This window comes from Acinonyx jubatus, chromosome A2, assembly GCF_027475565.1.
Source record: "Acinonyx jubatus isolate Ajub_Pintada_27869175 chromosome A2, VMU_Ajub_asm_v1.0, whole genome shotgun sequence".
In the NCBI taxonomy this organism is placed as follows: Eukaryota; Metazoa; Chordata; class Mammalia; order Carnivora; family Felidae; genus Acinonyx; species Acinonyx jubatus.
This window is the reverse complement of record NC_069383.1, coordinates 113,643,884-113,704,831: the sequence shown is the minus strand read 5'-3', so window position 1 is coordinate 113,704,831 and position 60,948 is coordinate 113,643,884. Positions and strand designations below refer to the sequence as shown.

The 60,948-nt window shown below is 41.4% G+C and overlaps 1 protein-coding gene across 8 annotated transcripts; it reads right to left on the bottom strand.

The window, feature by feature from the left end:
- Positions 1–1,026: 1,026 nt before the first annotated feature.
- TAMM41 (TAM41 mitochondrial translocator assembly and maintenance homolog) lies at positions 1,027–50,197 on the bottom strand. 8 transcript variants are annotated; one of them, XR_003415071.2, is made up of 9 exons: positions 49,721–50,196; positions 47,058–47,240; positions 44,359–44,451; positions 37,005–37,155; positions 23,181–23,326; positions 13,487–13,652; positions 12,152–12,214; positions 8,801–8,909; positions 1,027–1,160 (listed from the first exon to the last, which is right to left on the bottom strand). XR_003415071.2 is itself a non-coding variant. In XM_053218939.1 (9 exons), the coding sequence occupies exons 4-9, from the start codon at positions 37,575–37,577 to the stop codon at positions 1,084–1,086; spliced, it is 639 nt and encodes a 212-aa protein (XP_053074914.1). In that variant the 5' UTR covers positions 37,578–37,595; positions 37,861–37,948; positions 39,869–40,017; positions 44,359–44,451; the 3' UTR covers positions 1,027–1,083. The 8 variants fall into 8 exon arrangements, 7 of the variants coding, with proteins under 7 accessions (XP_053074914.1, XP_053074913.1, XP_026898461.1 ...); XM_053218939.1 differs by lacking the exons at positions 8,801–8,909; positions 47,058–47,240; positions 49,721–50,196 and adding exons at positions 37,542–37,595; positions 37,861–37,948; positions 39,869–40,017; XM_053218938.1 differs by lacking the exon at positions 8,801–8,909 and having other exon boundaries at positions 13,487–13,592; positions 49,721–50,197.
- Between the last annotated feature and the right edge of the window lie 10,751 nt (positions 50,198–60,948).

Sequence of the window (60,948 nt, the reverse complement as noted above, 5' to 3'; positions counted from 1 at the left end):
ATAAGGACACAGCTCCTTCAGGAATGAGGATTTGGGTCACCTCATCAGGAAAGGTCCAGGCGTCCACACCTTCCCCAGAGTCCATGAGCTTGAGGGACAGCTGGCTCTTGAGTTGGAGCAAGTGGTTCAGGCCTAAGCTTATCAGCCATGCTTCTGTACTTACTGGCTCAGGGATGGGCAAGTGACTCACTTAGGGCCCATGAAACCAGACAGAGGCCTGCTGGGAGTTGCTGGAAAGTTTTCTTGCTTTTCTAAGAGGAAGTTTGAAGGGAACCCGCTCTGTCTCCCCAAACGCAAATGGGGAAGCATATAGCCCTTGAAGTTGTTGCCAGCAGTCTCAGAACTATGAGGGGAGCCAGCCTCAGCATAAGGCCAACACCACAAAAGGCAGAGAGAAGAGTTGGAGAGAAACAGTCCTGAGCGATCCTGTCAACCTGCTGGATCAAACCAACCCTGAAGCCCACCACACCGTTAGCTTTTCAGTTCTTTGAGCTAATGTATTGTTTGTTGTTCAAGGCCCTCTGCGGGGGTTGCCTATTACTCAAACATTCCTGTTACGATAGGGAAGGCTCTGCAAGGGATGGTCACAGGCTCCTCACCCACAAGTCACTGTCATACGCCTTCTAGGAGAACAAAGAGAAATGTAAAAAGCCTAGGTCTAGGAAAATGTTGACATGACACTTGTGAGCTCTCAATGGAAAAAGCCAGGTGAAGAGGAGACTTGAGAGACAGAGGTAGCCACACTTCCCTGCTTGTCACCCGTGGGCTGCATGTCCACAACCGTACGCATAATTTCTCCGTTCACTGACTCTCACGTACCAAAACGCAGACCACAGCTAAAGCTCCTATGTGAGCAGGACACAGATGGTTTTGTATGTAAAGAGGATTCTTCTCTTCTCATGGTAAGTCCTCAAAGGCATTTGGGTCCCCCCTGGATAAATATCTAACACATACGTTTCAAAATCAAATATTATACAAACCAAGGTATCTTCAAATTCAAGCAATGGGTCAAAGTGACAAACGCTGTTCTGTCAAAAAGGATCACTTTATTCAACTACACATAACATATAAAAGCAAGCAAAATCAGGATGTTTTCCTCAGCCATCCTTTCCACATTTTGTGTAGTTTTAGTGAACTATAAACCACTGTTTTCTTCATGCCTAAAAGACAAAAAGAAGAGACGGTTAGAAAGTTGGGGCTTGATGACCAGATACTCTGCTAGAGCTTCCATGATATTCTCATCAGAGACCTGTCTTTGGAAGGCAGCAGTGATGGGCTGATTGGTGGGACCCAGGAGACCCTGAGAGCCTAAGATGATTAAGGATCACCATGGTCAACATAAGGGGGAGAGATTCTGATTTAGGCATTACTGCCACAGTGACATGAATGCCAAAGGTACCTGAGTTAATGGGATAAGTGAATCTTTCGAGTTACGAGCCTATCAAGTCTATCGTCAGTCTTTGACTTCAGTAGCTCTTTTAAAAACGAGAAAGGAAAACAAAGACAAAACTCTGCATGTAAATGGACATCCGCAGCCCCCCTTCTGACTCCCAGTGCCTGCATCCCAACCACCCCCAGCTCCCTGCCACTGTGTCACTGAGTACCCCACCGGCCTGCCCAGAACGGGTATCAGTTCCATCCCTCTCCATCTGTTTGCTCCATCCCCCTTTCAGATTCCTTCTGCAGAAGTGCCTTCCTGGACCCCCCAGGCCGATTCAGATGCTGGTCCTCCTGGTCCCACAGCACCTGTGCTGGCCACGCGTACAGCACTTACCACACTGCATGGTGCTTGTCAGTTTACTGAGCTGTACCTCTGCCTAGACTGGGAGCTCCTTAAGGACAGGGAGCATGCTTCATTTGTCCCTGTATCCCCATCATCTAGTACAGTGCCTGGCACATAGCAGGTATTCGGTATACGCTTTTGAAATGATGTGACAGATGCACCTCATCCAGATATGTGACCTTCTAGCTCCCCACCTACTTAATCACAAGTACCTGATGAAACCGGAGGAGAGGCTCTCTGGGGGCCAACGGGACAGAAGTAAAATGGGATAGAATAATGGATGCTATTTGTCTGTCAGATCTAATAGGAACCAATTTGCAGACGGTATTATGGGCTCAACTTCCTTTGTGCTGAGGATGAGATCATTTAGTCTGTGTTTCAGGGTGTGGCCCAAAGATCCCAACAGTCTTTTTCATCATGAGATACAAATTGTGGTGTGTGTTGCAAGTCTGAAACACACACTTCTGGCAGTGCACCTTAAGCTTTGTGGATGAGTAACAGGATTAACTCTGGAGACTCCTACTATGGGGGTTTGAGTGGTCTCTTGAAAATACCTGGGCGTATTACCTGGAAGCTGCCCAGTCCACTCAGAACCTTCGAAGAAGCTACTGCAGGCAGTGGTGGGTAAAAAGGCAGCATATCAGGAAAATTGTTAGCGAATACTTCTATAAACTCTGGCCCAGCTTTTCTACTGATTATTTGCAAACTGACATAGCATAGTCAAGAAACTCAGAGCTCCTTTCCCTGCCTCCGCCTCTTTTAATTTTCTCCCTGGAGCAACCACTTTGGTGAACCTCACCCAGTTGAGCATTGAGACTGGAAACTTATTACGTAAGGTTCTTTTTTTTTAATATTCCAGCCGGAGCCAATCAAGACACTAAGCAGAACACAGGTGGTGCATACAGTAAGGTTCAACATAGCAACCCCAGGGCATTGAGTCACAGCTAGAGGAAGATGCATCAACCATGATAAGTCCCAGCGCAACTTCACAAACTTACATACAGACTCCTTGGAGCATAACATTTAAGGTAAATACCTAAAGTACATGAGCGTCACCATGTAGCCATGGTTTGCTGCTACTGCACAGAAACCTCTCTTCGTTGAAAACGGTCTCTCCCTTTGATGGCTCTGACAGAGTGAGTCTCAGAAAGACTGCAGGAGGGAACTGGGTTAGAAAGAGCACTGGAATAGGAGTCAAGAGACCTGAAATCTAGTTGCAGCTGGACCACAAACTTACAGTTTGTGACTCACTCTCTCTGCGCCTTGACTTTCCCATCTGCAAAAAGACTGGTTGGACTAGTTCAGGGTTCTTTAACAAAGTCAGTCTGTAGGAAAGTGAGGAGGAAACTGTAGGAAAGTTTGCTGTGTGTGTGCACGTGTGCACTTCTGTGCAGAGTGTGCAGTTTTTGTCAGATTTTCACAGGGAGCCAGGATTTGCAGAAGGTTAAGAACCAACAGATTGGAACAAAGAATTCTTTCGGCCTTAATATTCTAACTGCAATTCAGGTAGAAGAATAACAGTGCATGAGGTTGGGAGTGAGCAACATTTCCTAAACAGGGCACAAAAGCTGCTCCCATAAAGGACATTGATAAACTGGACTGAAAAAAATTAAGAGCATCTTTTCATCCAAAGATACCATCGAATAAAGGATCTATACACTTAAAATTATAGAAAGCTTATAGAAGAAATTGAAGAAAACACAAAGAAATGGAAAAATATTCCATGCTCATGGATTGGAAGGACAAATATTATTAAAATGTCAATACTACTCAAAGCAATCTACACATTCAATATAATCCCTATCAAAATAATACCAGCATTCTCACAGAGCTAGAACAAATGATTCTAAAATTTGTATGGAACCAGAAAAGTCCCCAAATAGCCAAAGTAATGTTAAAAAAGAAAACCAAAGCTGGAGGCATCACAATTCCAGACTTCAAGCTGTATTACAAAGTTGTAATCAAAAAGAGACACATAGATCAATGGAATAGAATAGAGAACCCAGAAATGGACCCATAAATGTGTGGCCAACTAACATTTGACAAAGCAGGAAAGAAAATGGAAAAAAAGACAGCTTCTTCAGCAAATGGTGTTAGGAAAACTGGACAGCAACATGCGGAAGAATTAACATGGACAACTTTCTTACACCATACACAAAAATAAACCCCAAATGGATGAAAGACCTAAATGTAAGACAAGAAACAATGAAAATCCTAGAGGAGAAAATAGGCAACAACCTCTTTGACTTTGGCCACAGCAACTTCTTACTAGACATGACTCTGGAGGCAAGGGAAATAAAAGCAAAAAGGAACAATTGGGACGTCAACAAAATGAAAAGTTTCTGCACAGTGAAGGAAACAATCAACAAACTAAAAGGCAATTGACAGAATGGGAGAAGATATTTGCAAATGACATATAAGATAAATGGTTAGTACCCAAAATCTATAAAGAACTTATCAATCTTAACACCCAAAAAACAAATAACCCAGTGAAGAAATGGGCAAAAGACATGAATAGACACTTTTCCAAAGAAGTCATCCAGATAGCTAACAGACATGGAAAGATCCTCAGCATCTCTCATCATCAGGGAAATACAAATTAAAACCACAAAGAGATACCACGCCACATCTGTCAGAAAGGCTAAAATGAACAACTCAGGAAGCAACAGATGTTGGTGAGCATGTGAAGAAAGGGGAATACTTCTGCACTGCTGGTGGGAATGCAAACTGGTACAGCCACTCTGAAAAACAGTATGGAGGCTCATCAAAAAAATTAAAAATAGAGTTACCCTGTGACCCAGTAACTGCACTAGTAGCTATTTATCCAAAGGATACTGGAGTGCTGATTGAAAGGGGCACATGTACTCCAATGTTTATAGCAGCACTATTGATAATAGCCAAAGTATGGAAAGAGCCCAAGAGTCCATCGACTGATGAATGGATAAAGAAGATGGATAAAGAATACCTAAAGTACATGAGCATCACCATGTAGCCATGTTTTACTGTTCTGTATATATACAATGGAATATTACTCAGCAATCAAAAAGAATGAAATCTTGCCATTTGCAATAATGTGGATGGAACTACAGTGTATTATGCTAAGCGATAAGTCAGTGAGAGAAAGACAAATATCATATGATTTCACTCATATGTGGAATTTAAGAAATAAAACAGAAAGGAAGGAAAAATAAGATATAAGCAGAGAGGGAGGCAAACAATAAGAGACTCTTCAATACAGAGAACCGAGGACTGCTGGAGGGGTGGTGGGTGGGGGCATGGGCTAAATGGGAGATAAGCATTAAGGAGGGCACTTGTTGGGATGAGCACTGGATGTTATATGTAAGTGATGAATCACCAAATTCTACTCCTGAAACTATTACTACACTATATACAATTAACTTGGATTTAAATAAAATTTAAAAAAATACACCATCAAGATAGTGAAGTGACAACCACCAAGTGGGAGACTTTTGCGCTACGCATATCAGACAAAAGACCTGTATCCAGACTTTACAGAGAATTCAGTAAGAAAAGGTAGACAATTCAGGGGCACCTGGGTGGCTCACTCAGTTGGGCGTCCGACTTCAGCTCAGGTCATGATCTCACGGCTTGTGAATTTGAGCCCCGCTCTGTGCTGACAGCTCAGAGCCTGGAGCCTGCTTTGGATTCTGGGTCTCCCTCTCTCTCTGCCCCTCCCCTGCTCATGCTCTGTCTCTCTGTCTCTGTCTCTGTCTCTGTCTCTCTCAAAAATAAACGTTAAAAAAAAATGAAAAACACAAAAAGATAGACAATTCAGTAGAAAAATGAGCAAAAAAACTAGAATAGGCACTTCACAAAAGAGGATATCCAAATAAACATGGAACAAATGCCCAGCTTCGTTAGCCATCAGAAAAATGTAAATTAAAACTCCAATATGATACCACTACTCACCTATCAGGGTGCCTAAAATGAAAAAGACATAGTATCAAGTAAGGAGGAGCTCCAGGAGCTCAGTTAGTGGGAGTGTAATTTGGACAACTATTAGGTAGTATTACCAAAGTTGAACATTCACATACTTTATGATCTTGTAATTCCACCCCTAAGTATGCACCCAGGAGAAATGCACAGGTTTGCTCACCAAAAGGCAGGTACAGAAACATTCACAGTGGCACTACCTATAATGGCCCCAGAGTGGAACCAACCCAAGAAACCATTAACATAGAGTGGGTAAACTGTGGTATAATCATACAGTGGGCTCGTGGCAATGAAGATAAATGAACTATTGCTGCTCCCACCACCATGTTGAATCTCATTGATATAATGGGGAGTGAAAGACACAGGAGACTACATATTTGCTTAAAGTTCAAAATGAGCACAACAGAAGCAAGGCATTGGAAGTCAAACACTAGTTACTACTGGAGGAACAGTGACCTTGACTGGCACACTGTCTGGGGGATGGTTCTGTTCTATTTCTTCATCTGGGTCTAGGTTCATGAGTGTTCACTTTGTGAAAATTCACCAAATTTCTGATATATGCATTTTCTGTACATATAGAGATTTTTTTTCTACTACCAAAAGCCTCGAATCTTTGATTTATTCGGTCACTGAAATACACTGGGCCAGTATTTATTGAGCATCTATATAATACTAGACACTGAGCTAGCTGTTGGGAATACTGGTATGGACAACAGTTATGGTTTCTGCTCTTACAGTTTACAATCCACAGAATTCTACTTGGCTTACCTTAAGTCTACTTTTGGTTTCTGCTCTCTTTCTATAGAAAAGGATGGTGATTTAGGAAGTCTGTATTTAGAATGTGTCTTGGGGGAAGACATTTAGAACCACCGTCATTGTCTTTGCTCCTTCTCCAAAGGATAAAGATGGAATATCTCTTTAGATACCGTGTCTTTAGACAGATTCTTATCTACCTAAAGTGAGTCATTATGGATTTTGATTAGTATCTAAAGTCAGATCTGTTTTGGAAGCATATAGAAATCTACTTCAACATATGACTCCTAAGGTTTTACTTCTGTTGATTTCTATCTTGTTCCATGTGACCTGCAGCAAAGTTACTCACATGCAAGACCATGAATCCCTATGTGACTTTAAACAAGACGGGTCTGATGACAGACACAGTTCTCCAGGAAGCAATGTGAGGCAGAGACAGGAGTAGGTTGTGAGAGGTCTCTCTGTTCCCATAATTCTACTTTTCAGATATTTATGAGGGAAAATCAGCAAGCCCCCAAACAGTCTTCCAATTATTTTCCAATCATAGACCTTATCTACGAAGAAAATCTCTTGAAGCAGAAGTACAACTTATTTTAAGGACTCTTGGGTTAAATAATAAGCTGGAAAAAAAAAACCCATAACTATTATACGTTCTTCTTATTTAATATGTAGGTACCAAAAAATGGAAGAAGTGTTTTAGTAATAAGAAATCAGAAGCAGAGGATAATCAATGATCATTCTATTGTGTTCCAGGAAAGGGCTGGTAAGGAACCCCTCAGGTATGTCAGAAACTTTTTAGGAACAAGACTAAACCTGTTTTGTTAATTCAGTTGAATCCTTTGAAGCTAGAGAGGTAAATAGGTATCTGTCTCCAGAGTCAATTATGACTGACCAGGAAGTGAGGTGGGGAAAAATAAAGCAAGATTTCAGAAATTAAACTCATCATCCTCCCTGACTGCCCCCACCTCTGGGAATGGCAGCAACATCCATTGCTTTCCAAGCCAGAAACCTGGGAATTCTGTTTGACTCCTCTCTCTCCTTCACTTCCCATGTCCCTCCAATCATCTGGAACAGGTAACTTGCCCTCTCAATATTATGTACATCTCTCCTCTCTGCCTGCAATGACCTGAGTTCAGACTGCCTAACTCCTCCACTGACTGGCTGCAACCAGAGCTAATCAGTTTCCCGAGCAATAGCTTTATCTCCTTTCCCTCTCTTCTCTATTCTCTGTAGCCATCGAGGTCTTGCTACAATCCTTCAGTGGCTTCCCTCTGCCCTCAAAATAAACTCTGAATTCCTCTGCCTGGCTTTTCAGGCCCCCCTTCACTGGCTTCTGCTTACTTCTCATCACTATATTCCACCATCTCTCTCTTATTCCCATACCAGAATACTGAAGCAGGTTGTTAATGGGAAGGCTGCTGCTGATCAGCATATGACAGATTGTGGGGCGCCTGGGTGGCTCACTTGGTTAAGCGTCTGACTTCGGCCTAGGTCATGATCTTGTGGTTCACAAGTTCGAGCCCTGCATCAGGCTCTGTGCTGACAGCTTGGAGCCTGCAACCTGCTTCGGGTTCTGTGTCTCCCTCTCTCTCTGCCCCTTCCCTGCTTGTGCTCTGTCTCTCTCTCAAAAAAAAAAAAAAAAAAAAAAGAATATGACAGATTGCTTAGCTGGTCTTCTGTGACCAGTCTGAGATGTGATGCCATCTGCTGCCACCATGAAAAGAGGAGCAGGCCAGTATCAGGAGACTAAATGGCCTTTCACTTCTCCTGAGCTGCTGGTGAGTTAGTCTAAAAGCGGGAAAACAGTGTTTGGCTTTGGAGGTAGTAAGACCACATGAGAACAGGCAATCGTGCTATCGAACAGTTTGTTAGAAAAGGCAATCCTCTGGGCTGGTTATAGATGCCTGGCCTCCATCTTTCCTAGGAATAGAGTGAAATTTAGATCTAGACTCACCCAAGTTTATAAAGCACCTACTAGGTACATACTGGACCCTCTCAGAACATGTACTGAGCTGGGTATTAGTAACCCCTCCATTTCAAGGAAGAAGGGCTAATTAACATACCAAGGTTACAGAGGCAACAAATGAATAACTGCAACACAAGTCCAGGTCTTCTGACCCGAAGCTTAGCTCCTTGGTTAGCTATGTACCTCTGAAGCTAAGCATATTTCAATATAAAAGGTATTCATTAGCTAAGGGGGAAGTATGAACCTTCCTTTTCACCCCTCCCCCCCAGTGGGAGACTATGAAGGGAGGCATGAGAATGGCTAATAACGAATACAAACTCCATCAAATACACTGGGATTCTCACCTGCACATGATGCACCAGCTAGCTGAAAAACTGAACACAGGTAGGACTTGGTGGATTTTGTCTTAGTGCAGCAAGCAGAACAACAGCCATGACCACAACAAAAGGACTTCTAAAGAACAACGTACAGAAGCATAGAGGTTCAGAAGCTTGATGTGAAATGAGAGAGAAGACAAACAGTAAACCAGCCACTCAGGCCCTTTTGTTTGTAGTTTACTCCCACTGGAGACCTGGTTAATGGGTGGGCTCATGCCATCTGAATATGATAGTGCAAAGACGCATATTCTAAGGAGGGGTCACGAAACCTTTTAGGTGATAATAGCAAAAAGGGAAAGACCAGGCACAGTGCTGGATGCGTTTATATATCCTACGATGTAATTTTCACAAGCTGGTGAGGCAGGTTTAATTATCCCTATGAAATTAAAACTCAGAAAAATTAGGTAACTTGCCCAAGGCACAGTACTTAAGTTGGAATATGAACCCTAGTCTCTGGGGCTCATAAACCCCTGCCCTTGGCCTGGGCTGCCTTCATCACAGCCCCAAACCACCGTAAAACCAGAGAAGCCAGAGTGTGAGGTCAGTAAACCCATGGACCTTGAAGGGATGCCCAACACTTTGCACAATTTCTGCACCCTCAGAGCAGGCTGCATACATTCTGTTACTCTGGGCTTCCACAATCCGATAAGGCATCTTTAGAAAGGAAAAGGAAGCAGGCAGTGAGCACTCAGGAGAATCAGCACTGGGCACTAGGACGGCCACAAGGAAACACTGGGCTGTGGCTTCTGTTAGGTGTCACCCACTGCCCTCTGCTGGCCACTGGAAAGAATGAGTGGAAAGAGTACCAAAGATTCATTTCAGGTTGATGCTCAAGATGATGATGGATTTAGAAAAATGCTTTATTAGAGAAAAATTAAAACTATAATAGAATATTACAGTATGTCTCATTTCTTCACCCAGCTTCAACAATATATCAACTCATGGCCAATCTGGTGTTATCTACCCCTTACCCACTTCCCTCCACCATGTTTGATTTTGAAGCAAATCTCAGACATCCTGTCCTTTCATCTGTAAAAATTTTAATTTAGTTTCTAAAAGAAACATTTTAAGACATGATCACAACTAAAAAAAAAAATCCATGAATCTTTCTTTAAAGCACAAGAGGCTCAAAATAAAAAAAATTTAAAAAAAAGCATTCAGCCCCACCCAAGAAGCTGCAATCATGCAAATCACAGATTAATAGCTTGAACCACCCAAGCAAACAAAGACACCTCATCTTCACCTTGCTAGGATAAGCCAGCAGGATCATAGATTAAATATCTTAATTGGAAATGCAAAGCTATACACTCCTGAGTGGTAGCAAAATCTTTAGCTGAGTAGATTTGGCACATGTGCTACTAAATCTTTGTTGAATTTTTGGCTGAATCTTCCCAAAGATTCAGGAAGGCAACACTGTGTCCTCGAGGCCAAACGCTGTGCTGGGTATCCAGGCAGCTGGGGTGAGAGGTTAAGAGGTGTGACCACACCAGCTTCCTGGCAATCTCAGCCCAGGGATCAGAATCAGGCTGGAAGATTACTCGCTTCTCTGGGTTAGCTCTGTGCCATCTATCCCTTGTTACTGCAAATTTATACATCTACTTTATGAACTCCTTGAAGGCAGGATGGTGTTGTGTTCACTTCTGTATCCTGCATGGCTAGCACATGAGAGAGGCTCAGTAGATGGTCACATCACAAAAGACTGAACTAGGAAAGTCCATCATTTGACAATACCAAGTACTGGAGAAAATGGGGGGGAATGAGAACTCTCCTTTACTGCTAGTAGGACTATAGATTGATACAATCATTCTGGAGGGCAGTGTAGCAATATCCAAAGCTATGTTCAAATGCTTAGGCCCATAAGACAATAGCAGGATGTTTAAAAAAAAATGTTTTTAAATGTACATTCAGAGAATAAAAAACAAAACAAAACAAAACAAAACAGAAAGAGCTCCTGGAAATTAAAACATATAATAGCACAAACAAAAACCTCAATAGAAGGGTTGGAAACTACAGTTGAGAAAATCTCCCAGAAAGCAGAGCAAAAAGATAAAGAGATAAAAACAAAAACAAAAACAAAAACACAGATGAAAGAAAACCAAAGGGCTCTTCAAAACCAAAGGAGTCCAATATCTGAAAAAAAGGAGTTCCAGAAAGAGAAGAGAGAAAACAGATGAGAACTTAAAGCAACAATAAAAGAACATTTTCTTATATTCTTTTTTCTGAGTTTCCAAAATGAAAGGGCAATGAGTACCCAGTAAAATATATAAAAACAGATTCATTATCAAAGTATATCCCTGAGAAATGTTAGAGCCCCGGGGCAAGAGAAGACCTAATCGGCTTCCAGAAAGAACACACATGAAAGACTGAGAAGCAGGATGGCATTGGGCCTCGATAGCAATCCTCAAGTGGGAAGACAATTGGAATAATAATATTGAAATTCTTTAAAAAATGATTTCTATCTCTCTCCAGCCTAAGTGTCAATTCCATGTGAGGGTAAGCTAAAGATATTTCGAGTTGTACACGGTCTCCAGAGTTGCCTCCTTGCATCCTTTCTTAGGAAATGACTGGATGGCGTGCTTCCCCAAAATGAGAGCGGGCACCGCAAAAACAAAAGGCACAAGAGTCAGGAGACGGGATCCCTCTTGCAAGACATGGAAGATGATCTACGTGGGAAAAGACAGTGGTGCAGGGAAAGCAAAGCGTATGATGTGGCTCACCTATGAATCACAATAGCAGAGTCATATGCTGTAAACTCAGGCAACTGACTTCGTTGAAGCAACTACCTTAGGACCAAGGGATGGGAGTGGTGAGTGTGTGGGGCAGGGTGGGTGCAAGAGCCAAAATCTAACCTGCCAGAGCGAGCAGTCCACAGATGATGCCTGGAACTGAAACGGAGGGAGGCAGCAGCATGCACCCACTACAGAGAAAACGGGCAGGGCAGACAAAGCACCCGCTATGGGTCTCTGGAGAGGGGCAGTGGGGGGAAGGGCAAGGTACTGCCGCTTTTGCAACAATATGCACAGGCAACTTTCAGAAATCCAAAAGCCAGGGGACAAGCTGTATATGAGGAGTTGTTCAGAGAACTGAGAGGGGAGCAAGGCTTCCAACATCACCTCCCATGGTTTGACTTCTCTAGGCCAGATGACAGTTCCGTTTTGTCTGTCTGTACGCCATTGCTATGTCCTAGTTCATGTCCATCAAAATTCAGCACTTCAGAAGTACTTGCAGGAAGCAGATAAAGCTTTATGTTTTAATCAGGAGTGCTGAGGCCACTCAATCCAGGAGGCACATCAAGCATAGATTTTCCAAAGTTCTTACCGGCAGTGAAAATGCCTTTGGTGCTCTGTTTCATACTAGAAGGTCTCACAATTGCTGAAAGCCCTGTGAGAAAAAACCAACAAGGAGGCCAAAAAATCCAGATGTTAGTCATCTTAACACTTTTAAAACCTAAAACTAAATGTTCTTTCCAGTTATCCAATAAAATGAGCAAATCCATCTCTGTCCTGGTGTCACAGAATGACAGTGGGAAGGGTATCAGAATTGAGGGCCAGAAACCCGGAGCCGCCGGCCATGTCACCAACTTGTGAGCACCAACTTGTGAGCACAAGGGGCCATGTCCCCTCTGGGCCTGGTCCTCCTCACCTTTATTAATAGGGGTGGATTAAGTCACCCTCAGAGGTCATTTTATGACTTTAAATCTGCTTAAGGCTGCTGGTTCTCAACCCCAAGATTTGAAATGACTTAAAAGAAAAACCCCAAAGTTTCTGCCTAGGAGAAGAGCTTTCATTCTGAAAACATATACAGGACTCCTGCGACCAGAATCATGTTAAAGTGGGAAAGAACAAACAATATGCCTCCTCACTCATCTTCAGAATAGGTACATAGTAACCTGAATGCATGCTCTGACAGCCTGGGGCAGGTCCCCGAGCGAGTACGTGGGTCCGCCCACTGGAGTTAACGCTCAGTACCGTCATGGTCAAGAGCATCTAGCGCAGGAGCCCGCATCCTTGAGGAGCTCATAAAATATGTACTCAGTAAAACAGGAAAACATGATATGTGGGGGAGGGAGTTGTTTTCAATCTTAACTATTTCTTTACTGACTGCCTTTCTACATTATCTTTAACACCTCCAAAAGGAAGTGGGTCTCCGAAGATAAGATTTTTGGGTAAACATGAGGAAGGCCCTAGGGATCATATGTGGAACATATTACGGGCCACGTCAGAGGGAACCTAGTGAACACACAGAGACACATCGAAGGGGAGTTGGCTGATGAAAGCTGTATTCCTGATGTTACAAAAGCACTAAAAATGTCACCAGTCTCCTTCCTTCTCAGACCACCGTGAAGAACACAGAGGAGTCTTTGGAATAACTTCTAGAAGTTATGCTCTTGGAACCAAAACAAACATTGTTTCCCCCTTTGACAGTGATTTAGGACCCAGGAATCTGAAAACAGAAGTACTTACGCCACCCTACTTCAAACAAATGACAATTTAGATTTGGAAAAACCCCAGATTGTTAGTGCTTTCTTCTTCCCTGAGAAAATCTGTCTCTTGATCTCAATTAAGCAAAAAAGAATAAAGAATATGTCTCCGTCACAAAGTTTGCTTTTTACCCACGGCCAGCACTTCCTCAACGTCAAATTCATAAACATACCTCGTCGCACCACCTCTCCACAGTCTGGATCATGAGCAACTTGTAATAAAGTTTCTTCCACATCTCTGTTTTTTCCAGGAGGGTCCATAACATGATTTATTTGTTGCTGTAAGGTTTTGGGCAATGTCATTAGCTGAGTGAATTGTCCTTCTGGGCTTTTATCTATCTAAGAAAAAAAAAAAAGATAATATCTATGGCAAGTTCTTTGAATTCTATAAAGATTCAAGGACATATGGCTTTCAAGTCACACAAACATACATGAACCCATACCCTGGGTGGCATACTAAGGAGACTTACTCCTTTTCTGAAACTGAATGCCTAAGAGTTCAGATCCTATGTTCCTTCAAAAAAGCCACTTCTTTTCCTATCATAGTCCATTTTTACATGAGAAAAGAATAGAAGCCTCTTTCAAGGATCAATTTCTCACTCTCAGTTTTAAAATTTCTATCTGTCTTAAATCCAGCAGTTAAAGAAGTGAGGCTACAGTTAACATTCACTGAGGTTCAGCAACCAGGCGCTCAAACTCTCTCTCCATTTTAAACAGAGGGCAGGGCGCTGAGTGACACATCCAGGATTATACAGCCAGTAGGAGAGAGGGGTGCTCTAACCTTGTGTCTCCTGCCTTCTGGGACTTTGACTTACCATGCTGGGTTTCATAAACTGTAGGAATAAATTGATGACAAGGACTAAGCTTATTCACTTTTAATCTCCTGGCACACAGGAGGTAGTCAAAAAACATTGGTTGAATAAAGGAATGTATACCTGCATCAATAAAACTTAGTTGTCATTATTTCTTACCTAGGATTAGGTAAGAAATAGAAACCAGTGGTTTCTATTCCCAAGAATTCTAAATACATCAAGTTGAAAGACAAATACAGAAACAAAACATACAAAACTATGCATCAGACTTTACTTTGAATCAAAAGTTAGCCACAGAGCCAAGGCCACACCTTGCTTCCCTAACTCCAGTTTAATATACTTTGCTCCATGGAACTAAGTTTTTACAAAATCATGTAAACATTGACTGCCTGCCAAGGTGAGAACCAGTAACCCTGCCCTCAACAGCTCATCCATTATTTTCCAGGTAAGAATCTGTCTTGTATCCTTTCAACAAATGTTTAGGTTTTAACTTTGACTAAGAGAACAATAAGAAAAAAATTAGACAAATGTATTCAATTTTAGATTCAGATTTTCCAGATATGACTAACATCTTAACAATTAGAATTCACTCATTCAACCACCTTTTTTCATTCCACAAGTATTTATTGAGTATTAATGCCTGGATTTTCTAGTTTTCTATAAAATTAATGCAAATAAGAAGAAAATACTATTATCTTGTGGCTCCAGTAAAAGTAAAGGTTTTTTTTTAACCTGAATATTTCATATTCATCATTAAGATGGTTCTAAATTCACAGGATTTGACCACTGTTTAGCTTTGCTTAGACAAAGGACAAAAAATGTGGACATTTTTGTAGATTTGCTAGAAATAACGTTTATGGACTCATATTTTGGGGCTAAGAATTGAGATTAGCCAAAAAGACCTTATATTTCTGTAAGGGTTTATCTATAAAACTTTCAGGAATTTCAGAGATGCCAAATGGCTTGAGTAATATGAGGAATTAAAAAATAGTATTTGCAGGGCAACTGGGTGGCTCAGTCGGTTAAGCATCCGACTTGGGCCCAGGTCATGATCTCATGGTTCAATCCCACATCAGGCTCTGTGCTGACAACTCAGAGCCTGGAGCCTTCCTTTGGATTCTGTGTCTCCCTCTCTCTCTGCCCCTCCCTGGCTCACATGCGCTCTTTCCCTCTCGCTCTCTGTCAAAAATAAATAAAAACATTTTTTTAATTAAAAAAAAAAAGTATTTGCTACTGCTTTCTCTTGAGGAAAAGAATGCACTGGGATTTTTGCTTATAGGCATGTGTCAAGAGACAAAATATTAGGTGACATGTTCAAATAAATCGCTAAATTCTGTATAATTATCTTTACTCTTTGATTCTCCATTAAAACATGGTAGTGAAAGCATTCAGCTAAATTGTGAGAGTCAAACTGCATTTTAAAAGCAGATATGGAAAAGACCACATACTGTATATTTCCATTTATGTGAAGTGTCCAGAACAGACAAATCCATAGAAGCAGAAAACAGATTAGGGGTTGCCTGTGGGGAACGGGAGCTAGGGACTGCTAACAAGGATGTTTTTGGACTGATGGAAATGTTGTAAAATTAGATTGTAGTGACAGTTGCACAACTCTGTAAATACACTAAAAACCACTGAATTTTATGGTATGTGAATTATATCTCAATACAACTGACATTTTAAAAAAGCAGATGAGCTAAAGAGCCAAGGTACTCATTCCACTAACTGCTGGGAAAATTGGCTGGATCCCTCTCTTACAGTCTCTCTCAGACTTATCCTCAACCAAAGGGAGCTGATTGGATCCCAAGATGAGACGATGAAGGGGTACCACTGGCCTCTCTTCCCCAAGCTGGGATAACTAGGAAGGGCCATCTAGCTCTACAGCTCCACCATAGGATCAGATGAGGGCTTGCTTCAGATCCACTCAATTCCCATCCTACTAATAGGTACCAGGAATGGTCCTAAAAAGCATATTCCATGATGGCATTCTGGAGTTGTCATAATATGGAAGCGAGTGGAAGCCTCTGAAGCTGCCATTTTTACCTCTTATCCAACAGAGTAACTAAAAAAACCCAACACATTTCAGGAGGAAAGGCAGAGATTAATGCCATCTGTAAACCTAAAGATGCAGGGGTGTGATGTTTAATTTTGTGTCACTTGGCTAGGCTATAGTGCTCAGTTGCTTGGTCCAACATAATTAACATTTAAGTCAGTAGACTCTGAGTAAAGCAGATTACACTCTAGAATGCAGGTGGGCCTCATCTAATCAGTCAAAGGCCTTAAGAAGAAAGACTCAAGTCTCCTGAGGAAGAAGGAATTCTGCCTCCAGATAGCCCTCAGACTTAAAACTACTCTTCCCGGGTCTCCAGCCTGCTGGCTCTTCCCTGTAAATTTCAAACTTGACAGACCCCACAATTTAATTCCTTAAAATCTCAATCTCTCTCTCTCTCTCTCTCCACACACACACACACACACACACACACACACACACACACACACAGACTGGCTCTGTTTCTTTGGAGAACCCTATTGGTCTCCATCATATTTCCATTAAGTCTGGTCCTCACAAAAGCCAAATGGGTTCTGGAAGATTATAGTAGACTACCACAACTCAACCAAGTAGAAGTCCCTGTTACATCTTCTGTAGATGTAGTAAGTCTGCTAGAGCAAGTCAACAGAACTGCAGGTATCTGGATGGGGCCAAGACCTGGGGAATGCATTCTTTTCCATTCTTACTGGGTAGTTGGATCAGAAGCAGCTCACATTCATGAGACAGACAACAGTATCTCTTATGGTTTGCTTCAGGGCTATGTTAACTGTCCCATCCTCTGTCATAAGATAGCCCAAGAAAACCAGACTATTTGGACATTCTGTATAATCTCATGCTGGTCCACTACATCAATGGTATGTTGCTACTGTTACCTGATAAACAACAAGGGGTAAGCACACTGGAGTCCTTGATAGATAGACATACTCCAGAGGGTAGAAGTTTCAGGAGCCTACCACATCAGTAGTTTAAACACATCAGTGTTTAGGCGTCGAGTGGTGTGAAGCATGCTGGGACATCCTCCCCAAAGTTAAGATCAGTTTCTTGCATCTCGCACCTCTCACTGCTAAGATTGAAGCATGATGCCTGGTAGGCCCTCCAGGTTTTGGAGGTAGCATATTCCACACTTGGGTGTCATGCTCAGACCCATTTACCAAGTCATATAAAAGGATGTCAGGTTGGTGAGGCTCAGAGCAGAAAAGAGCTCTACGAAAGATCCAGGCAGCAGTGCAAGTGGCCCCACCCCTTGGGCCACACAACCCTGTAAATTCTATAGTACGAAGTGTATCTTCAGTATAAAAAGAAGCCACAGGAAGCTTGTGGTAGGCTCCCTCAAGGAGATCACAATGTGGACTGCTAGGGTTCTGGGGCAAGGCCCTGCCATATGCAGTGAAGAATCATACACCATTTGAAATCAGCTCCTAGATACAAGACGGAGAGATGGAGAGATGGAGCTCCTAACCATGGGTCACCAAGTCACCATGCATCAAGAACTGCCCATCACGAGCTGGAACCTCCTGTATCCATCAAGTCTTAAGGTCAGGCAGGCTCAACAGTATTGCACTGAAGATGAAAGGGGTATACTAGCATTGGACAGAAGTAAGGCCAGAAGTAGTGAGCTCCACAAACAGGAAGCCTAGGCCCCCATAATATCTACTGTGCATTGGCACAACTGTGTACAGCTGTACAACGTAGAGTACAGCACAGTTGTTCCAGTGCATACCGTTCTACTTTCCCATTGGGTCATGCATATCGCTACAGGGAGGTTCCCTTGTGATTGGATTTTGGGGGAAGATAAGGGATGAGCTTGCTTCATGGAGGATTTGACTTGGCATGTACAAACTAAAAATGATGCATTACAGCCTCAGGGATGGCCCTGAAAGACATTAAGGGAAAATCTTCCCAAATGGGTATGCTTCAGGGAGTGTGCCTGGTCATGCACATAACATGGAAAAGTGGGCCCAGTTAAGAATATACAAAGACTCATGGGGACCAAAGCATGGTTTGTTGGTTGGTTGCACCTAAAAGGAAAAAGATTGGAAGACTGAAGACAAAAAACTGGGAAGAAGAGGCATGTGGATGGACCTACTGGAGGTGGGCATAAGGTGTTAGGGTCTTTGTGTTGTATGTTAATGTCCAGCATGAGCATCCTTCACAAAAGAACCAACAATAACCAAAAGAAAAACTCAGCCAGTTGATTCAACAGCCTTTGTCATCCCAGTGCTGGTATCTGGCTTCTCAAAGGAGTAGCCATGGTAACCGGGATAGAGGCTCTGCCTAGGCCTAAGGCTGACTTAGCCACTGCTGTTTTGGAAACTCTATCCTGACAGCAACAGAAGCCAACACTGAGATCCTGAAAATAGGACCATCTCTTGAGAATAACCAGCCACTTGGTGGAGGCTGACTACATTGAACCCCTTCCACATGGGAAGGGGCAGCAATTCATCTCAGTTGGAAATAACACATATATTGAGTATGGGTTTGCCTTTCCTGCCCGCAGGACCTAGCCAGCACCATTCCAGGGCTTACAGAATACTTGCTTCCCCAACATGGTTGTGCTGTGTAACATCACTTAGGGGACCCACTTTAGAGCACAAGAGGTACACAGATGTAGCAATGACACAGGACCATGGCTCCACTCTTCCTACCAAACACTGCACCAAGGCTGCCAGACTCATAGAGCAGTTCTCAAAAAGGGGAAACTTGGGGCCCACATCACAAAGAATCATCCAGCCTAAAATGCCAATAGTGCTGCCAGTAAAAAATGCTATGGCCGAACAATGAAGAACAGCTGAGGCAGCAGCTTGGAGACGATACTCTGTGAGCATGCGGGGTGCAGTGCACATCCTAAAGTAATGCCTGCTATCTAGTACTATGTTCTCAACTGGTGGAATACATAGGTCTGGGAACCAAGGCGTGTAACAGACGGCCTTGCCTACCAACATTCCCAGTGACCCACTTGGGAAATGTGCGCTTCCCATCTCCAAAACTTTAGGACTTTAAACTTGAAGCTAGGACTGCCACCTACTGCCTTCAGATCCCATGCCAGCAGACACTGAAAGGAGTCACCATACTGGCAGAAGTAACAGATCCTCATCATCAGGGGTAGGGCTGCTGGCACAATCTCTCGGCATCGCTTGCCCAATGTTGCTGGTAGATGGAAAGGGCAGCAACCATAGCCTGAGATGGGCACGGTAACTGGGTCTCAGGCCCCTCAGGGATGAAGGTCTGGGCCACCAGGTTGAGCCCAGCACAAATGCCAGATGAGGGTGAGGGGAATTTAGAATAGGTAGTAACTGACAGAGCAGGTGGGTGTCAGTTACAGCTTCAGACCAGATGCAGCCTGGGAACTGTAGTTCATCTTACCCCCTTAAGTTTCCCCAGGCGAAGAGAACAATGAGAACTTAGATTATGCAGACTTTCACAGGCCATAGTGAGGAACTTCGAAACGTTTATATTCACAGTCAAAGAAAATTTCCAGCCCTTTCCCCTTGCTCAGTTTCCCAAAAGTTTTCTGAAAGTTGGCAGGTAGGCATGTTATCCTTCCTGATCCCGAACCAGGGAGTAGATAATGTCCCTTTGGACAAATCCTACAGATACCGATACTTGGGGTCCTCTAAAGAAAAAGCCAGGTCCCTCTTGCCCCATAATCCTGCAGTGAAGCCCATAGCTGACGAGCCCTGTCCATCACAAAGAACTTCCAGTCTGAATTTTCAGAGAGTGCCTCTCTTTTTGAAAACAGGACACAAAGGATATCCAAACATTTGAGGAAAGCTTCTAACAGCAGACAAGGGTGAATCAAATGAAAAAGGTATCTAAGAGAAACAGAGACAACGTAGGGACAAAAATAGAACTTCAAAAATTATAATAAAGACTACTAAAGGGCTGAGGAAAGCTAATGCATTTGTAAAACAAGAACAGGATGCTATAAGAAAAAAAGAACATTCAGAGGAAATTAAAAATTCAAAAGAAGTGCTACAAGATCAATTTGAAAAATCCTTCTGGAAAGCAGAACAAAATCCCCAAAGAAACAGGAAAGAGGAAAGAGAAACAAAAAAGATCAAACCAGGCGGTCTGACAACCAGTTAACAGAAATTCCAGGAAGAACAAAGTAAGAAAATGGGTATGAAGAAAATTATTATAGAAATAATAAAATTTCCTAGAACTGGAGCTCGTGAATTTCCAGATGAAAAGGTTCATGAAATGCCAGAATAATAGTGAAAAACACATATATAAAGACAAACCATCATGAAATTTAAGAACATTAGAAAAAAGGAAAAGATCCTAAACACTGTCCAAGAGCTAAAAAGGTCACATCTAAAGGACAGGCAATCTGAATGTCATTGGACTTTTTTTTTAAGTTTATTGATCTATTTTTGAGAGAGAGAGAAAGAGAGAGAAAAAAATGTGCATGAACAGGAGAGGGGCAGAGAGACAGGGAGAGAGAGAATCACATGATGCAGGGCTTGATCCCAAGAACTGTGAGATCACGACATGAGCTAAAACCAAGAGTTGGACACTTAACCAACTTAGCCACCCAGGCACCCCTGCCGCTGGACTTTTTAACACAACACTCAGAAACTAGAAGAAGTGAAGTTACGACTTAAAAAGTCTACGGGAAAATTATTTCCAACCTAGAATGTGATATGGACCCCATCAGTCAGTGCAAGGGTAGAATTTCCAGATGTACATAGTCTCAAAAAATTTACCTTCCTCGCAACCAATGTTAGAGAAGTACTAGAAGGTACAATTCACCAAAATTAAAGTGTTACCATGAAAGAGGAAGATAAAAGATGCAGAAAATAAAAAATTACCAAAGAAGAGAGGCAGAAAAAATCCCCAGGGTGATAATGAAAAGATGTTCCAGGAGAAGAGCTGTGCAGCAAGCCTAGAAAACAACCAGTCCAGAAAAGACAGGGTACGCAGGGCTCCAGGAAGAAATGTCCCCAAGAAAAACAAGAAACGGAAAATGCCTGATGTTTGTCTATAAGGGGAGAAGCTATAAAGATTTATAAGAGGGTATGAATTAGTGATAGGTACACAGAAAACCAAGCAAATGAAGAAAATGAGACAATTATTAACTCCAAGAAAAACAAATTTGTTCAGGAAAGGAAGTTTCATAGTAATATACTTCAGCAATGAAGAAAAATAAGTTCTCATAATAAATATTGAATATTAACCTAACTGAAAATTATGAAATAACTATATGTGAAGCAAGAGGAAGTGAGGTGGCAAGGGAAGTGTGGGGGGGGTGGGGGTGCGTACGCACATGCGTGAGTCAGCACGTTGATGGGAGTGGCATAAGAGTAAAACAATCCTCTTCTTTCACAGACGGGTGACAAAAATGCAGCATAAAAGAGGGGAAAGCAAGAAATAACAGTCAAATCATATTGTTTAGAGACATGGAGGTAAACATCGGGCCTTCTAGCAAGAGGGTAGCCCTCACCTCTGGGAAGCAGCACTGAGGAGTAGGAAAGTGCACAGGAGGGAACCGCTACTTTTCGTTATAAACTGTGAGGTACCACTTGGTTTTTAAACCACGTGCATGTTGGGTGCCTGGGTGGCTCAGTCACTTAAGTGTCCACTCTTGGTTTCGGCTCAGGTCATGATCGCGGTTCATGAGCTTGAGCCCTGCATCAGGCTCTGTGCTGCTAGTGCAGAGACTGCTTGGGATTCTTTCTCTCCCTCTCTCTCAAAATAAATAAGTAGACTTAAAAAAAAAAAACCCATATGCATGCATTATGTTGACAAAAGTAAAAATTAAAAAAAAAACCTTATTAGGTGTCCCTTTTATTTGGAAGAGGAAGAGCATTAAAAAAGTAAAATACAGGGTGGGGGGCGGTGCCTGGGTGGCTCAGTAGGTTAAGCATCCAACCGACTCAGGTCATCATCTCAGCTTTGTGAGTTCTAGTCGGGTTCTGTGCTGACAGTTCAGAACCTGGAGCCTGCTTCAGATTCTGTGTCTCCTCCTCTGTCTGCCCCTCCCATGCTCATGCTCTATCTTTCCTTGTCTCTCAATAATAAATAAATGTTAAAAAATTTTTTTTTTAAAAAAGTAAAATGCAGGGGTGCCTGGGTGGTTCAGTCGTTGAGCTTCTGACTTTGGCTCACGTCATGATCTCACTTTCGTGGGTTTGAGCCCTGCATCAGGCTCTATGCTGACAGCTCAAAGCCTGAACCCTGCTTGGGATTCTGAGTCTCCCTCTCTCTCTGCCCCTTCCCTGCTTGTGCTCTGTCCCTCTCTGTCTCTTAAAAAAAAAAAGGTAAAATACAGTGTTCTTTATGCTAAACATAAAATAAAAACCTGTGTTTTTTATAGTTAAAAAACCCTTAAATCCAAATCACTTTCCTCAAAGGAAAAGTTCTTTAATACTTATTTTCAAATACTTAATAATATAATTTTTAAAGATACTCTGAAAGTTTTATTTGATATTTCAAAAGGAAAGTTCCAAGACATAATAAACATAACAACTGGGGAAAAAATAAGCATCAGAATAATATGTGTAAGTAAGAGTCCATTTATATAAAATAAAACCAAAGACCAAACTTCTTCATACAGGTGTATATGTACAAATAAATACAAAAATGCACACAAAAGATCTGGGAGAATATATGCCAAACTGTCAGTAAGGTTACATCTGGGGACACAAATGGGATTGGGGACGAAAAGAAGGTAAATCTGAGAGTTTATTTTCACTCATTTTTGATTGGTAATTAGTATGCATAATAAGAATTTCAAATGGCAAAAAAAGATAAACGTGGTGAAGACAGGTCCCTCTCCCATGTCAGCCCTGGTTCCTCTCCCCAAAGGTGGCCTCTTATTACTAGTCTCTTGTGTTACTTTTTAGCATTATTCCAAATACACAGAAGAGTATGTTTCCATATGAAACTTACTTTTTAAACTGCAAATGTTATCACACTAGTCATACTGTTCTAACCCTTACTTCTTCCTCTTAAAATAGCTCTTGCCTTAGGAACAATGTAAATTATTTCCCACACACAGTTTACCTCCAGTCTGCCTTGCTGGATTTTATACACCACTTGGGGATTCTCCTGCAGTATGCTGCCATAGAGCTCACGAAAGTGGGCTATGTTGGGCTTCACAATATTCAACACTTTTGTCTTATCCTCTCCAACCACCATCCGAAAGTCGCCTGGTTAAAACAAATGGAAAAACAAATTTTTCCTTGAGAGTCCACATCCTAATCTATAAACTACAGCCCCAAATTCATCCTGCACTAGCTCAAGATAGCAGCATCCCACATTCAAAACATTTGCTTTTCCTCTTTGAAGCCGTGAATACATTACCCAAAGAATGCGGATGCTTGTTAGGGGAAAAGAGAGCCTCCAAATCATAAAGCCCTTTATGCTGGTTACCTAAGCACAAAAGGTAATCACCATTGAGAAGCGGATTTGTTTTTGTTTTTGTTTTTTTTTTTTTAAATTTTTAATGTTTATTTTTGACAGAGAGACAGAAATAGAGCATGAGTGGGGGAGGGGCAGAGAGAGAGGGAGACACAGAATCTGAAGCAGGCTCCAGGCTCTGACCTGTCAGCACAGAGCCCGACGCGGGACTTGAACTCATGAACCGTGAGATCATGACCTGAGCCAAAGCCGGATGTTCAACCGACTGAGCCACCCAGGCTTCCCTGTTTTTGTTTTTCCAATGTAGAAGGTCCTATACTTATGATGGTTCATCCTGTGAACAAAACTCTGCCTGGGACCAATCATGGAGCTGGGGGTTGTGTGTCTCCTTAGATGCGTCCTTGCTATTGCTACTTGCTACTGCTTACTCAGCTTGAACCTTTTTCCTGCGTTTGCATGAGTGCCTCTGAGATACTTGATGAATATAAAAGGACCTTATATTTGAGCACAAGAGCAGTGAGTGTTAAAAGTTCTAGTAAGAAGAGGTTTATGTTTAAGATGAACTTCTTGAAAGCAGGTATCATTTTTTAAGTTGCAACCGGTAAGGAATGAGGAATGTTACATTTACCTACATGTGAGGTAAATGTGAGGATGAATTGAGCTGCAGAATATATAGTTCTGAAGGATAACACTACTTCTGACATAAATTTAAGTGCCCTGGCCTGCCTATGACAATTATCAGCAAGATGGGGGAGGGGAGGGAGATGATAAAATGTGAAAACTTGAGGGAATGCCTACTGGGCTAATGTGCATTCAAAACAGGCTGGGCACATGTGAGGACCTCCCAGTTACCTGGGAGGCTGAAGCTTTTGCCTCCACTGTGGCTGAAGCTTTTGTTGGACAGGGAGAAAGTCCTCCATGTAAATGGTGAGGTAGCAAGTGTAGGGAGATACCCCAGCTGCTGAGAAATTCCTGGGGAAGAGGTGACAGTGTAATTCATCATCCAAACCAGGTCGCTTCTGAGAGTGAAGGTGGCATGATGAGTAATTACACTAGGATAAGTAAAAACTGGGCAAACCCAAACATACGGTGAACCTTGCCAATTTATTTCCTCTGGGGAGACAGGAGAGGAGGGATCATTGAAATTCTTATGGGCCACTACAGGTATTCCTAGAGCAAACTTCTGCTTTGTTTTGGAAAAAATAAAGACACCCAATAGTATGTACTTCAGTAAGGAATAAAATATGCTGGGTTTTGAAGCTTCCGAAGACCAATTTATGCTACAATTTTATGGAAAGCAGCGGGGGACTGCAAGCTTCATGAAAACAGACTTAGAAACAGCCTCTGGAACCTAATCTTGGCACATCAGATCTGTTCAGGGCAGTGAGCAGAAATGCGTTCCGGTCATAACAGGCTGCCCAAATATGAACAAACTTATTTTTTTCACTATTTTAAAGGGAAAGAGAGTTAACATAGTTACATCTTGGGATGACTGCCAGAGAGAGTGCAGAGAAATCGGTCCTTTCATATAATATTATCGACTTCATAAACTGATAAAATCCTTCGGAAAGCAGGGAATGAGACAACCCCATCTCTGGAGAGTGAGCCTAAAGAAACAGACCCAAACAGAGGTCAGGTGGTAATGTCCGCTGAGCATCTGGTAGGGCCAGGAACTGTTGCAAGTGCTTTGCTGTATTACCTCGTTCAATCCGCACATCCCTATCCTCTCAGGTAGATAGTATTCTATACCCCATTTAGCATCAGGGCAACAAGGATGGAGATGAAATGACCCAGTAAGTAAGTGAATATGCTACATACATACAACTGTTCACTGAGACACCATTTATAATACCGAAACACTGGAAGCAGCCCAAAAGTCCAACAGCAGGGGAATGGATAAATTACAGTGGTACACCCACACCCTACCACAGAAGCGTATGGCCATTAAAGAATTACAGTAGTCACACACAGTGAGATGGAAAATGATCACATAATAAGCAAGAAACTAAGACACAAAAGTACAAGAAAACTTTGTAAAAAACAAACAGGGAAAACAGGACAAAAAGATTACAGAAAAATATTATTTTTGCTCTAATAAGTACACATTTATTGTGGTATGTGTGTGCTTTGCACTGTTACTTTGTTTAGTCCTGGCAAAGCCTTCTAAAGAAGGTACTAAGTATTCCCAATTTTATAGATGAAGAGATTGAGGTGCAAAGGTCCAGCCACCTCTCAGTATCAGGGGAGTGATATTTTAGGGGACTAGTGTTAACACTACTTTGCAATTTTCCTCCATTTCCCTCACTTCTATAATGTTGGCACATTACTTCTAGCATATTTATTTATTTATTTAAAAAAATTTATATTTTATTTATTTTTGAGAGCAAGAAAGACAGAGCACGAGCAGGGGAGGGGCAGAGAGAGAGAGGGAGACACAGAATCCGAAGCAGGCTCCAGGCTGTGAGCTGTCAGCACAGAGCGGTACGCGGGGCTCAAACTCACAGACCGCAAGATCGTGAGCTGAGCCAAAGTCGGATGCTTAACCGACTGAGCCACCCAGGCGCCCCTCTAGCATTTTTAAACAGATGCATGGGATGCTGACGTGCTAACTTGGCAAATGTGAATGGGGAGGAGCTGGGTTAACTTTCCTTTGTGTAAATCCTTATGCTTTTATTTAGAGCCTATAAATGGATTCTATTGATCTTTGAAGGGATAGGACATCATCCAACTCTGAATCCAACCTGGCTGGCTCTGAAGTGAAACATCAGTTTGCATCATTGCTGAGTTCTACACATTTGTGTCATTTCTTCTCTTTCTGTGCATTCCACGAAGTGTTCTTGTATGTTAGACAGTAACTTTCTGAAAGAGTGGCTGTATTTTACTAAAATGTAAAAGCCGACTAATGCAAATCCTCGCCAAAAGAACAATGGCATGTCGTGATTAAAGGAAAGACCTGGAAAATACTAGGGACTCTCTGAGAGCAAGGACTGGGGCTTCTCCACCCCTGCATCTCCAGCTCCTTGTGCGCTGCCTGGCACAGGGAAGGCACCATCAGTAAATGTCTGCTGAACTGAATTTGTCCAGCTGCCGTGCAGCACAACTAGGTCAGCCACAGGGAAGAGCAAGCGAATGGGCTTATGACCTGCTTCTTCAGAACAACATGAATAAAATCGTGGGCACAGCATGACCCAGCATTTTGATCATAAGAATCAAGTTTTCTTACCTCCAGAGATGTTTGCAACAAAACACAGGGACTGAGAAAAACTGACTGCTTTTATTTTATACCTCGACTGATAAGTTTAAATCTTGACCACTCCAGCCAGAGAACCGCCAGTCTAGTAACAATGGGTAACCAAAAGGATAATTTCTCTTCAACTTTGAAATGAAACAAACCCAGAAACTTGTGAAGCATCTGCAGTCAGCCTGCTTTGTGATTCTAGCATGCCTCCAGTGGTCAGGGGCCTTATTACCAAGGTAGGGATGTAAGGGGCTACAGCATACAGTGGTAAGGCCCTGGCTCTCAAGTCTGGCAGGGTCTCAGGGGGACTGGAGATTAACCTTTCCGAGTCGGTTTCTTCTCTGTAAAATGGCTATAACAATCATACTGACCTCACAAGGTTATTTTTATTTTTTTATTTGAGAGAGAGAGAGAGAACGCGCAAGCATGTGCAGTGGTGGGGAGAGAGAAAGAGAATCCCAAGCAGGACCCATGCTTAGCACAGAGCCTGACACAGGGCTTGATCTCACAACCCTGGGATCGTGACCTGAGCTGAAATCAAGAGGTGGACACTCACTGGGTGTCAGTGTCAAATGAGCCACCCAGGTGCCACACAGAGTCCTTTTTAGATTTAAGTGAGTTAAGGCAGTAGAGAATGCTTCATAAATAGGAAAGTAGACAGTAATGTTGCTGTGATAATGTATTTGGGACGGGGAAAGGATAGAGGGCAGAGGAGGCCCTGAGTCCTTGAAGATAATAACTGGCTAACTTTTCTCTTAAACTAACTGCAACACTGCCGCTATTTCAGTTCAATAAATATTTGGGTGGCTAGTAAGTACCAGAAGCTGTGCCAGACATCAGAGGTATAAAGATATACGCCCTGCTTGAGGCAGCAAGTGCTGTGAAAAGAGATCATTTCAGTGAGGGTTACGGAAGTGGAATTTCTTATGTGGTAGTGTTTAAGAAAAGGAGCCCAAATTGGATGTTGATATGGCAAAATAATATTCTTTTTTTTAACAGCGTTTTTTGAGATGTAATTCACATACCATACAATTCACACATGTAAAATATACAATTCAATTTTTTAAGTATTTTTAGAATATATTAGAGGGTTATATAACATTGAATTTTAGAACATTTTGGCCTCCCTAAAAGAAACCCTGTACCCATTAGCAGCCATTCTCTGTCTCCCTCCACCCTTCCAACCCCAGCCCTAGATAAAGACGAATCTACTTTCTGTATGTGTAGATTTGCCCATTCTGCCCATTTTATGTAAATAGAATTGTACAATAAATGGTCTTTTATGACTTAGTGTTATGTTTTCAAAGTTTGTCATGTTGTACCATGTATTAATACTCATTCCTGTTCATGGCTAAATCATGGTCCATTGGATAGATATACCCCATTTTTTTATCCATTCCTCAGCTGAGGGACATTTGGGTTGTTTCTACTTTTGGGCTATTTTTTTTTTTTTTTTTTGAATAATGCTGCTATGAACATTTGTGTACAAGTTTTCGTGTGGATATGTGTTCTCATTTCTCTTAGGTAGATACTTAAGAGTAGAATTGCTGGGCCATATGGTAACTCTATGTTTAATATTTTCAGGAACGGCCAAACTGTTTTTCCAAAGCAGCTTCACCATTTTATAATCCCACCAACAATGCATGCAAGTTTCAACTTCTCCACATCTTCATCCACACTTGTTCTTGTCTTTTTGATTATAGCCATTGTATGAAGCACTGTTTCTGTGGCGTTAACTGGCATTTCTCTAATGACTAATGATGCCAAGCATCTTTTCATGTGCTTGCTTGCTATTTGTATACTTTCTTTGAAAACATGTCTATTCAAATTCTTTGCCCATTTTTATACTGGGTTACTTGTTTTTTTATTGCATTCCAAGAATTCTTTATACTAGTTCCTTATCAGATACATGATTTGTAAATCTCTTCTCCCATTTATCTATTTTTCCCATTTATCTATTTTGTTGTTGTTGTTTGTGCTTTTGGTATCTATCTAGGAAACCACTACCTAACCCAAAGTCACTCTAAGAGCTTTATAGATTTAGCTCTTATATCCATGATCCATTTTGAGTTAATTTTCTACATAGTATGAGTTAGGAGTCCAACTTCATTCTTTTGCATGTGTACAAAATAATACCTATTTTAAGATGACTAAGACAGCATGTCTAGGAGGCGGTCTAACACACCATTCAAATTGCAACTCCCAAAATATCTCCATGGTGGCAGAAAAGGCACCATATCCCACTAACTCATAATGTGGAAGAGAATGAGATAAGAATAAACAGCTGATGCACTTGGTGATACAAATTTGAATCACCTTTCTTTTCATACTTGAGTGAACACAAAATGGCTGAGTGTAGAAAGAGACACGGAGGAATCGGGTTTACGATATTGGTTCAGGAAGGCACCAGTATCACAGCCATTTATCTGTTCATTCACCTAGTATGTGTCAGGTACCATTATAAGCATGGGGTAGAGTGAGCCAAAAAAGACAAACATTTCTGCCCTTTACATTCTAGTAGTGGAACAGAGACCAAAGACAAACCAACAAGTGAATAAAATAACGAGTGTATCAGACAACAGGAAGTGCTGTGGAAAAAACACAAGCATAAAAAGATGACAAGGTGGGTGTGGGGGTGGGGGAGGAAGGGAGGTGGGGAGCCACATCCAGGGCCCTGAGGCCTGGGGGAAGACTGTCCCACGTATGAACCAGGAATCACACCCGCCACCACAGATTCTTTGTAGAAGAGCAAAGGTTCTAGAGCCAGACCACTTTTGTTTAAATCCAAGCTTACAAGCTACTTAGCTTCTCTGGGCTTCACTACCTCAAATGTAAGATGGAAGCAATAATAGTAGCTAGTTTATAAGATTCAGGGATTAAATGAGTTAATACATGTAAAACACTTAGAACAGTATCTGACACACAGTAAGTAATCCAAAAACATTAGCTATTATTGACAATTAATATCCCTTCTGGAGTACTGCTTTCTCAGAAATTACCAAGTGACTAAGCACAGAGTTCCAACTGAGGCTTCAGCAAAAGCTCAAGCTTGGCAAGCAGAGAGAAATATGCTTCCAAATTACTGAAATAGTCAATCTCCAATATGCAAGTTATCCAGTGACACTGCTTGCAAGGTTTCAGATGGTGTGACTTTCATAGAATAAAACTTAATAACTCTCACTCCAGAGAAAGTTTCTTCACTGGCTCTTACCAGGGTCCAGAAATGAGGATGTTTACTCACACTTTACAGGGCTGGCACCCATTACTAATTTTTTTTTCCTCCAAGAATCACTCAACTGGCAACTTCCTTGCTTTGTCTTATTCCTAGAAGTAGCTGAGCCTGAATTCAGACAACCTGGCATTGAAAGAAACCCATTCTCTCTTTTACACAAGAGTGCTTAAAGGTGTTTTTTACTTCTCAAGGACAGGAAAGGGCCAAATAATCCACTTGATGTAAGTGAACTCTAACGCCTCCTAATTTTGACAAGCACTACTTGGCAACATGTAACAAGTTTTGTAATTCTTATAACTAACAATATAATTCCATTTTGGAGAACATATCCAAGGAAGTTCATGGCCCTCTCTGCCCCCTTCCCCTACAAAGTAATTTCTCCAAAGTGATTCACAGCAGTGTCATTAATAAAATGATAAATGGAGCCAAACTGAGTGTCCATCTACCACTGAACGAGCAAATAATGGTGTCTCAACTTAAGAAAAACTTAACGCGGCCAGCAATGATACACGATAACAGTAATGAATAATAACAGTAATCATTTTCTGAGAACCAACTATCAATGAGGTATGATGTTGGGACTTTTATATATATTATCTCATTGAAAACCTTATTATAGAACAGTTCTTTTTGTTTTACAAAAAGAAAATGGGCTCGGAGAGGTTCAAGCACTTCTACAAAGCTAGTCTTCAAAGTCAGGGCTGACTGCCATCTTTCTCTTTCTTTTGTCTACAACCTCAAGTGGCTATGTTAGTATCTATAAACACCACGTATCTAAGATAACAATGGCTGAGCATTTTCTGTGTGCCAACCATTGTGTTAAGTACATTTACATGTATGATTTAATTTAATCCATATAAAACCCTTCTTTAGAAATGAAGAAACTGAGTCACAAGGTGCTAAGAAACTTGCCTAAAAACAAAAAAATTAAGAGTGCAGCTGAGATTCGAACCCAGGCCTCTGACTCTAGAGTCTCAGCTCTTAAACGCTTCACTAATTCTGTTTTGGTGAAGTAATACAATGTTTAAAAAAAAAAAAGCAAGGTACAAAATAAGATACTTGATTTAAGAAGTTAAGGACTTGACACGAATTTGAATTTGTACGTTTCTCTGAGGTGCTGCTCTAGTTCGAGCCCTCATCACCATTCACGCCCTGTCTATCCACCCAACAGAGATGTGCAGGGTGCCCACTATGTACCATGGCATTGTCCCAGAGGCTGGGGATGCACAGCCGGCCAAATGCGAACACAGTCCTAACTATCTTGCTGTCTGCTTGCACGGCTCTCATGGTGGGAGGGGGCCCTCCACATGGGTCCTCATCTGTGGTGCTCAGTTCAGATGTCATCCCCCATCTCCCCCAGAGGCCTTCCCTGGTTACACTAATGTAACATGTACACATTCGCCTCCCTCCCCTGTTCTAGTGCTGCCATGTGTTTGCTGACTGACTTTTCAACCAGAATCAAAGCCCCACAGTGGCAGGGACAATGCCTGCCTTAATTACTTCCTTCATTCCCAGAGCTTAAAGAGTGCTTGGCATAGGAGACTCTCATCATTATTTGTTGAGTAAGACTTTTTCCTGTTTTAGTCTCTCTGCCTCCTGCACAGTGCTGGCAAAATGATCTTTCCACAGCAATGAATCTCCCACCGTCTTGCAATGCCTGAAACCTGTGGCTCCTGCTTGTGTACAGGGTGTCAAATTCCACTTTCATTTACCTTTGTATTCAATGCCTTGCCTGGCCTGGCCAGGGCACAACCTCTTCTCCAAAATACCAGAGAGGCAGTGAAGTTAAATGGTGAAGAGTCTGGGCTAAAATTGTAGCTCCAGGGGAGCCTGGGTGGATCAGTCAGTTAAACATCTGACTCTTTTTTTTTAACGTTTAGTTATTTTTGAGAGACGGAGAGAGAGAGACAGAGCACAAGCAGGGGAGGGGCAGAGAGAGAGAGGGAGACACAGAATCCAAAGCAGGCTCCAGGCTCTGAGCTGTCAGCACAGAGCTGGACATGGGGCTTGAACTCAGGAACTGTGAAATTATGACCTGAATTGAAGACAGATGCCTAACTGACTGAGCCACCCAGGTGCCCCTACTAAGCATCTAACTCTTGATTTCAGATCAGGTCATGATCTCAGGGTTTGTGAGTTCAAGCCCCATGTTGGGTTCTGCACTGACAGTGTGGAGCCTGCTTGGGATTCTCTCTCTCTCTCTCTCTCTCTCTCTCTCTCTCTCTCTCTCTGTCTGTCTCTCTCTCTCTGCCCCTCCCTCACTCTCTCTTTCTCTCAAGATAAATAAACATTTAAAAAATAAATAAATAGGGGCGCCTGGGTGGCTCAGTCGGTTAAGCATCTGACTTCAGCTCAGGTCACGATCTCGCGGTCCATGAGTTCAAGCCCCGCGTCAGGCTCTGGGCTGATGGCTCAGAGCCTAGAGCCTGCTTCCGGTTCTGTGTCTCCCTCTCTCTCTGCCCCTCCCCCATTCATGCTCTGTCTCTCTCTCTGTCTCAAAAATAAAAAAAGGTTAAATAAATAAATAAATAAATAAATAAATAAATAAATAACATTCTAGCTCCACTACCTACTAACCTACCAGACAAATGACCTTAGACAGATTTGGCCCTCAGTTTTCTAATCTTAAAATTGGGCAATAAATCAGCACACAGTCAAAGGAACGGGTTATTGTGAAGGTTAAACTAGTTATTCAATCAAAAATATTGAGCGTCGTTCCTGGCACATAATAATGACTACTGTTTTCTCCTACTATGAACCACGGACTTCAGTTACATCTATCTATTCCTTCTTCCCTAAACAAGCTGTGTTCTTTCACACTCCCTGCTTTTTTTACACGTGTTGTTTTTAAGCCTATCACTGACTCACTATGACTGCATGTTTATTAATGTGAAGTTCCTTAGAGCAGAAATTATAGCTTTAATTCTTCATGAGGTATGGGACGCTGATTCATTTGATAAATGTTAAACCAGGATCATTATGTAAAATTAGTCATTTTAATAGTTTGTACTTACATGAGAAAGGTCAAGGTGACCCTTTAAAGCTCATTTGGTTTTCCTTTTCTGTTTACTTAAATGCTGACTTCTAAGAATAAGTGAAGGATTAGAAAGCTTTCGCCTTCCCAATTTTCAGGCTCTCATCTTCCACCTACTCCTTTCTCACCATCATTTACAACAAAGCCATCAAGACCGACCCCCAAGGCAAAGTGATCCTTAAATACTATATAAAATTGTAAGGGGTTATTATTACTGCTAGTAATACAGACAGCTCTTGTCTGTGCTAGTAACCACGGGCAGAAACTTGCCCAATAATATGGAGAGATGCTGTTTCCTGTCTCCCCATCCCCACCCCCTTCCAGGGAGAAATGCTGACCTACGCAGGTTAGGAACAACATATTGTCTCTCACATGGAAACGGTGCAAAATAAATGTCAAAGCTGTAAATAAAAATGAGATTGGTGGATAATTTAAAGTTTGAAATATTCCGGGGGCTTGGGAGATTTAGGTGATTTGCAGAAAGGTTAGAATCCAATCAGTTCAAGGATACTAGGTTCTCAGAAGTCTAGGAAAGGCAAGAGGAAAAGCTTGCCTTTCAACACATGGCCTGAGGCAGGTCTCATATCTGTGAAAGGTATCTACCTGCAGGGCCTAGATCCTTCCCTATCCTCACTATTCCACTTTAATTCCATTATATTATAGAGTACGTAACCATTAATTGTGCTGTGTCCTGGCCTAGGAACAACCATCATATAATGTTGTCCTAATGGAAAAGTATGTTCCCAGTTCTAACCACTGGCTAAAAGAATGCTCTTTGCAGAGTGTCTCACATATAAGCTAGGGACCGCACCAAGCTGGATTCGGTTCCCTCTGGAGAACATGTGCCAAATGTTGTGTCCTACATTTTGCAGTAAAAAGAAGCCAACCTCCGTGAGATGAGTAATGTGGGATCCTTGGTCAAATTCTCAGATCCAAATCTGGGTTAAGCAATAAATAATATAATGATAAGAGAGCAAGAGGAGACCAGATAAGAAATGGGAAAAAGTGGAAGCTGAGAAAGTTGGAGCCAGGCACACCAAGGTGAGGACCTGCCTCATAGGAAGCGCACTCTCTTTCACTCTCTCTCTCTCTGCCCTTCTCCTGGGAGCCCAGGGCAAGCTCCATGCCACTATTAGATATGAGCTCAGACATCACTACCTTAGAGGGTCCTCCCTGACTATCCACCGTTACGGTGGCCCTCATCTTGAGTTATTTTCTTCTCTTCATTGCGCTTACCACTCTCTGAAATGACCTTACTGCTTCTTTACTGTCTGGCTCTACCTAAGAGAACATGAACTCCTTGGGGCGCCTGGGTGGCGCAGTCGGTTAAGCGTCCGACTTCAGCCAGGTCACGATCTCGCGGTCCGGGAGTTCGAGCCCCGCGTCAGGCTCTGGGCTGATGGCTCAGAGCCTGGAGCCTGTTTCCGATTCTGTGTCTCCCTCTCTCTCTGCCCCTCCCCCGTTCATGCTCTGTCTCTCTCTGTCCCAAAAATAAATAAACGTTGAAAAAAAAATTAAAAAAAAAAAGAACATGAACTCCTTGAGGAGTCTCACTCACGTCATGCTCACCAGTATATACCCAGGACCTGGAGCAGTGTGTGCCACATGGAAGGCACACTGGAAATGTCTGTTGAACAAACAGGCTTGTTGTGTGAGGTTTCAATGATGGAATAAATGATCGACTTTTCTATATAACTAACCTCCCCTCGACCCACCTACCTACTCATCTATCTACTTACCCACCTACCTATCTGTGTCTGGTATAGCACTGCTATACTGCTGTATAATAATTATTATAAAAGAAGCAAAAACAGAGAATGATACTGTTAAGAGTCAGCAAGTACTCACTGAACACCCAGTACCTGTTTCACAGTACAGGAGAAGAGAAGGGTATAAACCACAGCCCTTCCAGGAGACAAAGCAAAAGTCAGCTGAAGACTGATTGCAGCTTGAATGCTAACTTAAAGTCTGCTCATAGGTGCAGGCAGTTATGTCATTTGATAAACTTCTTTAGTCAATGCTCAGAATGTATAGGAACTCCTAGAATCCAGCCAACACTCTGCTGATGTTGATCATGGGGAGAAAATGGAAGAGCGGCAGTGATGTGGGCAAAGCAGAAATTGGCTCTGCACCTCTCCCACCAAGTTAGCCCTTCAAAAAAGGCTCTGGGTCTATCTTTCTTCACAGGGGAGCATGGGGGCCCCTTTTGCCCACATGTGGCGTGCAGGCCCATTCATCCTGGTACTTAGCCGCACCAGCCTTTGCTCCTCCACTTTCTGCCGAAAGGCAGGGCTGCTGCCACGTGGAGCTGGAAGCGACCAAGACGGAGGTTTTGTCACTTCCTTTCTCCCCAGTATTGCAACTGCAGCTGTAGTCCTGCAAGCTGCCTTTCGGGGAAAAAAAAAGACTGAAGAACAGGCCTTAGTGGTCTCTTTCAGCATTAGATTTCCATGAAATCTTATCTGTACAGGGATTCAGAAAATGAGTAAACTGCTTTTGCAGCGTTTTGAGCATAGTTCCTTGACTCACACTTAAAAGCTGGGAAAGAAGACATTTATTTAAGACAGTGGTTTTCAAACTATTTTAAAAGTTGCAGACTACTCTTTTGTAAATGAAGTTTTACATAGATCCTTACTACAATAAACAGGAAGGGGGACTCCCCTCAGGTTGTGGCCAGGTCAGGGGCTAGGGGCCAGGGGCTTTATTTTCTCAGCTTTCCCCTTCCCCTCTGAAGGGGGCCCTTGACATATCTGAGGAACACAACTGGTTTAAGGAGAAAGGGAAAGGAAGTTAAGATTGATAAAGAAAGTAATGAATGGGGAAGAAGGGAAAGCTTTTCCTTTATGTGCAAGGAGAGGTGGAGCTGGAAAGTCACCACTTTGTAACCATCATAGTAAAGACTGGTTCAAGCAAGAATCATCACTGAATGCTTAATCTAGGAAGGAAAGTTTGACGGGAAGCAGAATATATTCATGATCTTCAAATGTCTCCCCATGGATTGCTTAGAAGAGAGAAAACTCTGCTTGTCAGGGCACAAACATCACTGGTCTGAGACTTCAAAATGTGAATATCATGAAAGACAAAAAAAGGCTAAGGAAGTGTTTCAGATTAAAAGATAAAAGAGAGAGGACATCTTAATAAATGTGATCCTTGACTGGATCATGTACTTGAGGGGGAAAAAACACTAAAAAGGACATCACTGTGATCAGCAATAACATATGGACTATGGATCCTCAATTTGATAAAAGTACTGTATTGGTGATAAACTTCCTGAATTTGGTAACTGTACTGTGGTTACGTAAGAGAACATCCTTGTTCTTGGGAAACATATACTGAAGCATTTGGCCTGATGGGGACAGGATATGAATGAACTACTCTCAAATAGTTCAGGAAAAAAAAACATAATACAGTATTTGCAGATACAGAGAGAGCAGTGGTTTTCCGAGTGGGATCCATAGAGGTGCAATGGCATCATCCACTTTCCAGAAATACAAATTCTTAGGTTCCATCCCCCAGACCTACCAAAGCAGCTGTGTGTGGGTGGGCCCAGGAGTCTGTTTTTACAAGCCCTCCAGGGGATTCTGATGCACACTAGAGTCAGAAAACCACTAGTACAAAGAGAATGACAACACAAGTGTGGTGAAACATTAAAATTGGCAAATCTGGGGAAAGGGTATATGGGAGTTTTTTGTATCATTATTGAAACTCTTCTGTCAGTTTGAAATTGTTTCAAAATGAAAATGAACAGTAACAACAACAGCAAGATTACCCTGGGGTGATCTATATACAGATGTGGGAAGGAGAGACCTTGGAGGCAAATCATGGGGTTCCTGCAGGAACGTGCACGGGAAGTGATGGGATCCAGGACGAAGGGTGCCATGCCTCCTGTGTAGCGTGAGGAGTGGAATGTTGGTCTGCACAACAAATCTCCTTGCAGAAAACGTGAGCACCAGATCTACTAACCTGAATAAGACAGTCCAGCAATCTCTATAAAGAGGTCCTCTTCAGAAAAGCTTTCGGGTAGCATGAGGAAAGCCGTGGTCACAGCACTCTTCAGATTTTTATCAAGGGCTGACCTAAGAGCAACATTCTCATTCATTGCTATGATTTTCACCTGCAAAAAAACAGAACATTCAGAAGAAAAATTGCAGTAGAGTATTGCTCAAGCTACGGGTTTACACATGCACTGGAGCTGTCCCAAACCCTTAGCCCAAAAGATCTTAGAAGATTAGGCCAGCCAACACAAAATAATTGCTATTCTAATAAGCAATCCCAGAGGCTTGCATTTGATGCTAAACCAAAGATATCAGATACAAGAAAGAAAAGAAAGAAAAATTTCTCTCAAATGAATAAACTCTCCATGGGTTTTGAAAAAGAAGTCAGTATAAAAGGAATGCATGTCCTTCGGGAAATTTTATATTTTACAATTTTATAGTCTCAGTCTTCTTTACTTAATTTCATGGTAGAGAAAGGCGTTTAACTCCTTTATTTAGAACTCACCTTTGTTCTTATCCATATATAACCTAAGCACTTCATGCTTTATTTTGAACTTCACTAAGGAAAAAGGAAAGAAAATTAGCGACAGTAGAAGCAGATGGCTTTGGGGATAGGTATGGGTTCAGGTCTAGGGATTTACTAGCTGTGTGAATTTGGGCAAATTATTTAACTTCTCTGAACTTAAGTCCTCATCTACAACATGAGGATAAATACGCAGCAAAGAATTGTTTCAAAGATAGAATGAAATGATAAATGCAAACTATCTCATGTACTAGTGAGTGACTTGGTCAATAAAAAGGATTTTTCTTCTGAATACACCCACCAGAAGCTGCTCTCTTTGACTTCCACCAAGTCCATTAAACTACACATTGGTCCAGTCTGTTCTGAGATTCTCTGTTTTGAAGACTGCACTGTAAAGTCAAGAAAATGTGTTCAACAAGGCTATGATGGCAGGGGGCTGGGGATGGGATCTAGGACAGGGATGCCCAGGTTTGGGGTACTCACAGGTGTGAAAACATTAAAAAGTATGGGAACTGATGATATTGGTTGGCCAGCTTTTTAAAAATAAATAAAAAAATAAATGAAAAAGGAATATGGGGGGGGGGGGGAGAGAAAGAAAATGTGTTCAAGACCCAGCTCCACCTCTTACTAGCTCTGTGACTATGGCCATAATCCCTTATCAATAAAATGGGGTTAATAACAGAACCAAATTGATAAGGTTGTTGGTTAGATCATGAGATACTGCATATGGACCCGTAGCTTCCTTCTGGGTCTTTCTTGCGGCGTGACTCAAGAGCTTCTCTGGGCGAGGGGTTGTCACCTTTAATAAGCACCAGAATCTCTTGGGAGAGCTTGTGAAAATGCATATTATTAGGTCCACCCCCAGAGTTTCTGATTCAGTGGGCCTGGGTCAGGCCTGAAAATGTACGTTTCTAACAAGTCCCTAGTAATGTTAATGCTGCTGGTCCAGGAACCACATTTTGAGAACCACTGCTTTCAAGTACATACTTAGAAGCAGAAATGCCAAGTTGCTCTTCGGAGTGGCTGTGCCAATTTACACTCCCAGCATGATCCATAAACCATCAGGCTGCTTCGGACTGATTTTCTAAACAAGGAAGGGGTCTAGAAGTCCCTAATAAAGACTCTCACACCAGCAAAATGGATTCGTTTTCCGTACACAATGTGGCGCTGTCACCAAATCTTCTCCCATTCTAGAGAATAGGGCTTAAGTTGCCTTTTATTTGTCAAAGGAAGATGATTTCTGAGAAAAATTAAGATGGCACATAAAAGACATACACTATGAGAAACTCTGAAGTTTTATTGGACGGCAAGGATAAAGGAGGGATGTCTGTCTCAAAATAGAGTTTCTTTTTTTAATTGTAAAAAACAGCATTATGAAACATAACTATTTTATAAACTTAAGAACCTCACTTCTATCTTTCACCTTTTGTCCCTACTTTTTTTTCTAAGGGCATATTTATAACATCCAAACGTCTCAAATGGTAGGTAAGCCACTTTATTCACTACTACCAACTCCTCCCTTGTAATTACAGCACTTAATAGCCCTTAATTAAGCCTTTCAGCACTTGGGTGAGTTTAGCATTATTGCAATCATCTGCAGAAAGTAAAATGAAGGTGCAGTCCAGTAGCCTGACTTGCCCAAGGTTGCATAATGAGTCCATGGCAAAAATCAGGGTAACACCCTTATACTTGGTAAATCCTGCTCTAAATATTTTGAATTATTCTCATGCATTTAGTTAGGGATCTGTTCTGGCTAACTTTTTTTTTTTTTTTTTTTTTGGTGCTGGTTAATTTATCTTGAAAAGATGATTAAAAGCTATGTTAGGGTGCTATAATAACACCTATATTTATTCCTTGAATACCTTTCATGAACTTTGTATTCCATATAGAATCATGGATCTAGAAGGGGAACCTCCTTATCTTACTAATGGGGAGACTGAGGCCCGGAGGGTTAAAAGACTCCCCCTTGAGAAGCACCCCAAGAGAGGACGTAGGTCCCTGATTTATCCAGAGCTCTTTCTACAACCCTGTGACACAGGTTTACTTCCAAAACCCTATTTGTCATCCTCATTCATCAGGTCCTGCTCAATAATTCTTCATCCTCTCTCTTTTTGGTGGCTTTTACAGAAAATAAAAACAGAGGTTATTCTGAGATCTAACCAATCACAGATGCAAAGAGTAACTTTGGGGAAAACATTCCTATTCAAAGCAATACACTTGTTCTCTAAGAAAGCTGTTCTACTTAGGTTGTAGAAAAGCAGTCTGTTTGCTATTTAAGGTTAAGAGAGTAAAAATAAAAGCATCCTTACTCAAAGGAAAAATGTCAATTCAGAAGACTCTGCTACTGTGCTGATTTGGCTCTCCAGTGTAAGGTGACCTAGGAACTTGTCTCAGCAGCACTGTTATTTGTGGTTCAGAGTGAAAAGCCAGCGAACTCTTGGGACGCTGCCAGAGAGGCCTGGGAAAAAAAGAAAGTCCTCAGATTTGTGAATAGCTGTTTGTATCTTACTGGGAATGCCCCGACCTGAACCACACAGATAGCATTAGCACTACTGCCAAGGAGAAAAATCTTTACTGGGAAGAGGAAGGGGCAATGCTTGAAGGGACTTTCAAAAGCCCAACTCGGAGAGATTTGTGAGTACCTTTCAAAACAGAAAAAAAAGAGAGTCACATGTGGTTTCCTCTATAATACGGTCACAGGGAGACAGTCCTTGAATTGCAAAAAGTGAAGTTACAGTTCACAAGGAACACAGCCCTACCTAGTGTTCAAACACTCAACCAAATGACACTTCTCACAGAAGTTTCCCATTCCAAATGACCAGAAAGACTAATTTTTCTAAATGGTTACTGCTTGAGGACTAAGAAGAAACACTGAACATTCGAGCTAGTTGAAACCTTATTATATGCCTGTTGGACTGCGGGCTTTTCCAGGGTCAGCAATGTGGTGTTATTATTTTTTTTATTCCTTTAGTAACCACAGAGAAAAAACTTAGTTGTCTGAATAAGTATATTAATGGCTCAAATTTTGCATTTCAAAGGCTAGGGACGCAAACATTTGCTCACAACTGGGCAGAGCCCAAACCAGTAAGTCAGGTTTTCCAACTCTCTTTCAGGGATCTTTAATACCACTGGGAATTTTCTATCTGCAAAAAGCAAATCAATAAATTTACAATATGGTAATAATTGCAAAACTGTGAATATACTAAAAACCACTGAATTGAACACTTTAAGTGGATGAACTGTATGATATATGAATTATATGTCAATAATTTGTTATAAAAAAGCTATATTACTAGCAAAATATTGACATTGTATGTCAATGTGAATGTCTTAAAAATTCAAGCCAAATTATCTAAACATAGATATACAAAAACCCAAACTTAGGTTAAATAAATTAGGGGAATGACTTAATTTTACTTTAGAGTTCTTTTGACCTAAAAAAGGATTGGCCACAAGATTCTGTTAAATACTTTAAATTTCATATTTCATACAAATATGACTTAAAATGACTCGGAAACTTAAAGCTGCCCTAGAAATAAAAATAGTTCATCTCCTCAATTACAAGGTAAGTTAATGGTAAAGTATAATAGAACTTTAATTTACACTCAATTTTTTCCAGAAACGTCCATCTTTTTATATTTTATATTTATTTCTTTTATATATATATTTTTAGAGAGAGAACGCACACAAGTGGGGGAGAGGGACAGAGGGAGAGGGAGGGAGAGAGGGGGGGGAGAGGGGGAGAGAGAGAGGGGGAGAGAGAGAGAGGGGGGGAGAGGGGGAGAGGAGGAGAGAGAGAGAGAGAGGGAGAGAGAGAGAGAGGGAGAGAGAGGGAGGGAGGGGGAGAGAGAGAGAGAGAGAGAGAGAGAGAGAGAGAGAGAGAATCTTAAGCAGGCTCCACGCTCAACATAGAACTTGTTGGGCTCAGTCCCACAACTCTGGGATCATGACCTGAGGAGAAATCAAGAGCCATTCACTCAACTGACTCAGCCACCCAGGCGCTCCTATATTTCTTTTTATTATTATTATTAATAAAATTTATTTTTTATAGCAGTTTTAGAGTTATAGCAAAACTGACTGGAAAGTACAGTGAATTCCCACATACCCTCTGTATATTCCTTTTAAAGACATGAACTGAGAAATTCTATTTGCAATATGGAAGACAATTTTAGAGCTTTAGACAATATCATTTAACATAAATACTTCTTTGAAAATACATAAAAGCAAAGAATTCGCACTCGTATTCTCACAATTCTAAGATCTTCAATTATTTTTTTTTTGTCCACAATGCTATCAACCCTCTTTTTAGCAGATTTGTTCAAGTTTCATTACTATTTGCTGCCACCTAGTGGCAAAAATCATTGGTTTAAAGATAGTTATCGCCGAATTCTCTGGTTAGCAGTGATTTCTAGGTGATAGGGAAGCTGCTAATGGGTGAAAGTTAATTTGCCCATTTATAATTTTTGATTTTATTTTTTACCATGTGTTATTTTCAAGTGATTCTTAAGATAGCCTAGTTTTCTTGAGTTAGAAACTTAATAAGCCTGAAGAATAGTCATCATTCTTGATAACATTTTCTTTTTCAAGTTAGATGAGAAATGCAATTTTTATCAAGATGGGTGTAGCAGCTACTACTTGTCTTGAGTTGCTGGTTTTATTTTACCAGGATATGTGACATTTAGATGAAATCTGAGGTCATTTCAGGGCTTAAATTCTGAGATTTCATGGTGTTTCATTTTCTAAAGCTTATTTAAAAAAAAATGGAAATATTGTAAGCACAAATCATAGTACAGAGCATAATACAACATTTTCACATTCAGTATCTCACTTTATCTCAAAATAACTGAGATAGGCAAGGACAAAGAGAAAGTAAAGATCATTTCCTGAATATCTACTAAGTGCCAGACATTTTCTTTTTTTTTTTTTTTACACAAATGTTTATTTATTTTTGAAAGAGAGAGAGATAGAGTGCAAGTGGAGGAGGGGCAGAGAGAAAGGGAGCCACAGAATCCAAAGCAGGCTCCAGGCTCTGAGCTGTCAGCACAGAGCCTGAAGTGGGGCTCAAACTCACGAACTGCAAGACCATGACCTGAGCCGAAGTTGGACACAACCAACTGAGCCACCCAGGCGCCCAGTGCCAGGCATTTTAGATTTAGGCATTTCTCAAATCCCTTTTAAGGTTGGTGTCTGTCAGCCTCATACACAGATGAGGATGTGCCAAGGCTCAGGGAAATTAAGTCATTGGTGCAGGGTCACATAGCTGGGGAGTGTCAGAGCTGGGATCCAAGCCCTAGATCTGAGTCTAAAATACCCATGTTCTTTCCAGCATTTCCGTTCTGCTTCTACTCGTCACTGCCTTCGTGAGGCAGGCAGGACAAGCACTGTATTTATCCTAGATAAATTACCTGAGGTTCAAAAAGATCAAACAAGTTTCCCAAGTTCACATAAACAGCTAATAAGTGGCATGAATGAATAAGACCCAAGGCTTCTAATTCCACTTGCATTACTCTTCCATCAGGCTACACATTTTGTAAATTAAAAAAGAAAAAATGGAAAGAAAATTAACATACACAAATTTTCAATTACATCTATTTGTTCAATTATTTTACTGATTATCCCGCTTTACTAGATTGTCTTTATTAATTATGCAGCTTAGAAATGAGAAATTCATCCACATAAGTATGAAGTTATTTCAGTAAGCCTATTGCTTCTGGACTTAAATGTTTTTAGTGAAGTGCACAAGTTTAAAGGGAAGAGCTTGACAAATTTTCATATATAGACTTACCCATGTAACTATTGCCCTGATCAAGTGGTTCTGGATGTTCTAATGAGCTGCACTATTAAATTCTAAGCCCAGAAGCAAGGCAAGAGAATTGTGACTGCCCATGTATATCAAGAGAGATTTTTATGGCACAACCAAGTGAGCTAAGGTTGTATAAATCTTTAATTTTTGCCGTAAATGACAAAAAAGGGAGCAGCATAGTCCCTCTTATGGGAAACATTTGAGAACAATCCATGTACCCTGTTGTGGGGCCTGAGACTCTCTAACAGCACAAAAACCGTTCCTTGCTGTGACATTAGCAACTGTGACTATGTCACACAGTTCTTAAACCATGAAAAGACTCCTTCATGGAAAATAGGCTATATATCAGCAAAAAAGAAGAAATGTAATATGTAAATACACGTCAAAAGTCCAAGTCCTTTCCACTTTTTTCTTATGCCCAGGGGGAAGCCTTCCCCCCATAGCCTCCTCTAGTAGAATCCCAAATGAGGGAAGGACTTATCGCAGGATCTCACCACTGGCCTGAGGAGAGTAAGAAAGTGGATCAGAATCTACTCCCCTCTGAATGACTACCTGGTTTATTCCTTTATTCAACAAATGGTTGCTGAACGCTTACTGTGTGCCAGGCATTGTCCCAGGCACTGATGGGATACGTCAGTGGACAAAAACTGCCCTGTGGCACTTACATTCCGAAATGGTGATCTGGGTCATGCTGATAGAGGCTCCATTGAGGCACTGAGCACCTCTTCTGCCATCCAAAGGTACTGCCATCTATAGGTACTGACTCTGAGGCTGATCCATTCAGACAACTGGACTATCTTTAGAGAGCAGGCAGGGGTAGTGTGGGTAATATTTGGATATTGTTTGGCACTGAATTTTATAAGGACTTAAAGGAATCTGAAATGCATTTTTGTTTCTTGGAGTTCCATCTTAATGCAATCACAAAGACGAAAGCAGGGTTAGGTTCAGAGAGGAGAGACATCCTTAACTGTGGCAGCCAATAAAACACTTGCTCACCGGTTTCTGGAGTCGTCCAGCAATGTATAAATTATTCCAGTTGAGGAGATCTTCAATCAAAATACTAGTGCTAATGACCCCATATTTGATAAGCTGGAAAAGAAGAGAAATGGGCATCAAGGAGGGCAAAATACCATACTATCACTTTTGCAAATGCAAAACCTAAGGTAATAAATTTCTGAGCAGAGTAGCACCTAGATTTCCAAAGCCATTTAAAATCTACCTTGTGAAAACACAAAGTCTGTCACAAAGGATTAGTTTCCAAGACTGATCTGTCCCCTCAGTGATGTGAGGTGAAGTGACCACTATCTTTACTCAGGCTCTTGTGATGTTAAAGGCACAACGGCTCTTAGGTGCTGTCCAGTACCTATTGGTCCTCCCTGGATTGGAAATAAAAACTGAGTCTGTACCACAGACAGTGTGAGAAGCCAAGATATAGTTCATGGTTCTCATCTGAGAAATAAGAAACCTAATAAATGGCATAACCATGGTAGCAGTGTAAAAACTAGGTCCCTGAATTTCAGTCTGGGCTTCCAACATTCATTTCATCACAGAATACAAGACATTTTCTTTAGAAGTTTTCACCAAATTCCTTTACATGGTGAACTTCCCTTTTGCTACTGAGTATTTCAAACACTTTTGTAATTACAAAGCCACATCTCCAAAAATTAAACCTCTTTATCAGAGCTAAACACATGGAATTATGGCCAAGCTCATTTCAAAAGCAATTTGTACAAACCCTAAATGTAGTTGTTCCAGGTTACAAAATCCCATTTGCTTCAATGAGTAACTTCAGACTCACTTTGCTAAACTTCAGTATCCAAACAGCCTTCTCAGGCTATGAATATCTAAAAAGTAGCTAAAGAATTTCAATTAAAAAGTACAGTCTCTTTGGCATATAATTATGCCCCAACATTTGGTTACTGGAGCTTGTAATATTGTTTGAAACCACTAATTAGAGATAGGCTCAGCATAATACTAATTATGGAGAAAGAACAAAGCTATGCGTTTGGCATGACTGAAGCAGACGTGAAAAGCTGTACCGAGCAACAATCTCCCCTCTGATCTGGCTGCAATACTGCAGAAAAAGCCCTTCTTGCTGCAGGCATGTAACAGCTGGGAGGTAATGGAAACACCACTGACCTGAAAGTCACTAACTGTCACTAACGAGTCACATGACCTTATGAAAGCCACGTTCACTCTCTGAACCTTCATCTTTTCAAAATGCAGGCGGAGCAGGATTAGACCTCAACCGGAAAAGTATACATCTAGCCCAGAGGCTATGCAGACATCACCAATCATAGTGCCCATTCCCACCAAGATCAGACAGGTCTTCAAAATCCTTCTCAGGTCAATACTCCAACCTCCTGCCCTTCAAAGTGTGATCCATTGACCAGCAGAATCAGCATCACTTGGGAGCTTGTCAAAAAATGCAGAATCTCAGGCTCCATTCCAGACCAAGTGAGTCATAATCTGCACTTCAAGGAGATCCTCAGGGATGATTTATGGGCACATCAAAGCAGGATTGATCTAAGCAATCAGCAGCATGAAGCAGAACTGGCATAGCTGGTGGAACCTGTATGTCAACAGTAGCCCAGCTAATCTCTGGGAGGGATGTGACATAGTCCCCCATTGGTCCTCTCAGGCTGCGGTCCTGCCCAGGTCTTGGGAGCTCTCTTAGAGACTGGCCCCCTTCATGTGAAAGACCCTTTGGCAGGGTTCCTGCTGTCAGACAACACTCTGCTGGGATCTGTGCATCTTATCTGCATCCTCAAATTCCACCCACTTGCTGGCACCAGGAGGTTCCTATCATGTGGCACCACATTCTCCCAATTACCCTCTTCACTTCCAACTTCCTCCTGGGAGTATCTGTCCCTCCATATAGATAAGACTAATCTTCACACTCATCCTTAATGGGCCTGCCTATTACTCCCACTGACCAAACTAGCGGTTCTCAAAGTGTTTCCCAGACCAGCAGCATCAGCATCATTTGGAAGTTTGTTTGAAATGCAAATCCTCATTATTAAGACAGTAATCTTAAAAGTTCTTATCATAAGAAAAAAAAATGTGTGGTGATGAATGTTAGCTAAATTTATTGTGGTAATCATCCTGCAATACACACACATATCAAATTATTACATTGTACACCTAAAACTAACACAATGCTATATAACTATATCTCAATGGAAAAAATACAGGGACACCTGGGTGGCTCAGTCGGTTAAGCCTCCGACTTTGGCTCAGGTCATGATCTTGCGGTTCATGAGTTGGAGCCCCGCACTGGGCTCTGTACTGACGGCTCAGAGCCTGGAGCCTGCTTCAGATTCTCTGTCTCTCTCTCTCTCTGCCCCTCCCCTACTCCCTCTCTCAAAAATAAACATTAAAAATTTTTTTTAAAAAGGAAAAGAAGAAAAGAAAAATACAAATTCTCAAACCTTACCCCAGACCTACTGAATCAGAAACTGTGGAGATGGGGAACTGCAATCTGTGTGTCCAAGAGGCACCCTAGTGGGTCTGATGCTCATTAAAATTTGAGAACCACTGGCCAAAGGCAAAACTTAAAGACAGTTACTCTCAACCACCTTTACCCAGCAGGAATGCAAACAGTTCCTAATTGCAAGAACATATATATTCAGCTGGTATTCTAATATTTAATTTAATAACCACCCAAGTTACAACAAAGGTCCGAAGTCACTTACCCTACCATCACACATGATCAATGGATTATAGTAGACTCCAGCGCCATAGTTATTCTGTACAGTGGTGATAATCTTAGGCCCCAAAACTTTTAGGAAAGAGTAATGATTCCAATTTTTTTTCAGGTTCTTTGAATGCCATGCAACAGGGTCATCTACTGTGAAAACAAAGTCCAGCATGGCATTCTGGGAATGAAGAAAAGAGAACGATTTTAGTTTTGATTCCTAGAAAGGCACCTAAATAGAGCGGAAAGCTCCAACATTCTACGCCATTATGAGTAATAAAATAGAAGGCCTGAAGCTGTCAGCAAAAATGTAAGCAAGTCTCTGGTACCAGTTTGAGCTTGTTTTCATCAATACACATAGTAACAGCAGTACTGTCCTGCCCAACATGTACTCTTCCAAATACTTTGAATTATATGCACCATAATTCATTCTATCTTCAAAATAATCCTGCAAGATAGGTACTGTTATCATCCTAATTTTAGAGAAAAAGAAACCAAGGCACAGAGTAAGTTCCATGCCTGTGGACACAAAGCCAGTGAGTGGCAGACACAGTCTGGTTACAAATTCTTTGTGATGAACCTTATGCCACCTGGCCTTTCATCTAAATGTGTCCCACTCTTCTTCCGGATCAAACAACACAGTATGACAAAGCTCTGTAAAATATTATAGAAAGGGAAATAAGTTATTTTAATTCTTAGCCATTCACCAACCACTCACTGAGCACCTACAAGGAGCTCTGATAGATCCTGGGGTAGAGATTAAAAAAAGTCTACTGGGGAGAAGAGACGAATTATCACTAAATGACCTTGACAGAGGAATGCAAAATGTACTAATTTCACTTAGAGTGGGGTCAGAACAGGAAGCAGAAATCTTGCTATAAAATCATATTCTTCAAGACTCTGATAAATCTGCGTCCTGAAGAATGTGCAAGAATTAAGCAGGCTTGGTGGAAATATTAGAAGGATTGGGAAGGGAAGGGAGTCCTGTTAAAGGAAAGCATTCTTGTAGATATGAGAGCTGGCCATGTTCCTGATGCTGCATTGAGTTTGATGTGGCTGGAATAGAACACAAGCAGGGGGTGGTGATGAGACCAGAGATGGAGGCTGGTTGCCAGGCTAAAAAAATTTCCTACAGAAGAGCTCCCTGGAGGGTAGACTAAAGGCCGGGAAACCACACAGGCGGTTAATTGCAAAATTCCCAGTGAGAAATGAAAAAGATACTAAGTAAGGCACTGAGGGTAGGGACTGATCTGAAACTTCCTGTTGGAATCTATAAGACTTGTTATCTTGTAGGGAATGAGGGTGAGGGAAAGGGAAGAAAGGGCCTGTTCTTGGAGGAAATTCCAGATCTACTCAAAGGAAAATCTTCATGCAAAAATGAAGAAGTGGCTATTGAATCAGGAGGCTAAGGCCTGCTCTAAGTTTTTCAAAATGTAATCCACAAACCACTGGTGAAACTGAAGATTTGGGGTGGACATGTTTTTTAAAAATGTATAATTATGTTAATACAGGTTAGAAAAAATAACTAGCCTATAATAACCTATAGAATTTCCTACAATCTATAATTTTTCACATATTGCCAATTTAAAGCAAAGTATCACTTAAAAACAGTATAGTTGGGAAAAAGGAAACCCAAGCAACAGCATAGATGGCTCCACCAGGAAGTGAACAAACTTTAACCTAAGGACGGATTAGAGCCAGGTGTCCAAATCCAAGAGGGGCCCTATCACAATCTGCACACTTCTCTTTCCTTAGTTTATTAAAGAAGACAGTGAATTGTTAGGCTGTGCATGAACTGCCGCAAGTAAAAATCCAGTTCACCAGACAACATCTCTATTTAGACTCCGTTTCCTTTTATGTTAATTCAGCAAAAGCTCTAAAGCCTTAGCGGAGAGAGTCATTAACAGCCCCATTTAAATGAAAATATTTGCCTGCCACTTCTCTGCAAGGTCTTGAATCTTGTCTCCACCTTGAAAGCAAACTTTTTTCCATTTTATTTACGGGGGGGGGGGGGGGGGGAATGCAACACAAGGAACACCGTACCCTCACTCCTGTTGCACTCAGCCAACTTTAAAGAGTAACAACTCCTAGTCCTAAATAGACTCTTGTTAAATGTTCTGAGCATTGGTAAATATACTGGTCACTCACTAACTTTTGCTGATAACTTCCCTGAGTCTGCCCTGGCCCTTCAGCTTCCTGAAGTCAAGAGGCTCATGTTGTATTTTTTCCCACAGCGATACATGTGACTCTCAAATTTGGCTGCGTTATCAGAATCAGCAGGGTATTTTTTAAAATATCTGAAGCCCAGGTCTGAGCCTACACCAAGTAAATCAGAATCTCCGCAAGTGGAACCCAGGCATCAGCATTTTAAAGTTTCTCGGAAAACTCCAATGTTCTGCCAAGGCTGAGTACGCTGAACCAGCACCAGGCAAATATTTCCTTCCTTCCATCTTGCCTCTGCATCAGCTTTCCCCTCCCCATAACTGCATCTTCTGTTCCAGACCGGAGATAAGTGGGCTCCTACTTATCCTCCAAAATTCAGCTCATGATGTCATTATACCAGGAACACTTTCCCACAGTTTGCACTTTGCTAGCTGATATGTGGAGTGCTCGTAGTAGAGGCAGCTCTAGGGCTCTGGAGGGATCCAAGGCAAAAGGCACCTCGTGAGATGAGGCCGATTCCCGACGTGGGGCCTGCCCCGGAGCCAGGCTCACCTTCTGGTCTGAACTGGGCCCCACCTGGCGGTACACCCCGGAGCCGTAGGCGAAAGCCAGGCTCAGCTCCTCGGGGAAGTGAGACAGGATCTTGCGGAAGGCCACCCCCGAGCTCTGCAGCGCCTGAAGCGCCATGGGGTCGGGGCTCAGAGACACGGCCCTTGGAGGGGCAGAGCAGGGCGGAGGGCGGCGGGGGGGGGGGGGGGGGGGCAGATACCGGGGCAGGCAGTTAAGGGTGGGGAGTTGGAAGCAGCAGAAGACTGCAGCCGGGGGTGGGAAGTGGAGGGACAGGCGAGGGCTCGGGGCTACAGGCCAGCCCCAGCCCAGGACCGAGAAGAGCCGGGGGGTGGTCCAGGTGGTCGGCGGTCTGGCCGGCCGACCTGCCAAACCCGACCACGCCTCTCGGCAGCACACGCGCTTCAAAGGCGCAAGAGGTGACGCTCTTCCGCGGGTGGGGACGCGAGGGCTCCGCGGAGACCCCTGGTGGTCGGAGGAGCGCGCTGCAGGCTAGCCGCCTAGGCAAGTGACTTGGAAAGACGGGTGCGGGAGAGTGTCAGCTACTTGAACTGCTTTTGAGCCTTAAGAATACGTGTTCGTTCTCATCTAAAACACATTTCAATAAATGGCTATAAAATCATGCATGTGTATTGAAGAATATTTTTAATGAGGTGAAATTCACACAACTAACGTAAAAGTGTACACTTTATGTGCAATTCAGTGGCAGTACATCACAATGTTGTATTACCATCGTCTCTACCCAGCTCCAAAATTGAAGATTTTGAGGGTTTAGGAAATCACACATAAAATTAAAATCATGTCCATTTCCACCATCCAGAGATGATCACTGTTAAGATTTAGCTGTGATTTTTTTTTTTCTTTCTCCCTTAAAGCTCTTTTCAAATCCAGTGATGGGTATGAAAGTGTTCATGCACGGTAAGGACTGCACCAATGTTCTCTGAGGTTTGTATTTCATTCTAAGGGTGATGAAGAGCCTTTGCCCCTTTGCCTCTGGGATTGGGCTCACAGAGGGCACATCAAATGCAATTTCTGGAGGAAATAGGACCCCAGGTGAGAGCTCACCTGTTTATGTATAACTAGAGACACTTGATAAAAATCACAGGGCCATTCAGGATGTACTTTAACTTCCAGGACATAGACTTTTTAGATACTTGTTTCTTCTTCCCTGACATACATTGCCTTTCAAAAAGCATAAGTGGTAATAGGTGAACTCAGGTAATGTTGATGCCTTTCACATGCAGTTTTCAAGGAGTCCCCTCTACTACCGGATGGCAGGAAGTTACTATCTCCACATTACAGATGAGAAAGCTAACATGTTAGAGAGAGAAAGCAATGTGCTTAGGATCACAATAGCCTGTGGCAAAAGGGGAGCTAAAATCCAGGGCTGAATGTTAGTTTAGATTAGAACGGGGTAAGCAGGGGGAGGGAGAGCAGTTAGGATGTTGTTACCATAGTTTCACTGGGAACTAAAGATGCCTGGTGGATGATAGAGGCAAGGATGAGATTAATTTAATTTGAAAAGTAATTATGTGAATTCAAACTCTGTAGGATCTCAGGGTCTATAAAGGGGAGGGACAAGCAAATCCAGAACTCGTAACATGCAGTAATGAAGCTGAGGCACCCAGCATCTGGTGAGACCTCTGATATGGGAGCGTTGATCAGTTCTGGCTCCGTGGGGAGAGACCAGAGGAGATTTTGCAGTGATGGCATCTGAGCGGGGGCTTGAAGAATGGGTAGGATTTTATCAGGCAGAAGATAGATGAAAGGAAGTTTTACAAAGAGACTGATAGGCCATGATGACAATAATTATAGGTAATATTTGTTCATTTACTTATCATTCCCAAGCACTTTCTTTTTTAAAAATTTTAATTCTGGTGTAGTTAACATTCCGTGTTACATTAGTTTCAGGTGTTCATTATGGTGATTTAACAGTTCCAAATATTACTGCGGGCTCATCAAGATAAATTCCCAAGTGCTTTCTATACTTATCTCTTTTCATCATTCCAAAGACCCCAGTAGGCAGGTTCTCTAAACTCATTTTTCATGTGAGGAAACAGACAGCCTAACAGGAGAAGCAAATTTCTCAAAGTCACAAGGTTAGGAGAGTGGAGAAGTTGGGATTTGAACCCAAGGCTCTGGAACTCCAAAGGCCAAGCTGTTTACCACCATGTTTTAGTGCCTTCTAAAATGGCCGACCTGTGAGAAAAGGGAAATCTGTCAGCTAAGGTTTTGAGGAGCAGCAGCAATAGCCAGAGGTACAACCCAGAGACCAGAATAAGGGCGGCGGAAGGGAGACACAGTGTGTCTCAGTCTCCCAGCACGAGCACAGCCATTTTGGACTAAATAGCAACGGACTAAATAGCATTCGGACTAAATAGCACCCTTGCCCAGATTGTCAGAATCTGAAACACACTCACTGCAGAATTACACTAAAACCTTTCACCCAAATACAGTGAATAAATCTCCACCAGCTGTGTTTCTTTCGTTCTTCCCTCCAGGAAATAATTCAACTTTGTTTTGTATTCCCCCCCTCCCCGCTCTTTGCAAATAAAAATGTAAACATTACAAAAACATGTATACCATCCCTCAGAAACAGCCACTGGTAATCTCTGGTACATATGCCTCCAGATATTTTTCTACATACATGTTAACATTAAAAACATAAAAAAAAGGTTTTTTTAATGTTTATTTTATTTCTAATGGAGAGAGTGAGTGCGCCAGCATGAGCGGGGGAGGGGCAGAGAGAGACACACACAGAATCCAAAGCAGGCTCCAGGCTCTGAGCTGTCAGCACAGGGCCTGACACGGGGCTCCAAACTCACAAACCTTGAGATCATAACCTGAGCTGAAGTCAGATGCTTAACCGACTGAGCTGCCCAGGTGCCCCAACACTAAAAACATGTTTAAATGGAATCATATGACAGATAGTATTTTGCAATGTGCCCTTTTCACTTAACATACTGGGGACATCTTTCTGTGTCAAATATATAGATCTATGTCATCCCATTTACTAGTAGCAAATTTTTCTAAACTATGGCTATGCCATCGTTTGTTTAAACATTTTCATATTGACAGAGTTCATTTCCATTTTTCAAACGTGCAAACAATGCTACGGTGAACATCCTCATACAAGGACCTTTGTGTACATGTGCAAATATCACTATAAAGTAGATTCTTGGAAGTGGAATTGTTGGGTCACAGTGTCAGCGCCTTGCTAAAACCCCCTCTGAAAGGTCGTACCAATTCACACTGCCACCCATGAGGGTCAGCCCTTGATAGAAATGAAGATTCTGCAATGTTCTCCATTTTTCTCCCTTACAGGCATTCACAACTAATTATCAGTAATTTTCATTTTCACAAACACTTTCCTTCCTGATAATGCAAAACCACCAGCTGGAAAGTTCCATCGCATTCCTGTGTGCGTTTTGCTTTTCCCCAGAAAGAGGCAGAAGCAATAGCAGAGAACACATTTGTATTCTTCAGCAGAAAGCTCCTCGCTTCTAGCAGTTCATCCGTTCCCTTTTAAATTACCATGGCTTGCTAAGTTAGAAACCTTAAAAAGCCTTGATGTTCTATATAATCACTTTAGGGTTCTGTTGGAACTCTCATACCAATGAAATACAAATGTTAGAGAGCCCTTTGCACTGCAGATGAATGCCACTTGATTTGACTGAATGTTGGGACTCATTTTTCTGATTTATCATCCAGCTGTTGGTTTTGTATCATTAACAATGACCTTGTCAGGTTGGGTTTCACTAGGACAAGGCTCACCTATTCCATTTTTTAAAAGGCCTTGTGAAATCTCTATATTTTTATACCTTAGTTTTTCGTCTGATCAGTGGTTTAAGTAAAGGGCAGAAAATATTTTGGGAGAGAAAATCCAAGCTCTGTGTTTCTTATGATCAGTCACACGTTTATTATTTGTCTGGTGATGGAAGTGAAGAAGAGGGGTCTTGATCTCTGCCCATCAAAGGAAGTTCACCTTGTCATATCCGTCCATTCTCAGCTGATTTTTGATGTAGAATAATTGGCTCAGACTGAAGACATCATTTACTATCTTTAGTCTCTCATCAGGGATGCTCATGTACCCCCTGAGTTTGAATCTGGCCCTAAGATTTAACAGCGGTGTGATGGTTGGCAAGACAACCGAGAAGCATTCTGTGCCTTCATTTCCACGTTTACAGAATGGCCATAGTAATAACACCTACATTATAGGATTGTTGGGACAGTAAATGGATGAATGGTATCCAGAAAGTACATAGAATAATGCCTGCCACAGAGTAAGCTCTCAAATATCTCATTGAATTCTTTTTTTTTTAACGTTTATTTATTTTTGAGACAGGGAGAGACAGAGCATGAACGGGGGAGGGTCAGAGAGAGAGGGAGACAGAATCTGAAACAGGCTCCAGGCTCTGAGCTGTCAGCACAGAGCCTGACGCGGGGCTCGAACTCACGGACCGCGAGATCATGACCTGAGCCGAAGTCGGACGCTTAACCGACTGAGCCACCCAGGCGCCCCTCATCTCATTGAATTCTTAAGAGACAATGTACAAGAGGAATTAAGAAGCGTCGTTAAACCTAACATCTTTATGACATTTAGCATTTCACATGAAGCACTTTTCCGGACATGATTTTATTTAATTCTTAAAACAAATCCTGGGAAATGAATGGTTATTATTCCAATTTTATAGATGGATAAACTGAAGTGTAGAAAACAAAGTGATTTGCCCGAAGGCACAGAGCTAATAGCAGCCCCTGCCAATACAGCATCCAAGTCTAATCCTTTTCCTCTTGCACCATAAAAATAACAGAAACTGTCCATTTTCCTAAGGGATTTGTTCATTCATTCATTCACTCGTTCACTCTCTCACTGAAATCTTCCTCATTTCTTAATCCTAGCTCAAATAGCACATCCTTCTAACTGGGAGTAATTGTGCTTACCTCACAGGATTGTCATAACAGCTAAAGTGGTTAACAAAAATGAAGTGCTTAAGAAATTACCTGATATGTAGTGGATATTGTGTATGTGTTTGCCATTATTATTAATTATTATTACCTATTGTCCCTGAAATTTAAGCAAGTCAGCAACTGTCTACTTTATCTCTTTGTAAAACTGGCCCTAAATTTTGGGAGAAACTGAGTTGGCAAAGACCCCAGTTAGAGGAGAAAGAATTAATCACTGTATACCAAGTCTATCTTTAGCCACCAAAGTCTATAATCTAGATTTGGTGTAGAGCAGCATGTCCCAAAGTGGGTTTTCACTGAATTATTATTATTCAGAGTTATTTGAAAAAAAATTCATGGTCAGCTGAGTTTGGGAAACTGGATTAAATAGAAGCAAATAGACTTCTTTGCTGTGGGATTTCTCAGAGCATTAATAGATCAATATGCATTGTGAATCTCTAAAAGAAAAACAGAGCACATAGCACTTTTCAGTTTCCCAGACTATGTCTTCCTCTTGTCCCCCTCCCTCCTCCTCTCTCTTCCCCCTCTCCTCTCTCAACATCTTTTGGAACTAGTATTTCATGGCATCAATTTGGAAACATTGGTGCCAAGCACTCCTTTGCTGCCAGAGAATCATATCATGGTCCCAAACCAATCAAGACCTCTTTTGCCTGAAGGCACAAGAGGATGCCGTAACCTAAGAGAGAAACTGAGAAGAAGCATGAATTACAGGTGTAATGTGTGGTTGTAAAAGCCCAAGAATATCTATGCCTTTTATTCTGAGGATTTCTTTGTTTAGACTCCAAACTGACAAAATTCTTTGAATGATCTTCTTGTTTAGGATGCCACTCTCCAAATCTCCAGGGTTTGAGCATGTGACCCTTTGCCTGGTATATTACTACTTTGGGCATCACCTGGGCCTCCTCATGGATGGAAATGATTGAAGAAGAAATACTACAGCTAATGCCCACACACCTCTTTATTAGTACTTCCATGGATGAAACACCAAAGCCCAATGGGGAAAGTACTCGTAGTATGATGTTATTTTTTCTTTTACTTTTATTTTAAAAAGTATCATGGCTTTTTGACCTTTTGTTGATGCATAGCTCTGTGAATTGTAACACATTTATAGATTTTAACCACAATTAAGATATAGAACAGTTCCCTCACCCCCAAAACATCTTTTTGTGTGGTATTCACCACCATTTCTATATCCATCTCAGTGAGGTGTCTGGTCAAATCTTTTGCTTATTTTGTTATTGTTGTTGAATTGTTTGTTTTCTTCCTGTTGAGTTTTGAAAGTTCTTTATATGTTCTGGTTACAAGTTCTTTGTCAGATATGTGATTTGCAAATACTTTCTCCTACTTTGTAACTAATCTTGTTATTCTTTTGAAAAGTTTTACTTTTCATTGAGTCTGATTTATCAGTAGGTGATAATTTTTTCTTTTAAAAACCATATTTTGGATGTCACATCTAAAAACTCTGCTTAATCCTAAGACCAAAAAGCTTTTTCTCCATACTTTGTTCTCAATGTTTTAGAATTTTAGGTTATACAATTAGATCTTGTCCATTTTGAATTAATTTCTCTATAAATTGTGCAGTTTAACTCAAGGTTTATTTTCTTAAGTAGGTATGTATAAATTTCCCAGCAATAATTGTTAAAAAGATTGTTCTTTCTCTGTTGAATTGCCTTTGCACTTTTGTGAAAAATCAATTGGTTATGGTTTATGTGGTGTATTTCTGGACTCTCCATTCTGTTCCATTAATCTATATGTCTGTTCCTCCTCTATTACCACATTGTCTTGATTAGTGGAGATTTATAATGTCTTAAAATTGGGTAGTGTGATTCATTCAATTTTATTCTTTTTTTTTTAATTATTTTGTATTCTAATTCTTTTGCCTTTCCCTGTATTTTAGAATCAGCTTGTCTATATTTGCAAAAATACCACTGGAATTTGTACTGGAATTATGCTAAATCTATAGATAAATATGGGAAGAATTGACTTCTTTACTATGTTGTGTCTTCCAATCCATGAATATTGTATGTCAGTCTCTCCATTTATTCATGTTTCTTTAGTAGTTTCTTTCTTTTATCACTTAAAATATTTTCTGGCACAGACCAGAAAGATGGGGACTTATCTATCCTGTTCTGCTGCTCACTTTCAATTAGTACACCTACATCTGGGGTCAAGAAAGAGAAAAATAAGTAGGTGTGCCCTACCTCTCTAGGACCACATCTCTTCTGATCAGAAAGGAAGTGTCCCACATCTCTCAGAGTTTCAGGTTCCTGTGAGTCCCTGTTGCTACTGCTGTCACTGCTATTGCTACACAGTTGCTTGGAGACTAGTGCAAAGGAGATGAGGAAAAAAAAAAAAGAAAAGAAAAACCCTCAGGTGACACCCTTATCCTGCTCCTAGAGCCATAACTAGAGGACTTCTATCTGTCCTTGTAAATGGCCTCTTCCAGGTTGGGGCTGTATTGAGTCCACACTGGGAGACAATGGAGTAAAAAAAGGGGGGGGGCAAACTGTCTTTTAGTTTAATCAAAATTCTAGTCTTCTTTCCTAATTTGCTACTATTTATTTTTCAGAGACCTCAAATATTTGCTTCAAGCATCATTTTTAGGTTTTATAGCTGCATTCAGTGGGTGAGAGACGGTAGTGTGCTAATTCCATCTTAACTGGAACAAAAGCCCCTCTGATATTATTTAGATGATGAAACTCAGGCCTTCAGAGATTAAGGAAATATCTTTAAGGTTACACCACAAGTGATGAAGCCAGAATTTGAAACTGAATCTGTATGAGTACAATCTACACAATCTACATGCTACATTTTTTAAAAAGTCAAGTTTATTGAGGTACAATTCAATTATAATAAAAGTCACCTTTTCAGAAGTATACTGTTTAACGAGTTTTGACAAATACATAGTTGTGTAAACACCACTATAACTAATTTATCAAATATTTTCATCACTACTCCAAAAAGCTCCACCATGATCCTTTCTAGTTTATCTCTTACTTGTATCACCAGCTCTTGTCAACCACCGATATGATTTCTGTCTTTATAGTGTTGCCTTTTTAAAAATATTATATAATGCCATGTAATGGAATCATATAGAATATAGGTTTTTGTCTCTGGCTTCTTTCATTTAACATTAATGCTATTGAGATTCATCCATGATGTGTGTGTGTGTGTGTGTGTGTGTGTGTGTGTGTGTGTGTAACAGAGAGAGAGAGAGAGACAGAGAGAAAATTTTGTTCTTTTTTATTGCCAGTTGGTATTGTTTTATGGCTAGACTACAATTCGTTTATCCATTCACCTGCTGATGGAATTTGGATTGGGTTGTTCTAGTTTTAGAAAATTATGAATAAAGTCTATATTCTCTCTCTCTTTCTCTCTCTCTCTCTTTTCTTGTAAGTAGGCTTCACACCTAGTACAGAGCACAATGCAGGTCTTGAACTCACGACCCTGAGATCAAGACCTGAGCTGAGATCAAAAATCGGATACTTAACCTACTGAGCCACCCAGGTGCCCTTAAAAATCTATATTCTTTCATCACTGAACTACGTGTCCTGGAATAACATAGAATTGAAAGGAACCTTCAAGATGGAATGGCTTAGTTAACTCCAGTAACATAAATGACGATGTCCATTTATTTACTAGATGCCAGACCCTGTGGTAGGCATTTTACACACATTTATTTAACTGAAACCTTACATTGTTTCTGTGTTTACAATGCTTAGATAATTTCCCAACCTTCTCACCACCAAGGACCCATTTTTATGAGTTTCTCATGATGGATTCATTCAACATAGATTTTATGAGTGTGTGTGTGTGTGTGTGTGTGTGTGTGCACGTGCTTGTGTGTGTGTGTGTGTGTGTGTGTGTGTGCGCGCACCAAGCACTGGCTGGACCCTGAGTCTATAAAAGGGAAAAGAAGAGACCTAGTCTCTGTCTCCTTAAAGTTTACAATCTGCTATAGCTATACTCTGTGGGATCTACCTTTTGAAATAATTTCTACCACACAAAATGCATTTATTAAGTGTAACCCATTTCTTCATCTGTAGAACCCTTGGGGTAAGAGTAAGGTCACAGGATTAGCAAACAAAACATTTCTGTTCCCACTCTTATGCTTTGAAAGATGTGTTCATTTGGCTAATTTGTGCTACACACAATAGGTCTGGCCTCAAAGTGGCTTAAAATAAATTCAGAGGTAAAGTAGGCTTCAGGTATAGTATAGGGCTCTGGCTCCACTTTTCTCATCTTGTTTTAGATTCTATTTCTTAGCTTGGCTTCTTGGTTTCAAGATGGTTGTGGGTGTCAACTGAAGCAGCATGCTTCCTCATTCCATGTCTCTCTCTGTCCTCCTTATTCCTTTTAGCCTGGTTGGGTCACATGCTAACCCCCTGGACCAATAACAGTTGACAAAAGACTGACATGCACTCATTGGCTTGAGTCTAAGTACCTGAATTAATCATGAGCAAGGTGGATTATCTTAGTCTAATAGACAATCTCCTAGAGCTGAGGGAGCTTTCCCCCCTCCTGGAGAAGGGGTAAATTCCTTGGATAGAAATAAAGTCTGCTAGTATGGATCCAGCAACTCCACTTCTGGGTATATATCCAAAGGAAATGAAAACAGAATATTGAAGAGATATATGCACTCCTGTGTTTATTGCAGCATTATTCACAATAGCCAAAATATGGAAGCAACTTAAGTGCCTGTTAACAGGTGAGTGGATAAATAAGATGTGGTGTATACATATAATGGAACATTATTCATTCATGAGAAAGGGCCGTTCATTCATGGATGGACCTTGAGGACATTATACTAAGTGATATAAGTCAGACAGAGAAAGACAAATACTGTATGGTATCACTTATATGTGGAATATACAAAGCCAAACTTGTAAAAACAGAGTAAAATGGTGGTTACCAGGGTTGGGAGGAGAATAAGAAAGATGGTGTTTAAGGGTACAAATTGCACCTAGTAGTAAATAAGTCCTAGAGATTTCATGCACAATACAGTGAATAAAGACAAAAATATTGTATTATAATCATCAAACATGCTAAGAAAGTAGATATTAATTATTCCAATCACAAAGAAGAAATGGTAATTATGTGACATGATAGAAATGCTATCACTACAGTGGCAATCATATTAAAATACATAAATGTATCAAACCAACAAGCGTACACCTTAAATTTAAACAATGTTATATGTGGGGCACCTGGGTGGCTCAGTTGGTTAAGCGTCCAGCTTTGGTTTAGGTCATGATCTCACAGTTTGTGAGTTCGAGCCCTGCATCAGGCTCTGTTCTGACAGCTCGGAGCCTGGAGCCTGCTTCAGATTCTGTGTCTCCCTCTCTCTCTGCCTCTCCCCTGCTCACACTCTGTCTCTCTCTCTCTCTCAAAGATAAATAAACATTAAAAAAATAAACACTGTTATATGTTAAATATATCTCTATTAAAAAATAATCTGCTCCTAAGAAGGCGGGGAGGAACAGTGGGAATGAACAGTCGGTTGGCAGAAATAATGTTGTGTGTTTACCACACTTGTTTCTTCCTTCTGGGCACCCAGGAAGATTACACTTCTCAGTGAGGTTGGAGTCCTATGATTGAGATCTGGCCAATCGCAGAAGGAGGCAGAAGGAGTGATGTGAAACTCACCTAGGCATTGCCCTTTAAAAGCATCTCATGCACTTTCCCATACTCTTTCTTCCCTGTAGGTAAATTGGCATAGTATGATAGGGGAGAAGGCTAGCCAAGCCACACTGCACTGAGACATGAACAAGAACTAAACTTTCATGGTGTTAAACTCCTGAGATTTGGGGGGTTATTTAGTACTATAGCATAGCATACGGGATCCTGATGGATACAGTAGGGCAGTAGTTTTGAAAGTGTGATCCTCAAACCAGCAGCTTCCGGATTCCCTAAGGCCTTGTTAGATGTTAATTCTCTGGTACCGCCCCATGTCTATTGTAACAATATATGGGGGTGGGGGGTGGGCAGGACCTAGCACCTTTTGGTTTAACAAGCCCTCCAGGTGATTCTGTGGCAAGCTACAGTTTGAGAACTGCTAATTTAGGGAATCAAGAGTGTCAGTGTCTATGGTCAGAGACCAGTGTCTCTGGTCTTTTCAGCTGCCTTGTAACAGGTGCCATGTTCCTCTTCTCCCCCAGCTGCTGAGCCTGACTCCAGTTGACATAGGACCT

What these genes read in the sequence shown, in the direction of transcription:
- TAMM41 (XM_027042660.2), bottom strand. Translation starts at nt 49,909, where the DNA reads ATGGCGCTTCAGGCGCTGCAGAGCTCGGGGGTGGCCTTCCGCAAGATC. An exon ending in TGGAGAGGTGGTGCGACGAG is followed by an intron (nt 12,215 to 13,486) that starts GTATGTTTATGA and finishes TTTTTCTCACAG; the next exon opens with GGCTTTCAGCAATTGTGAGA. An exon ending in CAAAGGCATTTTCACTGCCG is followed by an intron (nt 1,161 to 12,151) that starts GTAAGAACTTTG and finishes TTTGTCTTTTAG; the next exon opens with GCATGAAGAAAACAGTGGTT.